This window comes from Moschus berezovskii, chromosome 3 (genome assembly GCF_049115385.1).
Source record: "Moschus berezovskii isolate FMDL1 chromosome 3, NW_MosBer_1.0, whole genome shotgun sequence".
Taxonomy (NCBI): Eukaryota; Metazoa; Chordata; class Mammalia; order Artiodactyla; family Moschidae; genus Moschus; species Moschus berezovskii.
In genome coordinates this window covers 72,884,102-72,945,049 of record NC_142462.1, presented here as the reverse complement: position 1 = coordinate 72,945,049, position 60,948 = coordinate 72,884,102, and the positions used below count along the sequence as shown (strand labels likewise).

The following is a 60,948-nucleotide window of genomic DNA, read 5'->3' as shown; positions in this document are numbered from 1 at the left end:
TATTCATGGTTTTGGCTGGGTTAACAATGGCTTCAATTAAATTGTTTGAATTATAAAGTAAGTATAATTATGGTAAAGAAGCTCAGCCTCATTTTTAAATGTTGAATCACATTTTATTTCTTGGATTAATACTATAGAAACTTCAAAATTCAGGACCACTGAAATATGCCAAGTTCTCTTTTGGGACTGTGTGTTAGTTTTTGTTGTGTTGATTAGTTTGCTTTTTTTTAAATTTTTTTATTGAAAGATAATTGCTTTACAGAATTTTGTTTTCTGTCAAATCTCAACTTTTTTTTTTCCTAAAGAAACTGAAAATGCTACATCTACTAGTGCAAGAAAATGCTTTGGTTTGCTCTGAAGATTTTGCTGTTGTTCAAGCATGTTGTGGTTCAAAGATTACAAAGAATAATGTTAGTTAAATGCCAATGAACTCTTTTTTATATGAAATATACAAATTTTGAGGGGTGATGGTGGCAGTGGTGCCTCTTACTTCCTTATGTAAAATACTTGAACATTCTCATCAATATTGCCATCATCTGTTTGATACTCCCAGTCGGGAATTCCCTGGGTGTCCAGTGGTTAGGACTCAGTGCTTCACTGCTGGGCCCTGGATTCAATCCTGGTCATGGTACTGAGATCCAACAAGTCACATGGCCGAAAAAACAAACAATAAAATCTCCCAGTATATTTTCTCAAAGTCTATTTACTTAAAATTGTATGGAATGACATAATAAGGAATAAAATCTGAATTACAGACACACAGAAAGTAATAATTCAATATTTAAAAATAACTTTCATATTTTGGCAGGAACACATAAATAGAAATTTTGACATTCATTATATTAGGTGATTAATGCTATTTCTTTTGATATAAAGTCCTCTTATTTGGAGTTTAATATTTCATATGTTCAAATGTGTACAATATTCCCAAATAAAAATAATTAAGAAATTTTGAAATTTTTCAGGCTAATGCTTTTGTTTCTGAAGACAATAAAGAGATTATTTTGTAGATCATTTCCAAGAAAAAAAGCACTGACATATTTTACAGTGGTATCCCCTAGAAAGTTCATGGATTAAGGGTAAAAATAAGTTCCTTTGTGTATCATTAAACAGCTGGCAGTGTTCCGCAGAGAGGAATATTTTCAAAATGGGAAATATACAATACGTGATTAGTATTGGGAAAAATTTTCAAATACATCTATTAATGTTTTTATTTTAATGTTTTTCCACTAAAAATAATGTTACTGGTACAATGAGAAATAACAGGGAAAATTAACCATAATAAAAGTAAAAGTGAAAGGTGTTATAATTCAGAAGTTATAATTTTCAACCAATCATTAGCCTAGATATCTTCTTCTGATTGGAGTTTTTATTCTTACTGTTGCTCATACTGCCCTGTCTCTGCTCAATGGTTTTTTGGTTTGCTTTTAATTTTTTGTGGTGTTGTCTATCCCTACACAGCCAGACCTGGGAACTGATTCTGGGGAGCCTTGATGCTGAATCACCATGGAACGCACATGTTCAGTTAGCTCTTGCACACTTGCCCTTGGGCATCAGGCCCTCTGCCCCACTAGGCCTTATTCCTGGGGCCAGGAGTTTGTCCCCACTATGCAGTTGATGAGGAGGTTCAAATGGTGCTTACAGTTCCTGCTGTCCTTGTGGGTCTAGTAATTATGAATCTCAGGTGTCTCCCATCCCATGGAGCTGTAGTCAGGCCTGGTCAATGGTTCTTGTTGACCAGTGGATTCCAAAGTCATTTGATGTTACTCTCTAATAGTCTGTGATAGCTTTTTTTAAAATCTATTTTTGGATGTGCTGGGTCTGTTGCTGAACACATGCTTTTTCTAGTTGTGGTGCTCAGGCTTCTCACTGCAGTTGCTTTTCTTGTTGCGGAGCGTGGGCTCTAGAACTCATGGCCTTCAGTAGTTGTGGCACTTGGGTTAGTTGCCCTGCAGCATGTGGAATCTTCTCACACCAGGGATTCAACCCATGTCCCCTGCTATGACAGGCAGATTGTTATCCACTGCACCACCAGGGAAGTCCCTGATAGCTTTCTTTATTATCTGGCAAAATAAGATATTCTGAGCTCCTTTGTACATTTGTTTTTTCTTTTTTTGAATTGAGGTGCTTCTTTTTCTAACTTAATTTTTATCTTATATTGGAGTATATTTACAACGTGGTGCTAGTTTCAGGTATACGGCAAAGTGATTCAGTTATACATATACATATTTCTATTCTTTTCCAGATTCTATTTCCATATAGGTTATTATAGAACATTGAGTAGAATTCCTGTGCTATACAGCAAGTCCTTTTGATTCATCTGTTTATATATAACAGTGTGCATATGTTAATCCCAATCTCCTAATTTATCCCTCCCCGTGACCTGTCCCCTTTGGTAACTGTAAATTTGTTTTTGAAGTCTATAGGTCTGTTCCTATTTTGTAAATAAGTTCATTTGTATAAATTTTTTTTAGATTTCACATATAAGTGATATCATACAATATTTGTCTTTCTCTGTCTTAGTTTGATAATCTCTAGGTCCACTCACATTGCTACAAATGGCATTATTTCATTCTTTTTATGGTTGAGTAATATTCTATTGTGATATGTAATCTTTATTCATTCCTGTGTTGATAGACATTTAGGTTGCTTCCAGGTCTTGGCTATTGTAAATAGCACTACAATGAACACTGAAGTGATTGTATCTTTTTGAATTATGGTTTTCTCTAGACATATGCCCAAGAGTGAGATTGCTAGATCATATGGTAGTTCTGGTTTTTTTCTGGCTGTGCCATGTGGCACATAGGATTTTAGCTTCCTGACAAGTGACTGAACCCACACCCCCTGCATTGGAGGCATGGAGTCTTAACCACAGGACCACCACAGAAGTCCCCTATTTTTTAGGAACCGCCATATTTTTACCCATAGTGGTTGTACCAATTTACATTCACATCAACAATTTAGGAGGCTTCCCTCTTCTCCACACTCTCTCCAGCATTTATTGTTTGTAGATTTTTCAAAGAAGGCCATTCTGATCCATGGGAGGTGATAGCTTGCTGTAGTTTTGATGTGCATTTCTCTATTAGTGATGCTGAGCATCTTTTCATGTGCTCTTTGGCCAGCTGTATGTCTTCTTTAGAGAAATGTCTATTTAGATGTTCTACCCATTTTTTGATTTTGTGTGTGTGTTTATATTGAGCTGCATGAACTGTTTCTATTTGGAGATTAATCCCTTGTCAAGCATATTGGTTGCAAAATATTTTTTCCCATTCTGAGGGTTGTCTTTTCATTTTATTTATGGTTTCCTTTGCTATGCAAAAACTTAAGTTCAAATAGGTCCCATTTGTTTATTTTTGTCTTTATTTTCATTAGAAGGGGTGGCTCAGCTGGTAAAGAATCTGCCTGCAATGTGGGAGACCTGGGTTTGATCCCTGGGTTGGGAAGATCCCCTGGAGAAGGGAAAGGCTACTGACTCCAGTATTCTGGCCTGGAGAATTCCATAGACTGTATAGTCCATGGGGTTGCAAAAAGTCAGACACAACTGAGCACCTTTCATTTTTACTTTTTCAGAAGGTGGATCCAAAAAGATTCTGCTACAATTTATGTTGAAGCATGTTCTGCCTATGTTCTCTAAGAGTTTTAAATATTTTTCGGTCTTACATGTAGGTCTTTAATCCATTTTGAATTTATTTTTGTGTATGGTGTTATAGAATGTTCTAATTTCATTCTTTTACATGGAGCTGTCCAGTTTTCCCAGCACCACTTGTTGAAAAGACTGTTGTTTCCCCTGCTCTTTTTCATAGATTGATCATAGCTGCGTGAGTTTATTTCTGGGCTTTCTATTTTATCACATTGAACTATATTTTTGTGCCAGTACCATACTGTTTTGATTACTGTAGCTATACTATATTGTAGCATAATCTGAGGTCAGGGAGCTTGATTCCTCCAGCTCAGTTTTTCTTTCCTAAGATTGTTTTGGGTGTTAAGGATCTTTTGTGATTCCATACAAATTTAAATTTCTTTTGGTTCTAGCTCTGTGAAAAATACCATTAGTAATTTGACTGGGATTGCATTGAATCTAGATAACCCTGGGTAGTACACTCATTATTGGTCTTCCAATCCAAGAACATGGTATATCTTTCCATCTGTGTCATCTTCATCAGCGTCCTTATGGTTTTCAGAGTAAAAGTCCTTTGCCTCCTTAGGTAGGTTTAGTCCTAAGAATTTTCTTTTTGATGTGATGGTAAATGGGTTTCCTTAATTTCTCTTTCTGACCTTTCATTGTTAAGTGTCTAGAAATACAGCAGATTTCTGTGTATTAATTTTGCACTTGCAACTTTACCAAATTCATTGTTGAGCCCTAGTTTTCTGGTGGCATCTTAGGATTTTCTGTGTACAGTATCATATCATCTGCAAACAGTAAGTTTTACTTCTTTTCCAATATGGATTTCTTTTTTCTTCTCTGACTGCCAAGACTACGACTTTCAAAATTATTTTGAATAAAAGTGGTGAGAGTGACAACCTTGTCTTGTTCCTGATCTTAAGAGAAAAACCTTTTAGTTTTTCATCATTGGGAATGATAATGTGGGTTTGTGATATATGGTCTTTACTATGTTGAGGTAGTTTCCCTCGATGGCCACTTTCTGGAGAGTTTTTGTCATAAATCAGTATTGAATTAAGTCAAAAGCTTTTTCTGCATCTGTTGATTGCTTATTGCAATGAGCAATGGCCTATTCAATAGACAGGAGAAAATATGTTAAGATAAAATGTAGTGTAAATTTATATAGGGTTTTATTCATCTTCTTCTAATTTTCCTTTCTCCTCTGCAGAGAATTTCAGCTCTAAGATTCTAGTAGTAACAGATTAGATTATTACTCATTTGCTTTAGCCACAGTACACACACAATAGTATTAGAAAACTAATACCAACATTACCACTAATAATATGACTAAAACACGTTAAAAAGATTTTTTTCCTTAGGGTTTACTCCACTAGAGATGTACAAATTACTGTTTTAAGTTGATTAAAAATTCCTTTTTGGGGTTATGCTACCCCAGTATACTAATTTAGATTCTTTAGCTTCATCTTAAAATCTTTGTTTTATAATTATGTAAAATATTTACATATTCTGATCCCTCACCCTGTTTCTTTCCTTCTAGTTAACCATTTAAAATGTTTATATTTATCTTTTTAAAACACATAACAAATTTTGTAAATAATGTAATTTTACTGTATACACACACTTTTCTCCACTTTTTTAGCTTAATGATATGTTCTGGAGATCTACAGTGGATCTGACATTATTTAACCATTCCTGATTTAACCAGTTGCTGATGGATTTGGGGTTGTTTCTGGTCTTTTTGCTATTATAAACGCTATTGTAAGGGATAACAGTCTTGTGCATATATTTAAAAAACGCTTTTTTCTTTGGAAGAGATCCCTAGATTTAGGATTGTGATCAAGATTACTAGTACCGTCACATCTCCCACAACTACCATAATTTGTAGGAGTATCAGGAATATGTGAGCATACCTGGTTCTTGGCCAGCAGTATGTCCAACTTTGGATTTCTGCCTACTTCATACATGAGAGATAGTATCCCAGTGTTGGTTTTATTGTCTGTGTTTCTTGTAGTATGAATAAGATCAGCATATATGAAGTTTATTGTTCATCTCAAAGCTCAATTTCTTACAGAGTACTTAGTCTTTTTATTTTTAAAAACTCTTTATTTAAAGATATTAGAGATACTAGCACTTGTAAACCTTTTTCATATTTTGCCATGTCTTACTTTGAATTTTGATGGTTAATACATAAAACAAAGCTGACTTATATATATTGTTCTTGTATCCTGTAAACTTGCTAAATTGTTAGTTCTAGTAGCTTTTTAAAAAATTTATCACAAATGGTCAGTAGTCAGTTCAGTCGCTCAGTCATGTCTGACTCTGCGACCCCATGAATCACAGCACGCCAGGCCTCCCTGTCCATCACCAACTCCCGGAGTTCACTCCAACTCATGTCCACAGAGTCGGTGATGCCATCCAGCCATCTCATTCTCTGTCGTCCCCTTCTCCTCCTGCCCCCAATCCCTCCCAGCATCAGAGTCTTTTCCAGTGAGTCAACTCTTCGCATGAGGTGGCCAAAGTATTGGAGTTTCAGCTTCAGCCATCAGTCCTTCCAATGAACACCCAGGATTGATCTCCTTAAGAATGGACTGGTTGGATCTCCTTGCAGTCCAAGGAACTCTCAAGAGTCTTCTCCAACACCACAGTTCAAAAGCATCAATTCTTCACCAATCAGCTTTCTTCACAGTCCAACTCTCACATCCATACATGACCACTGGAAAAACCATAGCCTTGACTAGACAGACCCCTTGGTTGGCAAAGTAATGTCTCTGCTTTTTAATATGCTGTCTAGGTTAGTCATAACTTTCCTTCCAAGGAGTAAGCGTCTTTTAATTTCATGGCTGCAATAAACATCTGCAGTGATTTTGGAGCCCCCAAAAAATAAAGGCAGCCACTGTTTCCCCATCTATTTTCCATGAAGTGATGGGACCAGATGCCATGATCTTCGTTTTCTGAATGTTGAGCTTCAAGCCAACCTTTTCACTCTCCTCTTTCACTCTCATCAAGAGGCTCCTTAGTTCCTCTTCACTTTCTGCCATAAGAGTGGTGTCATCTGCATATCTGAGGTTATTGATATTTCTCCTGGCAATCTTGATTCCAGCCTGTGCTTCTTCCAGCCCAGCGTTCCTCATGATGTACTCTGCATATAAGTTAAATAAGCAGGGTGACAATATACAACTTTGACATACTCCTTTTCCTATTTGGAACCAGTCTGTTGTTCCATGTCCAGTCCTAACTGTTGCTTCCTGACCTGCATATAGGTTTCTCAAGAGGCAGGTCAGATGGTCTGGTATTCCCATCTCTTTCAGAATTTTCCAGATTGTTGTGGTCCACACAGTCAAATGGCTTTGGCGGAACTCTCTTGCTTTCTCCATGATCCAGCGGATGTTGGCAATTTGATCTCTGGTTCTGCCTTTTCTAAAACCAGCTTGAACATCTGGAAGTTCACAGTTCACGTATTGCTGAAGCCTGGCTTGGAGAATTTTGAGCATGACTTTACTAGCGTGTGAGATGAATCCTTAGATTTTGTCAAATAACTTTTCTATTGAAATGATTCTATTATTTTTCTCCTTTATCCTGTTCATATATGATTTTGATGTTTAACCAACCTTTCATTCCTAAGATAAATCCCACTTGGTCAAATCAAAATTGTTGGAAAGTTTGTGGTGTTTGTAGTTTTTGCAAAGTTTGTGTTTTTAATGTTGGTTCATTTGATGTTAATTTATTGACAAATACTTTTTCCACAGAAAAAGTCAGAGTCCATTACTGATTACTACAATTCTGAAATAGTGGTCTGAATAATCTGCTCCCACAGATTCCCCGTGTGACCTATGCATGCCTTTACATAGATTTTACTGTGTACCTACTATGTGCCAGGTATTATTATGCATTGATACAGAAATAGGGTAGACACAGCGCTTGCCCTCTCAGCTGTGATGAAGACAGTAAGATAGTTTAATGAGTGTTAGGCAATAGAGAGTAAAATTTGAGATTTAAACAAAGGGAACCATGTTAGAATTTTTTTTAAAGCTGCTTGGAGGGGACATGTCCCTGGAGGTCCAGGGGTTAAGACTATGCAATGCAAGGGGCATGGGTTTTATCCCTGGTCCAGGAACTAAGATAACACATGTCCCATGGCACAGCTGAAGGAAAAAAAAAGTCACTTGGAGGAAGTTACCTGAATGGTAAATTGAATTCAACTAGGGTTACCATATCTTAACTATCCAAACAGGGACAATTTTCAAAGTGAAAATAAGCATAACCTAGGATGTATAATCACCTTAAATCTAACTAACCAGTCAAATGAGAAGTGTTTGAGGCAGAAAAAACTATGTGAAAGAGGACAAGGCCCATTAAGATAACTAAAAATCTTAGTGAGCTATAAACTGTAAGGAAAGAAATTAGGTCAGAAAAGCAAGCAAAGACCAAAATATAAAGGTCTTGTAAATTGGAAAGGAACTTGAGCTTTATTCCAAGGACAATGAACGTTCTAAGCAAAATTAAATGAAAACTATTGCACTGTGGAGAAAGTGTGAGCAAAGAAGGTATCCTTAGAGATCATTTGGAGAGGAATGGAGAGTGGGTATGGGTTTTGGGGGTCATGAAATGTTCTACAATTGTGTGACACAAAGACACTGAATTGCATGCTATGTGCCTTATGGCTCAATAAAGCTTTTCCTTCAGGTGAGAGATGAAAACAGCTCTAGATTAATGTGTTGGAAGTAAGGATGAATTCAAGAGATATTTAAGAGAACCTATAAGCCCTTGTGACGGACAGGATATGGAGGTGAGGGAGAGGGAAAAGTCACTTAACTTTCCAAGATTCTGGCTTAAGCAACAGGATGGATGATGATGCCATTTACTGACATAACCAGAACCAGAAATGAGGGTGTGGGTAGAGAAATAAAAATGTTGAATTTGAGATAACTTTGAAAACACTTGTTATGGACAGTTTGTGTCCTCCCAAAATTTGTTAAGTTGAAACTCTAATCCCAACTGGGTGTTGGGAGGCAAGGCCATTGAGAATTTACGTCATGAGGGTGGAACCCTAATGAATCTGACTAGTGCCCTTATAAGAAGTGGCCCAAGAGATTACTGAATCTTTCTGCCACAGGAGGATACAAAGTTGCCAGTCTGCAAGTCAGAAGAGGAATTTCTAAGAATCTAACCATGCTGGCACCCTGATCTTGAACTTCCAGCCTCCAAAACTGTAAAAAATTTCTGCTTATAACCAACCTAATCTATGGTACTTTGTTATAGCAGCTCCAGTTAAAACAGTATCCAAGTTTGGCTCAGGTGATGATCTGGGCCGAAGAGAATCAGCAGAAGTCATTGAAGTGAAGTTTTGTTTAGGGCATATGTTAAGACATGGTTAGAGGTGAAATCAGCAAGGGTCTGAGAAAAGGCTCTGTGGGGGAAGAAAACCAGAAGAGCATAACGTGACAAAACGTGACAAATGCAGTTTAGAGTCTCATAAAGTGTTCAACAGTGTAAAATACTACCATGTTTCAAAGTAACATGAGCAAAGTATCCTCTGGACTTAAAAAAATTTCACGTTTCAGTGGAGTAAGTGGCAAAAACTAGTCTCATATGAATTTTGTGGTAAATTGTGAGCTGTGGTTCCTCAAAAGACAAATCAGGCAAGCAATTAGGTTTATAAGTGGGAAAGAGGGAAAGGGTTGAGGAGGATTTTTATTTTAAAAAAAGGTTTGGTCATGTTTAAAGAAATACAAGGACCCAGTTAGAGAAACTGAAGTACTGGAGGAATGAGAAGGCTACATAAGAATCAGCTGGGGAGGCTTTCAAAGTTTAAGGTTTGGTTAGAGTTCAGGAATCTGTATTTAAGTTCCTGATGGGATGATGATGCTCAAGACAATTTGGGAGCTAGCAGAATCATAGAGCAAACTTTGTAAGATCCTTCATGCTTTTATGCTTTCTAAACAGGAGAGGAAGAACCTATAGAGGATGCAGGTTCAGACAGATTTGGCGATGGATAGTTCAGAAATAATCTGCTAACAGACTTGAGGAAAGTGAAGATTTAAGGAGGCTACAGGTTTCAGATTGTTTTGAAGAATGAAGGACAGGTTGCTAATGTTGAGAACTTAGTTGAGGATGATGATCACAAATTTATAGTGTCACCAGTCTGTATACCATTATGCTATTTTCTGTGGCAGTCATCAGCAACCCAATTCTATTTAGATAAGGCAGACAGAGCTGAACTCATCTAAGATTCAGAGTTTGCCACAAGTTATAAAAGTGACAGTAAGGCAAAGAAGTTTGGAGGATTGCCAAGAAATCTTTATTTTTCCTTAACTTTGGAAGGATAATTTTGCAGGACACAGAATGCTATGTTGCTAGACTTTTACTCTAAACACTTTAAATATTTTATTCCATTTTCTTGCCTGAAGATAAGCTGGATGTAAGAACTATAGATATTTTTTTTCACCTGGCTTCTCTCAGGATTTTTTTTTCTTTGATTTTCTATAATTTTGCAACAGACCTTATTTGGACTTGACTCAATAAGGAGTGGGTGGCAGTTAAGGTTTGTAAACATAATCAATGATATACTCTAGGAAGACCAGAATCAAATCTAGGTAATCTAGAATCAAACATTTATATTTAAGGCCTAAACCAATGGGGTTCCAAAAGACTACTGCTTTGAAGAGTGTACAGACTGATTTCCTTTGTTTGGGATGAGACTTCGGCATCATCCCAAGTTTTTTCAAAAGTACCCAGAGATGATTCTAATAGGCAACTACAGTTGAAAGGCAGTCATTGATCTGTAATTTATGTTGCTACAGTAAGGCTCAAATTGGACAAATATACATATAATCTCAAACAAAATTCTGAAGAAATCACCTGTAACAAACTAAGCTGACCCCATAAAACTACAATCACACCATTCCCATCACAAAAGAAAAACAGATTTTGAATATATACAATTTATTTAATAAATTAATGTCATTCAAAATACAGTGCCAGAACATTATGCAGTTGAACATGCTAGTAATGTTTGTCATGAAGCACCTGTGCTCATGTTAGATTGGCGGCGGCCCGCTACTGCTAGTGGTTCCTGGGATTAATGCCAGAGCAGCACTAGTTATCTGCTCTTCTGCACTGCTAGTGCAGAGAATTCCTGAACAGTTCACCTTTCTAATCCTACCCCCCCACACACAACAGGTTAAAAAAATCACACCCTGACAGCTAACAAGTATCTATACACAATCACTCTACAGTAATGCTTATTAAATTAAGATGTAATGACCTGGTTAACCCACTCTAAATCTTTAAGATGGAGAAATACAACAGCAGCAGGTAGTTATATGCATGAGCCAATGTTAATGTAATACAGAAAGTGGAGGCATTTACTGATTAAAGCTCCACACAGACCCGCACAATGAGGGACTAGCAATTCTTATTGCAAGTCCAGCAACTTAAGTCCACACCTGGTGAATGACCAGCTGATTGGAAGACCTGTATTCTAGATAGACAAATATAAGTTAGTGAAAAGAGAGTACATGCACCTAATAGTATATAGTCAGACTGATCCTGCAGTCATACTTTCCCTGTGCAATACCATAAAATGGAAGATCTTCCTCAACTATAGGATTTAGACAACATTTCTATGCCAACATGGACACTAGTGTTAAGTTAACTACACTGAAAAAAAACTATATTCCAGGACTTCAAAACAGAAGCACGGGAATGAAATACATTTACTAAAATAACCTCAGCACAATTTGTGATATACCACACTAGGAACAGGAAACTACTTTAATAAGTGAACTTTTGGAACTGTACATACACAGGGCTAACAATGTTAGATAATCCAGATTGTTATGCTCTCATGATACACATAAAAGTTTCTCAATTATTGGATAATCTATTTCATATTATGGAAGCATATCTTTAAGACTCACTGATATATATTATACTGATGCAAATATTAAGTAGGGCATAAAAATAAAATTTATCAAAGATAGATTTTTTTTATGTACTCATATTCAGTCCTTTCATAGTCTCTCATTAAGCAAAGAAAATGACAAAGCAAACAGACGAAGCGTGCACTCCCTGAACTCCTGACTATACAGGCGGTAGTGCAACCATCTCTCCATCCATTTCAAACTCCTCTGTTCCATCCGGTGAAAAAAGGTAAGTTGGTGGTTTCCATGGAGATTCTTCAAGGCAGGATGGATACAGTTTCCCCACAGTGCATCGAAAATCTCTCCCTAGGTCCCAGAGTACACGTTCAGATATATGTTGCCGCAGAGACCACCGGTCAAGTTCCAGATCATATTGGTAAGTGACGTATTTAGCTCTCTCATTTAAGTGCGTTTCTCGCATAAACACACACAGGGAATTTGAGATTACAACAGCTCTCACACAGGGATCTGAGTACCTCTTAGCAGGGATGTTGGCTGCCATTTTCCACTCATTTTTATTCACATCATAGACTTCCACAGTTACTGAAGACCCATCTACAGTGCCAGAGGGGAGTCTTATGCCAGAATTAGTAGCAATGTGCAACCCTCCGATATAGAAAATTTTATCACCAAAAGCTGCAGCTGAAGCAAAAGACCTGCTCGTCTGTCTCATGGCCATTTCTACCCATGAATCAGACCTTGGAAAATAACAATACATGAGGTTCAGGGTCATCACATAAATGCAGTCATGAACTACAACTGCTGCACTCCACTGCCAAGCACAAGGCAAAGGGCTTACCATTGTCCACTCATCCTTCTCAGTGTCGTATCTTTCTACAGTCCTCCGATTAAGTTCTCCACCCACACTATCTCCTCCGATCGCATAGATATAGCCTTCACAGCAAACCAAAGATGGCTTTACACGGACAAAGAGCATTGGGGTCTTTGGAAACCAGGTATTTTGCTGTGCATCAAACCAATAAAAACAGTTCACAGTTCTAAAGGCAGTCTGAAGTTTGCTTGTTTTACTGTGATTTGTTTTTGTATTTTTCAGAGGAACTTGACCACCTGCTATATAGATGTCATTATCAGGTGTTACAACGGTCCCAACCTTATGTAAATCAGCTGGTGGGCTGCACAGCTTGTAAACTTTTTCTGCTTGGGGGCTGTAACAGACTGAAGAGTAAAGACTACAAGGATTTTCTGAAGACGCTTCAATGAAAATCATCATCTCCTCTTTAGTCATTCCAAGTCTTGGTTTGAAGAACTTGGGCATGGACTTATACAGACCTTGAACAACTACTGACTTATCATTGGGCGGCAGACCTTGAAACCAAGCTCTCTGTGTTACTTCTGAAAGTGCATCAATTCTGATTTGGCTAAGAACTGAAGACAAATACTGGGATCGTGATTCTGTGTTGTACTCCAGCCACAGCATAGCAGCTTCACGAACTGTCTCCTCCTTTTCTACATTTAAATTGTCACTACTGAGAATGTCTATCAGTAGATCATGTGACAGCTGCATGAAAGCTTCCTGATGATACACAGCCGTGAACTTGTGCTCCACCATCCTTTTAGCACTTTGTTTTAATTCCTCACAGCTGAACAGATCAGCAAAACTCAACAATCGCACGCAATTCTCTGCATTTATTTTTTTAATTAAATATTCTCGACAACGTTGTAACACATCTTCTACCTAAAAATGGGGGAAAAACAAGGCTGATAAAGGCAAGCTAGACATTTGCTATGTAACACACAAGTATATTAATCAGATCCTTATACTGTAGTTTCATTTTTAGATACACATTTGGGCTAAGAGATAGTGTCTTCCAGTAATAAAAAACTAGACGACTATGCAGGGGCTTTCTTGGTGGCTCAGATGGTAAAGAATTCGTCTGCAATGCGAATTGGGTTCAATCTCTTGGTTGGAGAAGAGAATGGCTACCCACTCCAGTATTCTGGCCTGGAGAATTTCACGGACAGAGGGGCCTGCCAGGCTACAGTCCATGGGGTCATAAAGAGTCGGACACAACTGAGCAACTTTCACTATGTATTGTTTTGCATTTTTCTTCCTGTCTAGTGGCCTACTTAACTGCCTTATTTAGGAGTCAGTAGTATAACATCAGATAGGCTCTTGGGGACTTCCCCAGTGTTTAAGACTCTGAGCTTCCACTGCAGGGGGTGTGGGTTCGATCCCTGGTCAGGGAAGTAAAATCCCATATCCCACATGCTGCACAAAAACAAGACCTCCCCCAATAAACAGCTCTTAAAAACCTAAACAGCCTAAAGGTAAGGAAATTCATGCATAAGTTAAATACTTTTAGGCTTTAAAAAATATTTAACTGAGAAAACCAAATAACAACAATGTAAATCAGTACAGGAAATTACTATTGTTGAGAAGCGAGAATCTGGTTTTGTCAACGTGTATAAGATATTCATAAAAATGAAGAAATACACAATGCCTAACAATAGTTATTTGCCCTTCTTACCTGGAGCACTAGGATAACCAATCAAAAGAAAACAATGCAGTTATACATAATCTACATTTAACAATCCATCTTAGCCACTCAGTTTCCTAGATTTGTTTTTTCTCAAGACAAAACAGATCTCAGTTGAGTTACAAGTGCTACCTACTATATTTATTCCAGATCACAGTGATTAACTAGAAACAGTTTGTGATAAGAAGTCAAGTTGCTTGGATTCAAAACTTGGATAGGCCAGTCAACACTTGTATAATATCAGACAAGTAGCTTTCTTCTCTAAGCCTCAGCTTTCTCCTGCCTAAAATGGGGAAATCCTTTAAGTGATTGATTGATTATTTTAGGATTAGATGAGAACTGATATATAGCATCAGTACAGTATCTGGCATATAAAAACATTTCATGTAGTTAATAGTGAAAGCCATGTTGGCAGTCATAAAATGCCCCATCCCAGACTTGCCAGGGCAACCTTAGTCCTGGAGGCAGAGTCTGGGTTTGCATTTGGGTAAGCATATGCCTAAGGGTTTCATTAACATGAGTGAAAAAAAAAAGGAAAGGTGTCACTATTTACAGTAACAGTATTCTGAAACCCAAATTTCTTAAAATTCCTCAATTATTTAGCAATTCTAAAAATACCTGCTTTAAGTTCCTGGCTTTTAAAAAAAGTAATGAAATCATTTAAATTATAGAAGACAGTGCTTACAGAGTAGGCATTTCTTCCTTTTAGGTTTGGATTCAGGATAATCAATGTCTTCCATTGTAAAGCACCAGGAAGCTACCATGGGCTTCAGTTTCCCCAGAATTACAGGTACAGTAGGACACTGCACAATTGAGGGGCGGGGAGAAGAGTACAAACTAAAAAGGAGGAAAGCTACTTAAACTGGTGCTCAACCAATGTCACTGACGTTTATTCAGCATGCATTTATCCAGTACCCACTAGGTATCATGAATTGTGCTACCAAAACTTAACCTTCAGCTTGATGATTCTCCCTTTGGAGAAACTTATTTCTGAAAATACAAAGGATTATTCCAAATAGGAAAAGAAATGAGAAAAATTTATTTATTTATTTAGCCACACCATACAGCATAGGGATCAAATCTATGTCCCCTGCAGTGGAAGTGTGGATTCTTAACCAATGGACCACCAGAAGTCCTGGAAAATATTTTTATATGCCTCTTAAAATTTAAAAGAAATGCTGAAGGGTGGAAGTCCCTGTTGGTCCAGTGGTTAAGATGCTGCTTCCACTGCAGGGAGCACGGGTTTCATTCCTGGTTCAGGAACTAAGATTCCACAAGCCACATGGCATGGCCAAAAATAAATTAAAATGCTGAAGGGGAAACAAAGTGAGACAGTGAAATAGTTTATCATATGTAAATATATCATCACTTTTTATTTTAGTTTAATTTTTAATAGCTCAGTGTGTTCTCATGCTGTTATAAATATTTGTTCGATAACTTGTTAAGAATCTTGACATTTTCCATGAAAAGTAATACCATAAAAAATTAGCGTATCTAAGCTTTTAGCCAAAACACCAAAGCATTTAAATTTATTAACACTGTTAAAAACTTTTTACTTAAGATCTAAATTCTGTGGTATACTAGGCAGAATATGAAACTAATATGAAATTTTCACCTATCTTTTTCAGTAAAGTTCCCATCATAAAGCTAAGTTTACTAGATGATCAAATTCTATTGTTTCTCTTTTATACATTTTAAAAAGAGAAGAAAACTTTACATTCTAAAATCTGCAATAAAATTATATAGCTATAAGACATCACTGATGAAACAATGTTTCTTAAAAATAAACCACAGTTAACATATAAAACTGAGAGAAAAAACTGCTTACCTGCAGGAAGCAAGCTGTTTCATAAAGCTGTTCTACAGTGCTGTCATTTATTGCCAAGTTACCCGTGTATGTATAGGTTATTATTATCTGTAAGGTGGCTGAATCCACATTTCTCAGATGTATGTGTGTCTGTTTGCTTTCACTTAGTCCACTCATGAACATGGCCCTACAGTAAGGGTGGGAGGAGGAAACAAAAGTAGAGTTTAAAAAAAACCACCAAAACTAGACCACATAGAATGTTTATTTAGGGTATTTGCTGATGGACAACTTACAGGGAAAAACTTTTGAGGGAGGCAACAGAAAAGCATAATCCAGTGCCAAAGCTATACCAAACTATTCCACTATGCCATTCTGAATGATAATATCAAAATTAATTTACTCCTTATATTCACACAATGGCATTTAGCAATAAAAGAAACTCTTTAATACGTACACAGACAAACCTTAAAATCATTATGGTCAGTGAAAGGCAAATACAAAAGACCACATACTATATGATTCCATTTATATGAAATATCCCCCAAAAGCAAATACACAGAGGCAGAAGGGAGATTAGCAGTTACCCAGGGCCATGGGTAAGAAAGGTGAGTGACTGACTATAAGTGGGCATAAAGTTATGGAAATATTTCAAATTAGATTGTAGAGATGGTTGTATAGCTCTTTAAATATACTGAAATACTTAACTGTATGTAAATTAGCTCTCAACAAAGCTGTTAAAATTTCAATTTACTCAAATGATTTCCTAAAAATATGCAGGACAGTTTCCTAAAAATTTATTACATGCAGGAAAATATGCTGTAAAGGCAATTATGTTATGAAGAATACAAACTAAAATGTCCATATATAGGGGAGAGATGAAAAAAAAATGCAGAGTATTACTGTACATATAGAAAAGCCTATAGCGATCTAAAGTGTGGCATCACAACAACTAGCCTGGGTACCTCAAGGACAAGATTAGAAATGCTTTAAAGTGGATGTAGTAGTGAGTCAGGGTAGAATATAAGAACTTTTTTGGGGGGGAGACTGCTGAACCTAAGAGGTTCAGGCATTTAGATCACAGAAGGCTTTTAAAATGAGACGCAAGAGGAAACTCCCTGGCGGTTCAGTGGTTAGGACCCAGTGCTTTCACTGATTGGGCCTAGGTTCAATCCTGCGTCAGGGGTAAGATCACGCAAGCCCAATAGCAGAGCCAAAACTTTTTACTGAACTTCCTTGTAGATAATGAAGAATGCTGAAGGGTTCTGAGCATGGATTCACTAGCATAATAAAACATATTCTAGAATACTCTGTACTGACAGATTTAAACAGCCAAAGGCTGGAGACCGGAAAACTGCTTTTTAGGCTACTGTAATAATCTATGTTAGAAGAACCACCTGACTGAGGATGGTAGAAATGGACACAAAAGCTTTTACAAAAAACCCAACAAGATCAGGTGATTTTCTGAACATTGACAATAAGAATAGGAAGTAGACTGTTGTTTTTTAGTTGCTAAGTTGTGTCTGACTCTTTGCGACCCTGTGGACTGCAGCATGCCAGGCTCCTCTGTCCTCAGCTATCTCCCAGAATTAGCTCCAATTCATGTTCACTGAGCGGGTGATGCTATCTAACCATCTTGTTCTTTGCTGCTCCTTTCTTAGATAGGAAAAGAATCAAAGCCAGCTCTTTATTTTCAAGTAAATGCCTGAAAAAAAAATTGTTAACCATTGAGAGGAAAATTCTAAGATGGAGGAAAAAAAATTAATCTTGTAAAAAAGGTGAGCTAAATTTTAGATAAGTTTAATTGAAGATGTGGGCAGCTGAGTCAAATAGAAATAATACAATAACCAGTTAAGTATTTAATATTACTGAAACTATGAAGAATGCAATAGACTGTGAATTTTCAACAAAATGTCATATGTTAAAGCCAAGTAAGTTACATGAGAGAGACTAAAAAACTGAAAGAAAAACCCACCCATATTCCCAATGACCAACCTGAGGTAGAGTTCTAATAGAAGAAAAAGTAAGAATGACAAAAGGTTGAGAAACAATCATCAGAGAAATAAGAACAAGCCAGTCAGTATAATGCTACTCTGGGCAAGAGAAGCAGGGTGTCAAAAACTAGAGTGTCGAGGGTAACAAACATAACAAAAGCAATTAGGAAAGCACTGGTGATTTCTGGTGTTGCTCACAAAGAGCAGTAAGAACAGCAACTAACTTGAGGCAGTTAGAGAATGAAAAAATGGCAAAAACATCAATCAGGGTGTTTGAAAACTGCCTCCCAAAGAATACAGAATGGCCATAAATAAACCTAATCAAAGTAAAAGAAGAACAGGAATTATTCTCGAACAATATCCAAGATGTAACAAGAAAACTCTAACAAAAACACCTAAGACTACTGCTGTCACTTATTTCACAAGTCACTTCTCTCACTTGGGAGATAACCAAAAGCAACCTGAAAAAGAATTACAAGAGAGCTGAGTAAAAATGGAAGATTGAGGGGCCATGTGCTTTTTCTCTGTTCCATTAGAAGGTAGTTAACTTTGGAAGAGGAAGCAGGGCAAGAGAACAGCTGACTATACAGATGACACTCCCAGCTATAGCTTAAGACACCAGAATAATGGACTTCTGTGAAGGATCTATGCTTCCCAAAGACGAAAGACACTAGGGGAAGCTTAGCCAACTTGATCATAAAAATCTGAAACAGGCTTTTCAGAGAAAGAATAAATACTGAATTGCACAATATTATAGCAGGCTGAATTACCATGGTGAGAGAGGTGCTGAGTAATTCTCAAGTAATCCCTTTCACTTGGGGTCTACTGTATATGTTACTAAGAAGTAGAAACTATTACTTCAGAGGTTCTTGGGATTTTAGAAGTTTTTTTTGATTCTTGGTGGAATGGAACTGGTAAACTGCAAAAGAACGTACCTAGTTCAAAGGACAAAATTTCTCACAGTAAATTTCTAATTGTTAAATTGATAGCAACATATGTAAGGATACTGAAATCTACAAACTTGAAAGCAGAATCCAGCTGAAGAAATCTGGGAAAAGATCAAGTTATTATTGTGGGAATATACAATGATAATTATCTATCTAGTCCAGAGAAAAGATATATATAGGAGGAAAAATTAATATATGTGTTTTGGTCTTGTGGATTATGAAATTGGCCCAGACATAGGATTGTAAAGATGGATGGATTTAATCCCAAACATGGGCAGAACTATTCTTTCTACTGTTATTTCAAATCCCTATTATCTGATTTGCTTGAGGGAGAATATATTCTCTTAGAACACCAAAGATGCTAAAGAAGGGAACTAACTAGTGATAAATTAATAACAGCAGCCTTAAAGAGATTGTGTTGCTTTTAAAATTGTGATACTAATGAAACATTTAAACTTTTTATTTAGTCTTCCAGGAAGCCAATTCCAACCCAATTAGTTAAAAGATAAAAGAATAACCTCATGGCTAGAAAATTTAGAGAATAGCGTGTTATCTATACAATAAAAAATAAAGTTAACAAGGAAGAAAAAAGGTAAGACACCTAACCCGTAATCACATGTTTTACCTTCCTGATAGAGATGACAATTAAGCAAACAATTTCTGCATAGGTTTAAGTTACACAAAACAACTACTAGGGTAATAACTACAAAAGATTCTATGATTACAATACCAATCTGAAAAGCCACAAGTCATAAAGCTTTCCAACAAAGAATAATCAATTCATAATTAACAGCCATTAAAAAGGGAGAACTAATGGACCTAGGTTTGACTGAATCTGTAACTCTGAATTCCTGACATATCTACTAAGTCAACGGAGATGAAAAAACAAAAACAATCCTGACAATCACAATCATCTGGGAAGCTCTTAAAATATACAAATCCTGAAACTCTAACTCGGACCCACTGAGTTAGACCCAGAAGAATCGTAACTTCTGGGTTTGAAATCCAAGAATCTCTATCTGTAGAAACATGAGAGGATTCTGAGGATCCTCTCTAGGTCCATTAGGTTTTCTATAATCACTGTTTGCAAATATGCTAAGTTTTCTAAGATAAAAACAGTTTCAACGTCTGAAACTATGAAATATCCACAGCTAAACCTGAAAAAACAGCAGGCAGAGCAAAGCAACTGACAAGGCAATCTGGGCCTAAGCTTCTGTAATCATCATGAGATGTGTTATATTGAGGAATGTGAAGTTTCTACACCTTCCTCTATGTTAGCCTTGAAAAGTTAAGATTATACCTGTCCTGTCTATAGCTGCCACTAAAATGCAGCATAAAGTAACTTTCATTGATGACAGCCACTTAAGCCAGCTAAGACTTGTTGTACGAATATACCAGTCCACATTTAATTCATCTTTATTCACTCTGTCCCTTTCAAATATTAAGTAAAAATTCAACCTAAGGGCAGTGACCAAACATAGGAATTTCTATGCCTTAATTCTATTCCTCCCATGAAATACATAACAAAGGAAAACCTACCTTAAAAAGATTAAAAGTTGTAAAAGATCATAAAAATGTAAAGTTTTATTTATAATTAGCAAACAATTAAATCAACTTCTAAATTCTGAGGCACAGAGAACAACATTATCAGTTATTAACGATTTCAATCTGGGAAGGAGTCTGGCAAGGCTAAAAAGATAGCACAAATGATAAAAGTAACCAACAGTGAATAAAAAATTCATTTTTTCAAAGGAAATAAAAGTCCTTAACACATCTAAACACTACCAATTATCTTCTAGAAGTTATTATCAAGTATACGGTTAACTCTTAAATTTATAAACAAAGACCATTTTCTAAATTTAACATTTTAAAATCTTATGAGTAAGTGAAAATTACACTATTCATTTTCCTTTCTCTTTCAATGAAAAAAACAGTACTGTATTCTGAACCTTTTTATTTTCACATCATTAAACTTAACCTTAATTTCAAATTTCTTGTATTTAATCTTTGTAAAAAATTCCCTTGCCTGTCCCTTATCTACACACACAAGGAGGTGACTGGCAAACACTTTATCACCCAAATAGAAAATTTAGGCAAAACATTAAGACATCTAATTTTTAAATAGTGTTTAAAATAATTTCTATCAAAAGATTAAAACAAGCTAACATTCTGCACTTGAAATTACAAACTAACCAAGATTAAAAGTACTTACCTAAAATAAGAGCTACATGTTGCAAGAACCATCTTATGACAAGGGAATTCAGTGCCCTCAACAATTAACACTATGTCAGTAAACAACTGCTGTTCATAAAACAATTTTAACTGCTCCAACAAGGACACAGCATATTCAGTATTGATCTGCTTCTCCTCTTGAGTGGACATGACTGTATTCCATTAATATCTCCAGGAACAGATTAGAATGAAGTCAGTCTTACTGATGGAAGGTCAAGTGAATGCTTCAGAAATAAAGAAAGGAGAAACTCTGCTTGCTGTTATCTGCAGCATTCAGAACCAAGACTGACACACTCACTAAATAGTATCTTGCTATGGGCTTAGAATCACTACTAGGTCATCCTGTGTTAATTAGGTTCTTCAGAGTTTTTCAACACAGTCTGCACACATCTTGCTCAAATTTCCAACTGTTGTTCATCTCAAAAGAGAGTAACATACGAGGTAGATTTTGTGGCAACATCCTATGTTTGGTGGATCCTCTGGAGTAACTAAAAAAAAAAAAAAAAAAATCAGTCAGTATCTAGGCCAGTACATTTTTAGAATACAATGTTTAAGCAGACTTACATATGAATTACATTTTTTTGAGATTCCACTTCATACATTACCATAAAAATAAAACATGAGAAAAGGAACACTTTAAAAGTTTATTACATCTTTAGTTTTAAGTTATCTGACTTCTATAAAAAATTTACACATTTTGGAAAGTAAAGAACACATCAATATGCATACATTTATAAAGTTCTTTAAAAACATAATTTTATTGAAAAACAAAAACATACAGTATGACAAAATAGAGAAATGTATTACTACATGAAGACTTGATATTATACAAATATGAATGTTCTCAAAATGTGCAAATTTAAAATTTTCAGAAGATTCAAATCCAATTTTTAGACCATTCATCTGAAGAATTCCCCAAAATTGCCAAGATATCTGAGCAAAAGGGAGGCAAGTTTTTCCTCATGACTTATCAAATATTAAAATATATTAACAGTTCTACAATAAAGGCAAGTAAATAAAACCCAAGTAAATAAAAATAAGTAAATATAATACACTCAAGTTGAAAGAAAAGGTATATGATAAAGAAGTCTTCAAATTAGGAGACTGGGTTATTCCAACAAATAACACTGGACACCCCCAGGAGGAAAAAACAAAACCCAATACCATTCATCAAAAGAAATTCCAGCTGCATTAAAGTTTAATTTTAAAATACTATTTGGAAATAAGTATTTATAATGTATGACAAATGAATTACACATAAGGAAAAAGAATGTGTAATACAGAACACTAATAATAGTTAAAAATCACCTGTTTCCTAATCAGATGATTCTTAGTTCCATAATCAGAAAGTCAAGTGCTGTTGACATGAAAACTGTAAAACTATTTGACCATCATTTGAAACTACTACTTTTCTCACAAAAATATCATCCATCTCTCAAAGAGGTCACATTGTACTTCGGGCCAAGCTATACTATTACATAAACTGCTAACCTGATGTAGACTGTCAAATTTCCAGCCAAGTAAAGTATAAGGAAGTAACTAAAACAGGTGCAAAGCCAGAGACTTTGGGTCATTTAAGGTAATGACTTTGCTCTTCCAGATCTGAAAGTTACCCTATAAATCTAAGTTTACTGCATAACCTCTAAGGCTAATAATACCTAAAATCACTGGCTATTTTCATATATTAATAATGCAGCAAGGCCCAGTGTTAGTGAGGGTGTTGGAAATGAGCAGTTTTACACAGGAGTGTAAGTTGATACATACCTCCAAGTCCTTAATCAAAACTCTTAGAGCCAGCTATGTTCTGGAATTTAGGATTTCTCAAATCTTATAAAGGTAATGTGGTAAACATATCATGTACTACAAGCAGTCTGGGACAGAACTCTATAGCTGAACATACTATTTTCACTGAGGGAAATATGAATAGTATGAAAAATAATACTATATAGAATCTCATTACTTCAGATCAAGTTTAACAAAAACAAATTTTTTTAAATTTGATTTTAAGAACTTTTTGAATTTCAGAATTGCAAAGGAAGTATTACAGAAGGCGTAATATTTAGCACTGTAAATGGTTACTATCTCAATCTTTCAATTCTGCCTCTAAAATTTTATCTGACAGAAATGTATATATTGATAGACTAAAAGTCCTAACCCCAGCTGCAGGACCCCAAATTGTTCCCATCCATGTTTAAACCAGGTGACAGGAGCTGCTGGCCAGGGCCAGGATAGATTTAGATGACACTCTACACTCTAGAATTCCTTGCAGGGTAGCTGCACAGGTTTACTCTGGTTATTTCTCTAAGACTTCAAACTCTCTGAACCTGATTTTTTTTTGCAGTTCCTTTTTTGAGCCCCATTTATGTATGTCTCCGTTTTATTAGATTTGATTTCTTTTTATCGTATTCATACTATATTAAAACAATACTACTCTGCTTTTAGAAAATTACACGGTGAGCCAACTTTATACAATCTTATTGTCACTGTTTTATATACCCCTATTTCCAGCCCTCCCTTTGAAATCTAGGATACACTGTCTTCCTAACAATTTTTATTTAAGATATCTCAACATTAAAATAGGCAGCAAAAGTCATTCAGACATCATATAAATTTAATAATTTACACAGATCAGTATATAGTACAATTCAAAATAAAATTAAGTGTTGCTTTTCTGGGAACATAAGATTTCAAAATGTATTAACTGAAAATGTAAAGAATGGCAAAGTTTAAGATGGCCAACCAATAACCTTCAAAAGGCCCTTAAAATCAATACACTACACGCTCTGAAACGTTTCACAAAGTCTGAACTATAGTACTTAATAACCAAAGATTGGACACATTTTACAAATTTCCCCTTCATTCCCAGGTATCAATGAAATTGTTTACTTAATTTTCGATCATAAATTAATGGCTACTGAAATTTAACTCCACCAATGTTTTTTGAGTATTTTCTAAGTGCTGGTCATTGTACTGTAAGTACTCAGACTGAGAGCTGCCAACCATGAGAGCTCTAAGACACCAAGTACATTTACTCTTACTACAGCCAAAACATGTCTATCACATAAGAGTGTCTTTATTCTAGACAAACACAAATCTAGAGGCAGGCAAAAGAATAAAATCTAGCTGTCATGATCTTTCATTGCTAAACTTTTGATAGAGAAGTAATACAAGAAATTTTATTCTTTACCATAAGAACAACTGTAGCACAAGTAAAATGAGCAGAGGAGGCAGCTGGCATTTGTCCCACTGCTAACAGTGGTTCACTCTGCAGAGGAAAGAAACATTTATTGAAGACTTATTTAAACCTTCTAAATTTTGTTAACATATGCAATGATACTCTCTTTTCTCATCATAAAGACAAAATATTTTAGGATTTGTAAGCATAGTCTTTGTCCCAAATGGTAAATCTGTTGCAATCTGAAAACAGTGAAAGTCAACATATAAACGAACGGACATGATTATTTCAACAAAATGTTCTTTACAAAAACAGACTACAGGCTAAATGTACCAATCTCTGTTTTAGGCTGCTTCTTGATCAAATATTAAGAATTTTTTAAAAAGGTGGTAACAAAAATACACAACTCAAGATATTTTTCCCAGAAGAATGTTTCCCCTTCAAAATCATAAAAACAAGGAAAAAGCACAAACCTTAAATGCTTGAAAGTTGAATTAATAATTTTAATCTAACCTGTCTATATTCCACCTTTCAACTGAAATATTTTAACATCTCTTACCTAGTCACACAATCACTTTCCCTACTTACTACAGGCTCAGTCAACTTTTGAAACCCTTTAAAAAAATCCAGTGTGAGTATCCTTTATCTAGGTTAGAAAAAAAAGGACTTTTCTAAAGATAATCTGCTGAAAGAAACCCACAATGAGGGGAAAAAAAAAACTATTTTAGAGTCAAAAACACTTGAATGTCTTTGTTTTTAAAAAAAAATCAACTGCATCATTTCTGGAGAAGGAAATGGCAACCCCCTCCAGTATTCTTGCCTGAAGAATCCCATGGACAGAGGAGTCTGGCAGGCTATAGTACCAAAGATAGCAAAGAGTTGGACACAAGTGAAGGGACTTAGTAGGCACAACTTATTTATATATATTTGAAAAACAGAAGATGTGTACAAAACAATTCTGTGTAAAGACATAAAATGAACACGTGGATTCAGCAGATGAACTGACGGCCAAAGACTAGGAAACCACTACTAGTTGCCACATTTCCAGGTATCAGGTACCTTAAGATGAATAGAAAGGTCTTATAATTTAAAGGTAGTTTTCAGGACATATTTCACAGTGAGAAAAGTCAACTAGAAAAAGCATTAAATGTGAGTCATACAAACACAGTATTGTGACATTCAGAATCTAACAAAGTAAAATGTACTCTGACATAAAAAGTATGCATATTCTTATTTCTTTTTCTAAGTTCTTGGCTAAATTCAGTATTTTTGATTGATCTATTTGATACCAGTGGATAATAGCAATGAAAAAGGTTAGAATGCTATATACAGGATGATATCCTTTCTTCTACTTTTCACCAACTTTCTGCAAGTAAGTACAGAACAAAGACCAACTTATGTTTTAATCTAAAAGCTTCCTACAAGAACAGAATTGCAACTGAGAGAAAAAAAGCAAAAACTTGGATTCTAACATTTTCTCTAGGCTACCCAAGTCTCCAAGGTTCTACTGAGTGAATTCTGCCACACGAGATAGTTTCAGAGCATTCTGCTATTAAATGGTCATCAGGATTAAATCAGTCAACAATCCACAGTAATACACACAATTCTACTTAAAAATCTTAAATACCTTTTACAGAAAGTTGTTTCAATACTTGTTTTCCTCCTGAATAATCAATGTGACTATAAACTTTGTAGAGGAAGCAAATGTATCTAAACTTCACTTTGAAATCTAGTTTTCATTCCCACAAGTGTGTCACTTATAGTACCCTTCCACAGAATAGCTACAGAAACATAAACAGATACAAAAGAAGTTTTTCCAATGTTATACAGACAAGATCTAGAGGATAAAGAATAAAGGATTGAATAACTACTGAATGTGAAAATGAGACTGATCAGCAATTAACCGAGCTGTACATGTGAAATGAGGAAGGATAAAAAGATAGGGTCGTTGTTGTTCAGTTGCTGAGTTGTGTCCTCTTCTTTTGAGACCTGACAGGCTCTTGTCCATGGGATTTCCCAGGCAAGAATAATGGAGTGGGCTGCCATTTCCTTTTCCAGGTGAAAAAAGGGAGGAGGTTGCAAACAACAACTGCACAAAAACTACACAGTAATGATGAAACAGTGATGAAGAGGAAGGGAAGTGGACTACAGGTCATCACCTGTATGCAGCACTTTCAAGCTGTATATTATTAACTTAGGTGATGCTCTAACTTCCAGTGCTACAAATGTCAATATAGAAGATCTAAACTTGTTAGAAAAAATCCAAGGCTATTCTAATGTCAAGTATTGCCAAAAAATTAGAGCATGGACTGTGGAGCCAAATTACTTGGGTTGAAATCCCAACTCTGCAACTTACTAGTTGTGTGACCTTTCATAAGTTATTTCCTTTCTGTGCTGTAGTATGCTCATCTGTAAAATGTGGGATAAAAATAGAATTCTTCTCAACCGATTAAGGATTAAATGAGCTCTATGGAGAGTTTGGAGCAGTGCCTGACACACAGAACTACTACTCTGTGCAAAAAAAAAATAATAATTTCTAATTATTTTACTTAACACACTCACTTACTGGTCAAGCTTTTCGTAGTAACTTCCTACCTTCTGAACCTTCATACCTACACCAGTCTAAGAGTCCCAATTACAAGGTTTCAACACTCAAACACAGTTCTCTTTTTGCCTTGGGTGAATAGCATTTTAGATAAGAAAAATGCATTCAAAGATTTTAGGGAGTATTTTTGATGGTACAAATCATGAAACATACTAGTACAACAAAGACTAACCTTGAGAAGGCTGATGCCTGTGCAAAAAAACTAAATGATAGCCAGGAAGGCACCAGTCATAGAACAAGCCTTCCTTCATTTCAGTGAAAAAATAGGTTTCTCCTTCAGGAAGGACAATATATTGGTGCCAGAAATAGTTTGCTATCAAGTTATCAAAACAACCCTGACAGTTGGGAATGTTTGGAAAACCACTTCATCTTCAGATTGATTGTCAACCACTACACAAACAGAATTTTCTGGAATTGTGACAAACATCAATTAAAAAACAAACACCCTGACTTTTAAAGAATATATGAGTTTAAGAAATTTCAGTACAGCTTCCTCTACTCTAATCAAGTTCAGAACCTAGGTCTACTCCTTCTTGACCCCTCTTCCAACAAGTGTGAAAAGACTACCTGACTCCATCAAGTTAATTATGCTCAATATCCTAAATAAATACAGGTCACAAGAATAGGCTTCTGTTCTACATTATGATCAGTAAGTTATCTCACTTTTAAAAAATTAAACAAGAACATAAAGGAAACACCATTTGTGATAGAATAATTATGACTGTAGTATGTCCTCTTATTTGGTTATCACTTTTCTTTTTTCCTCTCAGCTCTGCACAGACTTAAGAAAGCTGAAGAAATATAGACTAAAGTAAAATTGACCTTAACTTTTTCAATAGGATTTCATTTTTCACCAAATCAGTGATTTTTTTCAATCACAATAACAAAACTATTTCTCAGATATTAAATATATTCATGAGGTCATTAAGGGCACAATCACTTAACAACAATTATGGCTACTTAAGTTTCTCAGTCTCTTAAATAAAAAGAAAGGTAAACTGAGGAATACCTAGAATCCCCTGCCAACCATGGAATCTATTTTTACATGTTACCACTTGTCAGAAGTATGGGAGGGAGTGGAGCTGAGGGAAAAAAAAAGGTAAGAATTGAAAAAGTATCTCTCATTAAATGATTACATTTTCTCTGAGTCTCCTACTATAATCCCTCCTTCCCACACAGAAGGATCTAGGTGCTGAAAAATCCTGGCAAGTGAACAGGGAGTAAGCTTCACATATTAAAAAAGTTACTTGAAAACAACCTATCATTTCTAATACCCTGAGTAATCTGAACATAACCTGCTCTATTCAAACTCTACAAATCTGAAAATGATTAAAGACTAAGATATAATGAAAGACTTTGGTATTTTCATTCATATTTTTTATGACATCAGGACCAATCCTTTATCCTGCTCTTAGAAATATGGGCAAAAAGAAAAACAACTCTTTTCTAAGTAAATGAGTAAAATCTCTGGGAAAACCAAATAATCTTTTGCCTTTTAAGACTGCATTCAAATTTCTATAAATTTACCATTCACTTTAAACACATTCAGCGTTCAATGTTTGGATGTTATGAAATAGCTAATTATTTCCATTAACTAGGAGAAAGAAAATCTGTGGAGGAGTGTGGACTGAAGTACTGACACCTCTATTCCCAACCACCTCCTTAAGCGCTATGTGAATAATCAAAGCTAGCAGATTCTATGGTAATGCTTAGAAGAGCAAAAAGGAGACAAGAGTTATAGCACTTAAAACTCTTCCTACAAAGAGCTGTCTGTAGAGAAAAAAGAACCACGTAGAAAAGCATGAACTATAAACCAAGCTCAACAGGAATGCCATAGCCCTGGTACTGTTTACTGAGGACAACAACCTCTTGAGAATTTCAGGGCCCAATCTAAAGGGGCTTCAATAAACACTAGACTAACAAAAGATCAAAGTTAAGAAGTAAACTTAATATTAGCAAAATTCCACATCATCAAGGCTGGAAAACAATTGACTGGTTAGATTTTTCAATTTACTTTTGGTCAGAAAAAGTCCTTCTTAAAAAAAAAAAAAAGTCAGGAAAAAAATTCTAACCTAAGGTTAACTAAAGTAAGCCACTCACAATTTCGAGATTTGAAGTTCATACGACTCAAACTGAGGCAAAATTTCACGACACAGCGGGAAGCAAAACCAACCAACCCACCTTACTTTAAAATAGAGAAACACTGTTAATTCCACTTTGTTGATTATAGTGGTCTCAATAGAAAAGATAAAAATTAACTGTAGTCAGAGTACACTGCTGATAGGGTTGTTTCTAAATGCCTGAATGCAAGTGAGCCAGACGTACAGATTCATGTTATCAACAACACGTGACGTCCTGTACCCTACGCTTTTACAACGCTGATACTTTAGCTAGATATTTCACACAAACATACCCTTTCATAGGTAATTTTACATTTTCGATTCTTTTTCCATTTTCATTTTAAAGGGGTCATCGTGGCATCGGACAACTCTAGAGATTTGTGAGTGGTATACTATTCTCCCTCGAGGTAGTAGAAAGTGAGCTTTGATTAATAAACCAGGGGGGATAAAAGAGCAGTTAACTCAAAATAACCGCTCCACATCGGGATATTCTACTCCACGGTTTCTTAATTCACAGGGAAAGAAAGGTGGTCGAGTTCAAACAACTTAAGAGGTTTCACTCTAAATAACGCACACAATTTTCCGCTTCAAAGGGCAGCTTCTGCTTTCATTTTAAAATCATCAGTAGACCCACAATGGGACCTCTGTTAATCTAGACACCTCTTGGTTACTTCAGAAGTACCGGGCAAGGAAAAAACTCAGGGCTTGCCTTCCTACTGCCCACCGTCTCGCGAACACGTCGCGAGTAGTTAAGGGAAACAGCTTGATTTTGGCAACGCGGGCTCCAGCCGGGGCCAGGGCGCCGCCCGGGACCCGCGGCCGGAAACGCCCCCGCGAGCGACTCGCTCAGCCGCCCCTGCCCCGAGCACCGGCCGGACGCCGGGCCGCGGCGGGGCCGCCGCCGGGTGTGCACAGAGGCGCCGGCCGCCCGCGCCCATCCCCCGCCCGCGGCGGAAACGTCTCCGGTTTGAAAGATGCCGCCGCGGCCGCCCCCTGCCCGCCGAGCCACAAAGGTCCGAGCCCCCTCCAGCCGCGGCCCTCCTTCCCGAGCTCGCCACAGGTCGCCCCCGGGCCCCCCGCCCGGGGCTGCTCACCCGAGTCCCTCAGTGCGGAGGGTTGGGATCCAGTGCGGCCGGCGGCCCCGAAGACGCTGGGCCCCAGGAGCGCGGCGGCGGGGGCGTGGCCCTCCCGCGGCGGCCAGGGCCGGGGTCTCGCCTCCGCCTCCCCAAGAGGAAGGCTGGCGCCGCCGCCTCCCCTTCCTTCCGGTTTCCCCCCGCGCCCTCCCTCGGCCGCTCAGTCCGGAGCGGAAAACTGCGTCCTGCCTGGGCGCCGCCGCACGCTCCTCCGGGCCCGACCACCGCCAGACTCCTCCCCCGGGAGCCGCGCCGCCCGCCCTCGCCGCCCCGTCAGCCCCGGGGCCGCGAGGCGCCCGGCTCGCCGCTCCCACCCCGCCCCCGCGGCGCGCTCTCGCCCTCTTGGCGGGCCCCTTTCGAGACCCGGGGACGCGCGGACAGCGGACTGCGGGCCAGCCTGCGCCGGGTTTCTTTTCCCGCCGCGCGCGCCCGCGCGCCTAGCAGCACAAACGTCAGTTTCGCAGTTTCCCGGGTTCTTGGGACCACCCCCCCCAACCCCGCCCGCCCTTACCCTCGCTTCCCCCGCCCTTTTCCTTTGCTAGATCCCACCGGAAAGCCAAAACAATTGGGTCCGCGCAGGCGCGTGGAGGAAGCGGAAAGAGCAGGAAGGGCGGGGAAGCCGCGAGGTGACGGGGAAAGGCTTCTGAAGGGGTTTCCCTGGGAAGGTCAGCGGAGAGTCCGTGGAGGGCGCGTGCGCGGCGGAGGGGTCGCCCTCCGAGGAGCGCGGGTGCGGGGCGCCAGGGGGTGCGGACAAGGGAGGCTTCAGGCCTAGCCTGGTGAAAAGAGAGCACGGAGAAACTCAGTCCTGGGAAATGCGGTCAGCAAGCACCAAGTTTTTCGCCGTAGACTGATTTTACCCCCTCTCGAAATACAGAAACTTGCAGGCTGAGTCCGGGAGTGGGAACAAGGTGGACTAGACAACACCAGACCAGGGAAGAAAGAGAGACGCTGGGAGGCTGAGTGGGCTTTGTCTCCTCGGCCCCTTCTCTCCAAAACACGCTCTCCACTTATCAGAGCACGTTCGGTTTTCCAGTACTCATCAAGAAAGACTTCATGTCCTGGTCTCCAGGCCAAGGGAAAACTCAAAAGCAGCACTGAAAGAGCTTGCAGTTCTGGGGAGTGAACCGCTGGCGTGTGAAGGAGAGGCTCTTAAGCTAGTTTGTGCTGCAGTGCCTCGGCTTCCAGCTCCCCCCAGTAACTTCCAAAGGAAAACCTTCAGCTTCACAAAGCGAGGCCTTTGTAACAGCCGTAGGCTGTGGCCCACTCTGGTGTGGTTAACTTGGTACGGCTTGCTAGCAAGCAGAAAGTCACAGATCTACTCTCTAGTTTGATAGAAGTTATTCATAGATCACAAAACTGTCAGAAATGCCCACATAGACTTCACCCACCTGCATAACTTCCATTCTTGGCACAAGCCCAATCTGGAGAATGTACGTGACCAATTATAAACTAAATGCACATATGTTACTGAAGAGCTTCTTTAGGCCAGATTAAATCAACTGAATACACACCAAGATATATATGTCTGGGACTACGGCAGAATCTAGAAACTAATTCAAAGCATCTTTATTGACTGTCCAGTATACTCTCACTCTGCTTAGTCTGATTAAATGTCTGTTTTTGATACTTAAGATTCAAATCATTTAACAGATGGTTGCGTTCCTACTCTGTGCCAGGCTGGATCCTGGAGATGCAAAGCCTAGACAAGAAGGCAGAAACAAACAAAAAAAAAGGATTTATGTTTCCTCCTCTAGAAGACAGAATCATTTAAAAAATTTTTAAGGCGAATGTCTTATTTATTTTTATTTATTTTGGCCTCACTGCACTAGCATGTGGGATCCTAGTTCCCGACCAGGGATGGAATCCCCCCACCCCAACCCCGCATTGGTAGCAACGAGTCTTCACCACTGGACCAGAACGGAAGTCCCAAGGAAAAGAATATCTTGATAAGATTTTAGAAAAATAATTCTGAAGCATGGTGCATATTGGACTGAATCTGGGGTTACTAGTTAGGAGGCTGTAAAAATAATCCAGACAGGAGGTGGAGAGAGTCCGAACTAATGTGAGGATAGTGAAACAGAGCTGGACTTAAAACTAGCTAGATATAATATGTAAGAAGAAGTGAAGGATGACTTGAGTTTTCCGGTTAGGGTGACTAGATAGTAGTATCAGTAACTATAGGAAAAGTAGCTAATTGTCAGGATAAGAGAGTACTAAAAGGTATTATTTTAACAGCTGTACAGTTAGGAATGACTGCAAATAAAAAAATTCTACTGCAGTGGCTTAAAGAAGGGTCTGTTTAGTCACATATAAACCTGCAGGTAGTTGGTTATCCTTGATTCAACAGCTCTAGAAAAGCAGAGCCCAAATGTCTATGATTCTTTTAACATTTCTCTCATAATTGCAAGATGGCTACAACAGTTTTAGCCTTTACATAGTTAGTTGTCAGAGGCAGGAAAATAGGGAAAGGAATGGCTTCAGCCATCTTTTTTTTTTCCCAAGAAAGTACAAGCTTTCCCAGGATAATATTCCATACCCCAACTCAGCAGACTTTCACATACATCTCACTTTGTAGAACTGTAATTCAGCCAACTATAGCTGTGAAGACTTAGTTTTTCCAAGGTCTAGCGAAAGCCTATTTGGGTCAGACAAGTAGCAATCTTATACTTAGTTACTTACATTATTACTTTATAACATTTAAAACACTGTGGGATGGCAGACTGAACTGAAGTTTCTAGCCTTTCCTACGGAGAAGGCAATGGCAAGCCACTCCAGTACTCTTGCCTAGAAAATCCCATGGATGGAGGAGCCTGGTAGGCTGCAATCTATGGGGTCACGAAGAGTCAGACATGACTGAGCGACTTCACTTTCACTTTTCACTTTCACACATTGGAGAAGGAAATGGCAACCCACTCCAGTGTTCTTGCCTGGAGAATCCCAGGGACGGGGGAGCCTGGTGGGCTACCGTCTATGGGGTCACACAGAGTCAGACACGACTGAAGTGACTTAGCAGCAGCAGTGTTTCCGAACCAATCTTTTTGGTGTTTTACCTTAACTGGAAAAAGAACAGGTTGAACATTTATTCTCAAATATTTGTACTTGTTTGCTGTTCCTTCCATCCTCAAAGTTGTAGGCTCCTTAAAAATCCTTAAAGAAGACTGCAGCCATTAGGAAGAGGAGGCTGCTGATGTCAGAGAAGGCTGACTCCTTGCAGCTACTGTGGTAGAACAACTATAAAGTGTTTGTCACTATAAACCTCAACACCACCTTGCCTTCTTTACAATTTCACTTCTTAGCTCAGAAGCAGATCACAGCTTGATTGAGTGCCCATTTTAGGGAGATCATAAATCAGTATTTTCTAGCTTTTATACTAATTTTTTTTTGCAATGTAAAGTAGCTCCCATGTGATCTATATCTAAAACTAGGCACATGACATTGTTTCAAGCCTTCCTTTTGAGTTAATAAGGCATTTTATTTCAATTAAGTGCCAAATGCCATGAAACAGAATTCTTCAGACTACATTTTAAACACTGTCATGATTCTAGAAAAGAAAGCAGAAATGATTATAAAAATAAGTAAATAAGATAAAAATGTAAATGGGAAAATAAAGATGTAACTACACATTTTCTAAAGTTGAATTTTTGCTTAACCATTTCTGATGTTATAAATCATAATCATTTAAGATATTAAGATAATCTAAAATATTCGTAATGTTATTTTTAACCTATTTAAAAACCCTGGATTTGGGGGAGGAAGTTACCAGGCCATCTGTGAGGGGGACAGTGCACAATCCACAGCTGGTAGAATCTGCAGATGCAGCACTGCAGATAGGGAGGGCCCACTATAAAGTTATATGGACTTAGAGAAGGGTCAGTGCCCCTAAACTCCATGTTGCTCAAGGGTCAACCATATACCCTTTTTATCTTGCTTCCCTATAATAAGTACATCATGGATACTGGCTGAAGAAGTTGTGTAAACAGGCCTTTAGCAATGTAGTGGTATGGTATGGGGCAAGGCAAGTACTCTGTATTCCTACAATTATGTCTGTCTTTTAGTGAGCTTATATTGCTCATTGTGAACTTCACACATTTTGGGTCAGAAAGATCCTCTGGAGTAGGAAATAGCAACACACTCCAGTATTCTTGCCTGGAGAATCCCATGGACAGAGGAGCCTGGAGAGCTACAGTCCATGGGGTTGCAAAGAGTTGGACACGACTGAGCGACTAACACTTATACACTTATGCACCATGCGAAAACTGCAGAGCTCCAGGAGGTAAAATTCATGGAAATGTGGGGGCCCCATCAATGACTTGGTCTCCCTGGAGTGTTTGTTTCGTAGACTTGTCAACACTGAGCTTCCAGAAATTTGTCAATTATAGTCCAGGTTTCCCCACTCAGTGCTGGTTCCCACAGAGGCTGCTGCTTTCGGGCTTCACCAGTAATTTGTGATTCTCTGTATTTGCCTGTCCTAGAATCCACTTTCATAGCTTATTCACAGCTAAATCACATTGTATTCTGTGGTTAATTTTATTTGTACAACTGGTTGTTATCTCTTCTGTTAATATTTATCTTTTTCTGGTCTGTTCTGCTTAGTTTCTGTGTTCTTATTATTAATTTCTTTCTAAACTCTACCCAGAAGTGTAAATCTTCCTCAATACTTTAAACATTTTGGTTATATTATAAATTTTATCTTAGAGATATTTTCTAATCTGCTTCATTCTGAGCATGTGCTTTAACTAGGGAGCTGGGATGTTGTTATCCCAACATCATCCTGGTGATTTTTCCTCCTGGTTTTGTTACCTTTTCCCATGTCCTATCCCTTTCCTTTTTGATACAATCTTATTTTGAAGGAACACTTCTCCATTAGCTTCCTGAGAAAGGGGTATACAAAAGTTTTTTGGATATAACATGTCTTGAAAATGCCTTTCTATTGCCCTTATGTTGATAATTATTTTGGCTAGATGTAGATTTCTAGTTTGGAAATAATTTTCCTTCAGAATTTTGAAAATACTGCTCTGTTGCCTTTCACTTTCACTGTTGGTGAGATGTCAGTGACATTTGCATATAACCTGTTTCTAACCTCTGAAACTTCTTTTTTTCCCAGTGTTCTGAAGTTTCAAAATGATGTCCTTGGTGTGGCTGTTTTCATCTAATGTGCTGGCCGCTCAAGGGACTGAAATTTATGTCACTCAGTTCTGGGATATTTTCCGAAATTATGTTCTTGATTTTTCTCTCCTTTATTTTCTCTACTCTTTTTCTGGAATTAATTGGATATTGGATCTTTTGGACTGGTTATCTAATTTTAAACTTTTTTTCTACTAGTTCCATCTCTGTGTTTTTTGTTCTTTGGGAGATTTCCTTGGTTGTGTTTTCTAATATTTGTTGTATTTTTTTCACTTGTGTTCATATATTTTATTTTTATATGTATACTTACTATTTTGTTTATATTCAGCAAGATTTTTGTTTAGTCAGTCCAGCTTCTTCATACAACTCTGAACAGCCTCACTGCCTACAAAATGCCCTTAATACATTTGCAGAAACTTTTGCTTTTCTATAGCTACCAGGACAAACTGGCAATAAGTAGTTGGTTCTTTAAATTTTCTCATGTGAATCAGGGATTCTGTTTGCAATAAATTACAGATGACTCTTTTCCTCATCTGTCATGAAGGCTTTTTAATTTGCTGGCATCATGGATGATAAGTTATTTTTAAGTTTTATTTTAGTGTGATAAGAATATTTAAGATGAAGTCTACTCTCTTAGCAGATTTTAAATGTAGAGTAACTTGTTGACGATAGGTACAGCGTTACATAACAGACCTCTTAAGCTTATTCATCTTTCTTAACTGAAACTTGATGCATATTGATCAGTAACTGGCCATTTCCCCCTTTTCCCACTCCTAAGACAAATCTACTCTTTGAATTTATAAATTTATTTATTTTAGATACCTCACATCAGATACCTCATGTAAGGAATCATGCAGTTTTACTTTTCTGTGACTGGCTTATATCACTTAACATAATGTCTTCAAGGTTCATGTGTGTTGTTACATATTGCAGAATTCTTCTTTAAGACTGAGTAGTCACTCCAGTACTCTTGCCTAGAAAATCCCACGAATGGAGGAGCCTGGTAGGCTGCAGTCCATGGGGTCGCTAAGGGTCGGACACAACTGAGCGACTTCACTTTCACTTTTCACTTTCACACATTGGAGAAGGAAATGGCAACCCACTCCAGTGTTCTTGCCTGGAGAATCCCAGGGACGGGGGAGCCTGGTGGGCTTCCGTCTATGGGGTCACACAGAGTTGGACACGACTGAAGTGATTTAGCAGCAGTAGCAGAATCAGCCATTTCTTCAAGTTCTGATTCCTCCAAGTGGAGAATGGCATTTAGAAGCCAAGATCTGAGGGCTAGATGTCCTTCTTGTTCCCAAAGATAGTATTGCTTTAGGCCCTCTCAGCAAACAGAACCAGAAAACAGATGTAAGCATATGCGTACACATGTATGCATGTATGTACATACATGTAGACCAAAAATTAAGGAGCCTGCCAGACTACAGTCCATGGGATTGCAAAAAAGTCAAATATCACTTAGTGACTAAACAACAATAACAGAAAATTTAAACAAAAATTTTGAATTAAAAGGATATCTATAAATAAAAGAACATCTAATAATTAGTGGATAATTTTTTTTTCAAATTTACTCAACCATTTACAAAATTTGAATAATTACAAGGCTATATAAAAAAATCCAAAATAATGCCAAATTATCAGCGACTTTGAACAAAATGCACTATAATTAGAAATCAATAATAAAATGTTAGCCAAAATAATCTGATGTTTGTAAATTGAAAAACTCTGTTCTTAATAATTCAAAGGATCATGAAAAGAAGCATATTGCAATTAGAAAAAGGAGCAAAGAATAGAAATTAGAAACTATTTAGAAATAAATTACATTTTACAAGTTGTTATGAAGAATTCTCATAGTAATCAAAGAGGTATTTAGAAGGAAATTTATAACTTTAAACATGTAAATAAGAAATAAAAATTAAATTAATTAGCTAGATGTGCAACTCATAGAAAAATAAACGAGAGGAAATCCAAAGATCTTTAAAAATACAAATGAAAGAATAGTAATTAGTACATTGGAAATAAAGGAGAGAAACAACAAAACAATTTGTTCTTTGATAAGACTAATGAAATGGATATAGTTTCGAGTACATTGATAAGGAAAAATATAGAGGACAAAGAACATTAAGTCTCAAAATAACACAGATATCACAACCACTTTTAAAAAATCATGAAAACTTTTATAGCTACAAATTGGGAAACTCAGACAAAAAGGACAAATTCCTAGAAAAATTCCAAGTCGTTAAAACAAAATCAAGAAATTAAAAAAACAGACTTATAAACATTAGATAAAATGCATCAGTAGCCAAGTCTATTTACAAAACAATGTTAAATTACGTGGGAAGTATTGTCAAGTAAATAATAAGTCTCAGGTATATTGTAAATGTTGCTAATACAGTTATCCTAAAAACAATTTATATATAAATTCTGATATATTCAGGTAAAATGTTGTCATAATTCTGATTACTATCTTAAAGTGTAGCCACAGCACTAACCAAATTTCTTGTGAAAATAGTTCCTCTTCCAGAAGATTTATAAAAAGGACTTTTGGATAAATACAAGTTTCTGAACTGGGTAAGAAATTAAAAGATTCTAGTGGGAAACCTGACGACTGTACAAAGGTTAACAAAAGGACCGAATGAACTGGCAAATATGCTTATAACTTTTATGGTTTCTGAAAAATTACTGGTTTGAATTTGTGTTTTCCAGATCTTAGGAAACCTTCCTCTCAAACTAATTATGACTTAACAGTAATTTCGTAAAATGGTATTTAATAAACAAATTGAAGCATTTAACATTTTTATCTGACCCCTTCAGAGACTGGAAACTCTTAGGCTTCCAGTAACTTTATCAGATAAATTAGAAAGGTTATCTCACTAACAGGTACAAAAATCTCAGTTTTGGAGACCTTAAGAAAGGGAGGAATTCACTTAGATCTGTTAGGCGAAATCTGTGATAAGCCTTTGGGATGACTTTCCTAGCCCTGAAAGGTTTTATTTTAAAGTTAAGTTTGAGATTCCATAAAAGTTTCAGCAAAGCAAAGCAAAAAAAAGAAAAGTCTATGGTTATATAAATAATCAGGTCAAGTTTATTGAGAACAGATCTATTTTGTAAACAAGGATTAATTTGGTTATACTTGATAAAAATGAGAATAATTTTAGGGAAAAAAAGATGTTTCAATGAATGTTGAATCCCAGTTTGTTAATGGAAGTCTGTATCTACTAAGACTCATTTCCTGAATGGATCTTTGCTGTTATGTGATATTAATATAGGATTTGGTTGAGTTTTTGAAGAGCACCCTAGGTTTGTTTCTGAAGCTTATCTCAGTAATCTATCTTTGGATGAAGATCAGATGCCTCATGACCTGCAACCAGGACTAGAAAAAGACATAATTTAAGGGACTATCTCCAACCTGCATGGAAGGACTTTTTTCAGAAGAAACTATACTACACCAGGATGAGAAGACGACGACATCAGAGGTAGACAGCTTGCCCAAGATGCTGGACCTGATTCGTATGATCATTTATAATGTTTTCTTGACTTCTTAGACCTCTGCATATAAATCAAATGCTTTTCTACCATAGGCCTGATCCTATGCTAGTTTTATAAATTAATCCAATTGTCGGGTTTGTAGACATATAAAAGCTCATTCTGCTTATACAAAAACTCTGTTAGACTTGTGCCATCCTAATGTCCTTAAACCATGGCAACAGTCTGCTTCTAAATTGGAAAATTAAAAACAATAGCTGGAAATCAGAGTCAGGGCTATGGGAAATCCAAGATGGCTGCTTGGCTTTTCCCAGCTCCCTGACAAACCTCATTTTTTATTTGATGGGTTAAAGCCTTCCTGGCTACAGGGTTAATGCCTCCATAATAAAAAATCACGGAATATTAAGTTTTGTAAATTGTTAAATTAAGTTTCTAGTTTTGTTAATTAAGGTCTAGTGTTTACTAAGACTCACTGCTGAGACAGTTCCTTGTTACATGATACTGCTAAAAGATTTAATTAAGTTATTAAAAAGGACACTCTAGGTTAGTTTCTAAGGCTTATCTCAGTAACCAATGTTCAGATAAAGGTCAGATGTTCCATAATGTACAACCAGGAGATTAATACCAGGCTATAGTCATTTAAGGCAATGGCAAGCCACTCCAGTACTCTTGCCTAGAAAATCCCATGGATGGAGGAGCCTGGTAGGCTGCAATCTATGGGGTCACGAAGAGTCAGACATGACTGAGCGACTTCACTTTCACTTTTCACTTTCACACACTGGAGAAGGAAATGGCAACCCACTCCAGTGTTCTTGCCTGGAGAATCCCAGGGGCGGGGGAGCCAGGTGGGCTTACATCTATGGGGTCACACAGAGTCAGACACGACTGAAGTGACTCAGCAGCAGCAGCAGCAGCAGCATAGTCATTTAACAAATGAAGTCAGGTGACTTGGGGTATACCAGGTTTTATCTAATAAAAGTTCTTGACTTATAATTCTTATTTTACTAATAACTGCTAGCTATGGCTATATTATTTTCTATGTCACTTGTTTCCCTGAGCCTGTGATATAATGCTGATATGCAGTTCCATATGAGATCAATAGTTGTAATGATGTGACTCTGGGTATGGGAAAAAGCAACAAGAGGAAATATTTTCCTGGACCAGGAGGCTAATAAGACAGTGGTCCAGAAACTTTTGCTACTTGCAAGGTCTGGTCCAATTTTAGCACACTGAGTGGCCCATCCCTTCCCTAGACCTGAGAATGAGCCTTCCCAGCACCGCGGGACACAATGGCCATGAAATGGTGTCACATGGTCAGATGTGTGGCTATGAAGGGACCCTGCTGACTAGAAGTTGGTACTTGTCAGCTGCCTCTACAAAGGTTATGTCATGACCATTGCAAGCTGCTGACCTTCAACACCCCCTGAAAGAAGTTCAGGGTGAAAATCAGGAATGAGGCACTCTGCTCTGAAAAAACTGGCAGAACAGGCCTTCAGATAGTCAGATCTTTTCAGAAAAAGGTTTTATGAGTTCCAATTCTTGCATCTTCTCATACCTAGAAAAACACTGACGTCATTAATGGTGACATCTGCTTTGGCTATTAAAAAAAAATTTACAGTTAAAAGTCAAAATAGAGTAGCTATGGTTCAGACATCCTGGGAAATAACTATTTCCCAGATATCCTGAAAAATGATATTATGGGTGTGATTTCAGATTAGATGCTGTTCAGTTCAGTTCAGTTCAGTTCAGTCATTCAGTCGTGTCCGACTCTCCGCGACCCCATGAGTCACAGCACGCCAGGCCTCCCTGTCCATCACCAACTCCCGGAGTTCACTCAAACTCATGTCCACAGAGTCGGCGATGCCATCCAGCCATCTCATTCTCTGTCGTCCCCTTCTCCTCCCGCCCCCAACCTTTCCCAGCATCAGAGTCTTTTCCAGTTAGTCAACTCGTCGCATGAGGTGGCCAAAGTATTGGAGTTTCAGCTTTAGCATCAGTCCTTCTAATGAACACCCAGGATTGATCTCCTTTAGAATGGACTGGTTGGATCTCCTTGCAGTCCAAGGGACTCTCAAGAGTCTTCTCCAATGCTGTAACCTAATGTAAAACTTAATGCTCCTGTAATGCATTTTTGCTTCTGTACTTTGCTTGCTGCTCGTAGAACCAAAGTTACTCCATTTTAGATAAGGTTGTTTTTAAGTAAAGATTCCTAAAATTGTTTTTGAGTAAGGCTGTATAAAGATCCCTGGATCAGACTCTACCCACGGAGGAAGATTCCTCCGTTTGAACAACAGAAAAGGGGTGAGATGTTAGGAGCCCTAACATCTGAGTAGCCAGGATAGGCCTGAGACCTTGCTTAGGCCTAAGTTTCGATTTCCTGGAGACAGGGTGGAGGCTAAGTTCACAGTAACCCCTCCCTAAGAAAATCCCGCCAGCACCAAAATTAAGAAACTCCTCCCTAGAAAAGTCCCACCGGCGCCAAAAATTGGACCAATCAGAAGAAAAAGGGAAATCCCCCAGAAAAACCCCGCACGCAAATGAACTGGCCAATGAGATTCTGCGCGCACATGAACTGGCCAATGAGCTTCTGCCAGCTTGATCTTTTGAAAAAAATAGGTGCTTATGTAATCTGAGACTATAAAAACCGCTGTGACCTGGGCTTGGGGCTTTTGTCCGAATTCCACTGAGCTGGGAGGGACAGGAGCCCTAGCTCGAGCTAGAAATAAACACTATTCTTGCTTTTGAAAAAAAAAGAAAAATCATGAAAACTTTTACAGCTACAAATTGGGAAACTCAGACAAAAAGGACAAATTCCTAGAAAAATTCCAAGTCATTAAAACAAAATCAAGAAATTAAAAAAACAGACTTATAAACATTAGATAAAATGCATCAGTAGCCAAGTCTAATTACAAAACAAAATACACAATGTACTCTTACAGGGAAGTTCTACTAGACTTTCAAGGAATAAATAGATAATCCTTGTTTTATGCAAATTGCTCTAGAGAACAGGAAAACATGGCAAGTTATCTAGTTTATGTTACAGTATGAGGCTAGGATATCTTCAAACCAAGAAAAGACAATATGAGAATTAAAAATTATAAAACAATTCCACTTATAGTCTTAGTTTCCAAAATTCCAAATAAAATACTAGCAAATGGAATCCTACAATGCATATTAAAATATATCAATACAGCCACTATGGAAAACAGTGTGGAGATTCCTTAAAAAACTGGAAATAGAACTGCCATATGATCCAGCAGTTGCACTCCTGGGCATACACACGGAGGAAACCAGAATTGAAAGAGACACATGTATTCCAATGTTCATCACAGCACTGTTTATAATAGCGAGGACATGGAAGCAACCTAGATGTCCATCTGCAGACGAATGGATAAGAAAACTTTGGTACATATACACAATGGAGTATTACTCAGCCATTAAAAAGAATACATTTGAATCAGTTCTAATGAGGTGGATGAAACTGGAGCCTATTATACAGAGTGAAGTAAGCCAGAAAGAAAAACATCAATACAGTATCAGTTCAGTTCAGTCGCTCAGTCGTGTCCGACTCTGCGACCCCATGAATCACAGCACGCCAGGCCTCCCTGTCCATCACCAACTCCCAGAGTTCACTCAAACTCATGTCCATCAACTCGGTGATGCCATCCAGCCATCTCATTCTCTGTCGTCCCCTTCTCCTCCCGCCCCCAATCCTTCCCAGCATCAGAGTCTTTTCCAGTGAGTCAACTCGTCGCATGAGGTGGCCAAAGTATTGGAGTTTCAGCTTTAGCATCAGTCCTTCCAATGAACACCCAAGATTGATCTCCTTTAGAATGGACTGGTTGGATCTATGCATATATATGGAATTTAGAAAGAGGGTAACCTTAACCCTGCATACAAGACAGCAAAAGAGACACAGGTGTATAGAACAGTCTTTGGGACTCTGTGGGAGAGGGTGAGGGTGGGATGAGTTGGGAGAATGGCATTGAAACATGTATATTATCATATGTGAAACGAATCACCAGTCCAGGTTCGACGCATGATACAGGATGCTTGGGGCTGGTGCACAGGGATGACCCAGAGGGAGGATATGGGGAGGAGGAAGGTGGGAGGGGGGTTCAAGAAGGGGAACACATGTACACCCAGGGCGGATTCATGTCAATGTATGGCAAAACCAAACAATATAATATTGTAAAGTAATTAGCCTCCAATTAAAAAAAAAGGAAAATAAAAATAAAATATATCTAGACCAAGGTGGGGAAATTCCCCGACAGTCCAGTGGTGAGGACCCCTGCTTCCATTGCAGGGGGCCTGGGTTCAATCCCTGAACAGGGAACTAAGATTTCACAAGCCATGCAGCACAGCCAAAAATAAAAGAAAAATTAAAAAAAGACCAAGTTGGGTGCACCCTAGGGATACAAGGATTGTTTAACAAGAGAAAAATTCTTTAAAGAATCTGATTTATTAGCAAGATGAAGAGGGAAAAATATTATTTCAAAGATGCAGGAAACCATTTTTTAAAGTTCAACATTCATTCAATATTTTAAAACTTCTCAGCCAATTGGAATAAGAGATCCTACTAATTTGCTAAAGGATGTCTCAAAAATAACTTACAATAATCCTTTATCGTGTATCATTAGAAATTAAATACAGGAGTTCCCTGGTGGCACAGATAATAAGAATCTACCTGCCAATGCAGGGGATAGGGGTTCGATCTCCGGCCTGGGAAGATTCCACGTGCCTCGGAGCACGGCTCCTGAGCTTGTGTGCCGCAACTTCTAAAGCCTGTGTGCCGCAACTTCTAAAGCCTGTGTGCCGCAACTTGTAAAGCCTGTGTGCCACAACTTCTAAAGCCTGTGTGCCTATAGCCTGTGCTCGGCAACAAGAGAAGTCACTAATGAGAAGCCCTCGCACCACACACACAAAAAACTTAAAGAAATTAAGTACAAGACAATGCTGTCTGCTATCTATTTTTTAATTTAATATTGTGCTGAAGGTTTTAGAGATTAACATAAGATAAATAAGATATTCATTGAAAAGGAAGAAACAAAATTCATTATTTGTAATAGCTCATTTGAGTGTTCACAGAACATCTAGACAAATCCAAAAAAGTCAAAACTAAAGAGAGTTCAGTAAAGTTGTTGGAATACAAAATCAGTATGTAAATATCAATAGTATCTCTATATCCCTCCAACACAGTTAAAAAATGTAATTTAAATAAACCATTTTTCAATAGAAAGAAAATCTGTAACTCTAAAAGATATTTATAAAAGAAATTATAAATTAGAACCTTGTTTTTAAGATTTATCCATGGAGACAGATGTGATTCTCGTTATTTCATTTAATTTCTGTGCAGTATACTTTATCTATACTACAATTTATTTTTCCATTCTTTTGTTTTATAGACAATTAAGTGGCTTTCAATTTTTTTTAAAAGTAATGCTATCAGTTCAGTCAGTCAGTTCAGTCACTCAGTCATGTCCGACACTTTGCGACCCCAAGAATCACAGCACGCCAGGCCTCCCTGTCCATCACCAACTCCCGGAGTTCACTCAAACTCATGTCCATCGACTCGGTGATGCCATCCAGACATCTCATTCTCTGTTATCCCCTTCTCCTCCTGCCCTCAATCCCTCCCAGCATCAGAGTTTTCTCCAGTGAGTCAACTCATCGCATGAGGTGGCCAAAGTATTGGAGTTTCAGCTTTAGCATCAGTCCTTCCAATGAACACCCAGGATTGATCTCCTTTAGAACGGACTGGCTGGTTCTCCTTGCAGTCCAAGGGACTCTCAAGAGTCTTCTCCAGCACCACAGTTCAAAAGCATCAATTCTTTGGTGATCAGCTTTCTTCACAGTCCAACTCTCACATCCATACATGACCACGGGAAAAACCATAGCCTTGACTAGATGGACCTTTGTTGGCAAAGTAATGTCTCTGCTTTTTAATATACTATATACTAGGTTGGTCATAACTTTCCTTCCAAGGAGTAAGCATCTTTTAATTTCATGGCTGCAATCAGCATCCGCAGTGATTTTGGAGCCCAAAAAAATAAAGTCTGACACTGTTGCCACTGTTTTTCCATCTATTTCCCATGAAGTGATGGGACCAGATGACATGATCTTCGTTTTCTGAATGTTGAGCTTCAAGCCAACATTTTCACTCTTCTCGTTCACTTTCATCAAGAGGCTTTTGAGTTCCTTTTCACTTTCTGCCATAAGGGTGGTGTCATCTGCATATCTAAGTTTATTGATATTTCTCCCAGCAATCTTGATTCCAGCTTGTGCTTCTTCCAACCCAGTGTTCCTCATGATGTACTCTGAATATAAGTTAAATAAGCAGGGTGACAATATACAGCCTTGACGTACTCCTTTTCCTATTTGGAACCAGTCTGCTGTTCCATGTTCAGTTCTAACTGTTGCTTCCTAACCTGCGTACAGGTTTCTCAAGAGGCAGGTCAGGTGGTCTGGTATTCCCATCTCTTTCAGAATTTTCCACAGTTTGTTGTGATCCACACAGTCAAAGGCTTTGGCATAGTCAATGAAGCAGAAATAGATGTTTTCCTGGAACTCTCTTGCTTTCTCCATGATCCAGTGGATGTTGGCAATTTGATCTCTGGTGCCTCTGCCTTTTCTAAAACCTGCTTGAACATCTGGAAGTTCACGGTTCACATATTGCTGAAGCCTGGCTTGGAGAATTTTGAGCATGACTTTACTAGCGTGTGAGATGAGTGCAATTGTGCGGTAGTTTGAGCATTCTTTGGCATTGCCTTTCTTTGGGATTGGAATGAAGACTGACCTTTTCCAGTCCTGTGGCCACTGCTGAGTTTTCCAAATTTTCTGGCATATTGAGTGCAGCACTTTCACAGCATCATCTTTCAAGATTTCAAATAGTTCAACTGGAATTCCATCACCTCCACTAGCTTTGTTCGTAGTGATGCTTCCTAAGGCCCACTTGACTTCACATTACAAGACGTGTTCATTTCCAAGGCAAACCATTCAATATTACAGTAATCCAAGCCTATGCCCCAACCAGTAACACTGAAGAAGCCGAAGTTGAACGGTTCTATGAAGACCGACAGGACCTTTTAGAACTAACACCCAAAAAAGATGTCCTTTGCATTATAGGGGACTGGAATGCAAAAGTAGGAAGTCAAGAAACACCTGGAGTAACAGGCATATTTGGCCTTGGAGCACGGAATGAAGCAGGGCAGAGGCTAATAGAGTTTTGCCAAGAGAATGCACTGGTAATAGCAAACACCCTCTTCCAACAACACAAGAGAATACTCTACACATGGACATCACCAGATGGTCAACACCGAAATCAGATTGATTATATTCTTTGCAGCCAAAGATGGAGAAGCTCTATACAGTCAGCAAAAACAAGACCGGGAGCTTATTGTAGCTCAGATCATGAACTCCTTATTGCCAAATTCGGACTTGAAGAAAGTCGGGAAAACCACTAGACCATTCAGGTATGACCTAAATCAAATCCCTTACGATTATACAGTGGAAGTGAGAAATAGATTTAAGGGACTAGATCTGATAGAGTGCCTGATGAACTATGGTTGGAGGTTCCTGACATTGTACAGGAGATAGGAAGCAAGACCATCCCCAAGAAAAAGAAATGCAAAAAAGCAAAATGGCTGTCTGAGGAGGGCTTGCAAATAGCTGTGAAAAGAAGAGAAGCAAAAAGCAAAGGAGAAAAGGAAAGATATAAGCATGTGAATGCAGAGTTCCAAAGAATAGCAAGGAGAGATAAGAAAGCCTTCCTCAGCAGTCAATGCAAAGAAATAGAGGAAAACAATAGAATGGGAAAGACGTGAGATCTCTTCAAGAAAATTAGAGATACCAAGGGAACATTTCATGCAAAGATGGGCTCGATAAAGGACAGAAATGGTATGGACCTAAGAGAAGCAGAAGATATTAAAAAGAGGTGGCAAGAATACACAGAAGAACTGTACAAAAAAGATCTTCACGACCAAGATAATCACAATGGCGTGATCACTCACCTAAAATAATGCTATAATAAACATTTTTAATAAATAGCTCCTTGTGTGTATATGCAAGGTTTTTCCCAGGGATATTTTAAGAGGCAGAATTGCTGCTTTGTGACTTTATAACACATTTTCATGTTTTTCAGATACTGTCAACTTGCCCTCCAGAGTGATTTTTACCAATTTATACTCTCGTGAGTAACTGTCACTCCAATTCTTCCTTAACCCTTGTGTTTTCAGACTCACTTTTCCCCCAATATGATAGTTAAGAATGGCATCTCATTGCAAATACAACAAGAATGAAGGCTCCTTAGGAATTATAATTCTGTTTTCCTTCCCTGTTTCCCTAGGACTAGAATTATGCTGGTACCATTACAGGGACTCAACTTTTGTGAATGTAATGAATGAAGGAAGGATCACTAGGGAGGGTCTTTAGGTGTGGAAAGCAAAACCATCATTACATTTGTGTTTAAAATTTCTGTCTGAAATCATCATGTCAATTGAGAGGAAAGTAGAAATCACTTTGCTTTAATAAGGGATGAAGACTGTCAAAATGAGAGGGAACACTCACTGATCACACAAACACTAGAAAAGGCACTGGGTCTGGAAATCCAAAGAAAGACCTCATCCTACTCCCCTTCCAACTAGTGGAACTGCAACCTAACGTGTGTGGACAGATTACTTAACCTCCCTGAATCTCAGGTGTCCTCATCTTAAAATAGAGATGATAATAATAACACCCATTTGGAATCTTGAGCAGAGAACACACAGTTCACCAGTTGGACATTAATGCAAAAATAGCAACCACCATCTAACCTCAGACATCCTACCTAACACAAAATGCCTCAGTTGGCACAAAAACATCCTTATGTCAATGGGCTAGTTGGAATCTATGGACCAGGTAGTACCACTCTATGTTTCATTCTTGACATCTTCCAGCTTTGCCTCAGATTCAAAGTTCCCAGTTAACTGGCATTTCTGGGAACTTTCATTTCAGTCCTTCTCCCTGCTGACCTACCTACCAACTCGCTCAACTATGCCACCTGGAAGCCCTGTTTAGCTAAGCACAAGCCTCCATATCCCTCACCTGCTGCTGCTACTGCTGCTAAGTCACTCCAGTCATGTCTGACTCTGTGTGACCCCATAGACGGAAGCCCACCAGGCTCCCCCGTCCCTGGGATTCTCCAGGCAAGAACACTGGAGTGGGTTGCCATTTCCTTCTCCACCTACTTGCAGCTTATTCCCTCCTAAGGACACTCCTGTTCTGAGCTGCCCTCATGAGAAGGTTCTTCATGCTCCCACTCTCCATGCACTCCAGGGCTGAGACATGAACACTAGCTGGTGGCAGATCCTAGCTTTCTGGGTACTTAAGATTATAAAATTCGGGGACTCCATTTAAGAAAAGCATCAAGTATGAATACAAGCATCTTTTGATGTTTCCATCTCTCACCTTGCTGGTCACTCTGCCACATTCATTGAGGGCAGAAGAACCTCTAAATGACTATAATATGAAAGAAGCTAAAGGAAACAGGACACAGCAGGGCCTTCCCAGGGTCAAAAGCCTTTCTGTGTCGGCCATTTATTGTTTGTGGAAAAAGGATTTCATCTCCAAGATCTTTCCTGAGTTTCAAAGAGTACACTCAGTTACTAAGGAAGTGAGGGAAGGAAGTAACAAAGGAAAAGAAAGACCAGCATAACCTTTTCCATGGTTCTTAGCTTAAACTAATCCCTTGATTTATGACCCCAAACATCTGAGACAATGTCCTTTTTGGCTTCAACCGGCTGCAGTCCGTGGGGTCGCTAAGGGTCGGACAGGACTGAGCGACTTCACTTTCACTTTTCACTTTCACACATTGGAGAAGGAAATGGCAACCCACTCCAGTGTTCTTGCCTGGAGAATCCCAGGCATGGGGGACCCTGGTGGGCTTCTGTCTATGGGGTCACACAGAGTCGGACACGATTGAAGTGACTTAGCAGCAGCAGCAGCAGCAGCTGGCTCCAACAGACTTAAAATTGATGACACCTGGAGGGTCAATTAAGAATTGAGGCTCCTGAACCATCATGAAGGCTCTAAGTACAGAATAAAATGCCTCAACAACTGCTTTTGCCCTGTCCTAGAAAGAAGTTAAGGCATCACTAGACCATCACTTATGGACTTCCCTGGTGGCTCAGATGGTAAAGCGTCTGTCTACAATGCGGGAGATCCGGGTTCGATCCCTAGGTTGGAAAGATCCCCTGGAAAAGGAAATGGCAATCCACTCCAGTACTATTGCCTGGAAAATCCCATGGATGGAGGAGTCTGGTAGGCTGCAGTCCATGGGGTCACTACTAGTCGGACACGACTGAGCGACTTCACTTTCACTTTTCACTTTCACACATTGGAGAAGGAAATGGCAACCCACTCCAGTGTTCTTGCCTGGAGAATCCCAGGGACGGCAGAGCCTGGTCAGCTGCCATCTATGGGGTAGCACAGAGTCGGACACGACTGAAGCGACTTAGCAGCAGCAGCAGAAAGAAGTTAAGGGATCACTAGATCATCACTTATGGACTTCCCTGGTGGCTCAGATGGTAAAGCGTCTGTCTACAATGCGGGAGACCCGGGTTCGATCCCTAGGTTGGGAAGATCCCCTGGAAAAGGAAATGGCAATCCACTCCAATACTATTGCCTGGAAAATCCCATGGACGGAGGAGTCTGGTAGGCTGCAGTCCATGGGGTCGCTAAGAGTCGGACACGACTGAACGACTTCACTTAACTTCTTCAGACCATCACTTACTAGTTTTCTTTGCAGGAACACACAGATCAATCACAGTTACCAATGAAACATCCAGTCACAGGAAGCCAGGAAGACTGCAATTGAGGTCTTATCAGAAAATCACAAAGAACCTGTACCTCTGTTGCCTTTAAAAACCTTGCACCCCAGCCCACCAGCTCCCAGGATGGATTTGAGATAAATCTATCAATCTATTAATCCATCTTTTGGGTTGGTGTGTCTTCAGCAAGTAAATCTTTCTTTGCTCCAAACTCCAATGTTTCCATTTGTTTGGCCTCACTGTGCATCAGGCACACAAACTTGGGTTCAAAGGGGGTGACTCACAAAACTCCAGATTCCCAGATCTTTTCCTTTTTCAGAGCCAATGAGCTTCATGCCCACCGTACTCCAGCAAACCAATGGCCACCCTGTGGACCTTGTTATAACTTACAGCTATTCCAGCTCCGAAATCCTAAACCTCAGATATCCATTCTCACACCACAAATGCCCTCCTCTAGCTCTTTCATTCTCATGTATAAGACTTCCATTACTTTTTCTTAACTTGTCCTCTCTGACATTACTTTCTCTCCCTGACTACATGCTAAGTCACTAAGTATGGTGAAGTAAGGCACCTAGGGAGCACAGCTTATGGAGGCGCTCACACTCAGGGTCACACAAGTGCAGGATATGCATATGTGTTATGATGTATTAACATCTCACCATTACACTAAATTTTCTTGAACCCTTGATTTCTCTTCTTATAAGCCCTGCAAAACCACAGTCCTTGATCCACCCAACCATTCTGTCTCTCCCAAGTGACTGAAAATGACGAGGCAAGTGACATACCACTGCAGATGAGGGCCAATACAAATTTCTGAATCCCATCCCCAGGTCAGCCCCTAGTTCTACCAGCAGCTCTTTTCCGTCTATAAATTACTGCCCCTTCCAGTCCATGGGGCAATAGAGCAGGCATTGTCAGTACTATTCCTACCCCTCGTGACTAAAAATATAGTAATAACAAGGTAATAGGATTAAATTTCTGGTTTCAGGATTTCATTTCTCTCCAACCTCAAAGACTTTCTCCTGTCCAAGGCCAAGCACTGCAACCAGGCTGGACTACTCTTCCATTCTCAGAACATCATCTTAACGTCCCTCTCTTTCCACTGTCAGTAACGTCTCCCCATCTCTCCATGCCTGAGATAAATACACCTCAATTCCTCTCTTTCAAAAAAAAAAAAAAAATCTAAAACCCCACAAATCCTCCTTACAACCCCATGACTCCCCTCCATTACTGTCCGTATCTTCCATTCACACACACAGAGTACTCTACTCACCAGCTTCCCCTTCTCAGTGCCCACCCATCACCCCAGAGACGATACCCACACCTCCCTGTCTCACCACTGCCCCCGACCACTAGGATCCTCATCACCGAAGCCCCTTCCCCCGAGATGCTGCTCTCAGCAGCATGAAGCACGTTTGCTCACTCCACCTGTGGGAATCTTCCTCCTCTTAGGTCTGTTCTTCCTCCAGGTTGGCCTCCTTCGTCTCTTCTCCTCGGTAGGCTCCTCCTCCTTAAGTGTCAGAGGCTTTGTGCCCAAGTAAGGAAGGAGGCCAGGAGCTCAGAGAAGCGGCTGTGACCCGTCCTAACTCAACACACTCTGAGGAGGGGGTAATCGGGGTCGGGGGCAGAAGGGTTATGTCCTCTGGAAGAGCCAAGGTCACGGCCCCCACGCTCACAGGGATGTGCAGAAAGGAGAACTGTGGTTCACCCGGAAGTGGGTGGAGAGGACCACTTACTTCCAACAAATCTCAGCACCGGCTTCTTCCAGCGCCTTCTGTCTGGGCAGTCTGGCCTGGGAGCCCCGACAGGGCGCACGTGCAGGGGGCGGGGCCTGCTGAAGAGCAGCACGTGCAGGTCGGGGCGCCGGAATAAAGGCTGGGGCCTTGACCACGGGCGGTGAGGTGTGACTCGCCCGGGTTGTGTGCTCCACGACTTCCCATTGCCTAGAGGCTTGCAGTCGCAGACGTCAAGCTAGAGCAGGTTGGTGTCGCTAATGGGAACACGGGGTCGTCCAGGGCACGGGGGCGCAGGGTTTGGAGGTCTTAGGGACAGACTGGCCTACAGGGAGGAGGGTGTTAGGAGACGCGGAGACGAGGCCAGGACTCCAGGACTGGGGAGGGGTTCAGACTGTGGCGGAAGCTGAGGGGCATGCTGGAGAGGCTGTGGACAAGGGCAGTGCAGCTGGGCCTAAGCCCCCTCTTCCACTGCAGCCGCTGGATGCGGCCCCTGCTTTGGCCCCCGACGCTGAGTGCCCCCACGCCTCCAAGGCCTCATCTTCCCAAGATGGAGCTGCCTGGGGAGCCAGACTCGCTCAGGACGACGTGGGCCCGGGCCTCTGGGCACTGCTCCCCGGGTCATAACACATGCAGGGCAACGCATCTAGGCCAGCGGAAAGACACGATAAAGGACCTGCCACCCAGGCTCCCAGTCCTGACGGGGGACGAAGATGATCCTCTTACTTCACAACACTTTACAGGGTGGGGTGCAGCTGTCTTTTTCTGACTACGAACACGCTATTTTTTTCATCGAAAATAAACTGGTCAGGAAACAACAAAAATTTTGAGGACAGTAACTCCAGATCTTTCTTCTATGTGCCGCCCAAGGCCCAGCAGCCTCGCCTGGGTCCCTGGTACCAGAATCCTGCCTGTAATCTCCTCTCCATTTCTGGGGCAGGTGAGGAATCTGAATCCCCAAGGAGGTTCAGTGGGATTACGGGCACTCCCTCCCTGTAAACCAAAGCCTGAAGGTTTTCTAACACCTTAGTCCATGACTTCCCTTTCCTCCCCCTGTGTTCACACTAAGAGATTGTGGCAGCCCATGAGGCAGTGTTTGTGGTTCAGGTTAATAGGAAACATTCTAATTCTAGCTATATGCCAGCTACTCTGCTAAATACTGAAAGGAGGTTCTCTCATTTGACCTCAACAACCCATGAGCTCGGTATTGTTTCTGTCCTTGTGTCCCAAACTAGGAAGCCAAGGCTCCCAGTCAGTGACTGGCCCAGGCTCACAGCGTAATCCAATTAAAGTCTTCTCATGTTGTGCAACTAGTGTAGCTGAAAGAGGTACCCTAGAGTTTCTAGTCCCCTGCAATATTTTTGACAAGGCCTAAAGGTTCTAAAAGCTGTTATGGTGATGTCAGAAAAGTAGTTTGGAGGAAGATAGACAAACAAGACTTGAAAATGTCTGGAAGACAGACATCTAGGATTTCATTCAGTGCATGGGGGGAAGGCTGTGGGCAGGCAGGAGGATCCATGGGGTGATTCTCCCAAGTATCCTGCTGGAGATAAAGCATGCTGTATATATAGTGTAACTTTTCCAAGTAAAAAACCAGGTGTGATGAGGAGAGCTTCTGAATTCATCAGTCACTGTTCCCAGATGAATAGTAGTCAGTCTGAGTAAGAGAACCTTGAGCCAGCTTATGGCCTGTGACCTACTGTTCCTCACTGTGTCTCTACCTGGCGGATGTTGGACTAGCACCTCCACCATGAGCTACTTCCTTCAAGAAACCTTACTATATATAAACCACTGGGTCTGTTTCTCTGGAGATTCCCTAATTAGTACAGATATTGAAATGCTGTTTTGAAATGGTGCAGAGACAAGAATTTTGAGGGGAAAAGTATTGAGTACAGAGGGTAGGGGGTTCTAACAGAAAACAATTACTAGTGTATCTTCAATATTCTTTGAATTAACAGGTTGAGATGCCTCTGTGGTTTTTCCACACCATTCCCCCTCAGGTTTAAATTATTTATCCTTTAGTGTTGTGGTTTAGGAGAATTAAAGTGGTAAGTGCTGGGAGTAGGAATAAAATTTGTAATTTTTTTTTATTCTAATGTAATTCAGACTTTAGTGAAAAAAGAAATGTATAAAATTCCAAGAGTAAAGCCATCTAGTCAACTTCTGGTTAGCTAGATGGGGACTCCAAAGACATAATCCATTTTTTAGTCTATTTCCCTCTCATTCTAGGTTTTTACTTTCTCTGTGTTGGCCTCACTGTCAGCCACTATTTCAGAGTGGCAAAGATGCTCACAACATTTCCAAGCCTATAATGATTCTGTGGCTAGTCTTCCAGGAGACGAGCACATTCTTCCAACAGTTTCAACAAGAGTTCCAGATCTGACCCTCCATGGACTAACTTTAAAGTTATCTGTCTCTATGGTTACATGAACTACCTTTTGTAGCTTCTAACCTCTTAAGAGGGCTTCCCAGGTGACTCAGTGGTAAAGAATCCTCCTGCCAAGTAGGAGACATGGGTTCAGTCCCTGGGTTGGGAAGATACGTTGGAGGAGCAAATGGCAACCCATTCTAGTATTCTTGCCTAGGAAATCCCATGGACAGAGGATCCTGGCAGGCTGTAATCCATAGGGTCACAAATGAGTTGGACACAACGTAGCAGCTAAACAACAACAACAAATGTTAAGACAATGTTGAAATCCAAGCTGAGACTTCCTTTTCCTTCAGTAAAGGAAAATACCCATATGCATATGCTTATACAAAATATTAGGTCAGGTACAAGAGGCACACTGATGCATTCCTCAACAGTGAAACTGAGTTCATGAGATCAGCTGCACAACACTGATTTGAATGTAACTACCACTTCTTTTGGAACCAGTCTGTTGTTCCATGTCCAGTTCTGACTGTTGCTTCCTGACCTGCATACAGGTTTCTCAAGAGGCAGGTCAGGTGATCTGGTATTCCCATCTCTTTCAGAATGTTCCACAGTTTATTGTTTGTTTGTTTTTTTTCCACAGTTTATTGTGATCCACACAGTCAAAGGCTTTGGCATAGTCAGTGAAGCAGGAATAGATGTTTTTCTGGAACTCTCTTGCTTTCTCCATGATCCAGTGGATGTTGGCAATTGATCTCAGTGCCCCTGCCTTTTCTAAAACCAGCTTGAACATCTGGGAGTTCACGGTTCACATATTGCTGAAGCCTGGCTTGGAGAATTTTGAGCATGACTTTACTAGCGTGTAAGATGAGTGCAATTGTGTGGTAGTTTGAGCATTCTTTGGCATTGCCTTTCTTTGGGATTGGAATGAAGACTGACCTTTTCCAGTCCTGTGGCCACTGCTGAGTTTTCCAAATTTGCTGGCATATTGAGTGCAGCACTTTCACAGCGTCATCTTTCAAGATTTGAAATAGCTCAACTGGAATTCCATCACCTCCACTAGCTTTGTTCATAGTGATGCTTTCTAAGGCCCACTTGACTTCACATTCCAAGATGTCTGACTCTAGGTCAGTGATCACGTTATCGTGATTATCTTGGTCGTGAAGATCTTTTTTGTACAGTTCTTCTGTGTATTCTTGCCACCTCTTCTTAATATCTTCTGCTTCTGTTACGTCCATACCATTTCTGTCCTTTATCGAGCCCATCTTTGCATAAAATGTTTCCTTGGAATCTCTAATTTTCTTGAAGAGATCTCTTGTTTTTCCTGTTCTGTTTTTTTCCTCTATTTCTTTTAATTGATCGCTGAGGAAGGCTTTCTTATCTCTCCCTGCTATTCTTTGGAACTCTGCATTCAGATGCTTATATCTTTCCTTTTCTCCTTTGCTTTTCGCTTCTCTTCTTTTCACAGCTATTCGTAAGGCCTCCTCAGACAGCCATTTTGCTTTCTTGCATTTCTTTTCCATGGGGATGGTCTTGGTCCCTGTACAATGTCAGGAACCTCCATCCATAGTTCATCAGGCACTCTATCTATCAGATCTAGTCCCTTAAATCTATTTCTCACTTCCACTGTATAATCATAAGGGATTTGATTTAGGTCATATCTGAATGGTCTAGTGGTTTTCCCGACTTTCTTCAATTTAAGTCTGAATTTGGCGATAAGGAGTTCATGATCTGAGCCACAGTCAGCTCCTTGTCTTGTTTTTGCTAACTGTATAGAGCTTCTCCATCTTTGGCTGCAAAGAATATAATCAATCTCATTGCAGTGTTGACCACAACACCAGACTGGTTCCAAATAGGAAAAGGAGTACGTCAAGGTTGTATATTGTCACCCTGCTTATTTAACTTATATGCAGTGTACATCATGAGGAACGCTGGGCTGGAAGAAGCACAAGCTGGAATCAAGATTGCTGGGAGAAATATCCATAAACTCAGATATGCAGATGACACCACTCTTATGGCAGAAAGTGAAGAGGAACTAAAAAGCCTCTTGATGAAAGTGAAAGAGGAGAGTGAAAAGGTTGGCTTGAAGCTCAACATTCAGAAAACTAAGATCATGGCATCTGGTCCCATCACTTCATGGGAAATAGATGGGGGAACAGTGGAAACAGTGTCAGACTTTATTTTTCTGGGCTCCAAAATCACTGCGGATGCTGATTGCAGCCAGGAAATTAAAAGACACTTACTCCTTGGAAGGAAAGTTATGACCAACCTAGATAGTATATTAAAAAGCAGAGACATTACTTTGCCAACCAGGGTCTGTCTAGTCAAGGCTATGGTTTTTCCTGTGGTCATGTATGGATGTGAGAGTTGGACTGTGAAGAAAGCTGAGCACTGAAGAATTGATGCTTTTGAACTGTGGTGCTGGAGAAGACTCTTGAGAGTCCCTTGGAATGCAACGAGATCCAACCAGCCCATTCTAAAGGAGATCAGTCCTGGGTGTTCATTGGAAGGACTGATGCTAAAGCTGAAACTGCAATACTTTGGCCACCTCATGCGACGAGTTGACTCACTGGAAAAGACTCTGATGCTGGGAGGGATTGGGAGCGGGAGGAGAAGGGGACGACAGAGAGTGAGATGGCTGGATGGCATCACCGACTTGATGGACATGAGTTTGAGTGAACTCCGGGAATTGGTGATGGACAGGGAGGCCTGGCATGCTGTGATTCATGGGGTCGCAAAGAATCAGACACGACTGAGCGACTGAACTGAACTGAACTGAACCACTTCTTTTATATAGGTAAAAGTTTCATCTTGGCTTCACTTGTCAGTTGTACAAATCTGTCTGGCAATGTCAGATGCCTTTCCCCAAAATGTATTTGTATGAGAGAAACGTGTCTGGTGTTATTGACACTACTGCAGTGGTTATCCCTAAAGAGTGGAAATGGGGAAAAACGTGTGTGTGTGTGTGAATGAATAGTGCTGAATACATAGGCTTAGGAAGGATTTTAAATCCAAAGAACTTTTGTTCGCTTTTGCTCTGTAAGGTCTGGTATTATTTTTCTTGTAACCATGACAAGCCTGAGTTATACCTGGTATGTGCTTGGTCTCTCTTAAAAGGCTACAAAGTTGGTAGTGCTGTTCTTAACATGCTGACCAACTGATGGCCTGGGAATCAACCAGGTAAATAGATGACTATCCTAGAGCTGTTGAAAAGAAATGCAACAAAGCAAAATGGCTGGCTGAGGAGGCCTTACAAATAACTGCGAAAAGAAGAGAAGCGAAAAGCAAAGGAGAAAAGGAAAGATATAAGCATCTGAATGCAGAGTTCCAAAGAATAGCAGGGAGAGATAAGAAAGCCTTCCTCAGTGATCAATGGAAAGAAATAGAGGAAAACAACAGAATAGGAAAGACTAGAGATCTCTTCAAGAAAATTAGAGATACCAAGGGAACATTTCATGCAAAGATGGGCACAATAAAGGACAAATTGGTATGGACCTAACAGAAGCAGAAGATATTAAGAAGAGGTGGCAAGAATACACAGAACTGTACAAAAAAGATCTTCACGACCCAGATAATCATGATAGTGTGATCACTGACCTAGAGCCAGACATCTTGGAATGTGAAGTCAAGTGGGCCTTAGAAAGCATCACTACGAACAAAGCTAGTGGAGGTGATGGAATTCCAATTGAGCTATTTCAAATCTTGAAAGATGATGCTGTGAAAGTGCTACACTCAATATGCCAGCAAATTTAGAAAACTCAGCAGTGGCCACAAGACTGGAAAAGGTCCGTTTACATTCCAATACGAAAGAATGCTCAAACTGCCGCACAGTTGCACTCATCTCACATGCTAGTAAAGTCATGCTCAAAATTCTCCAAGCCAGGCTCAGCAATACGTGAACCGTGAACTTTCATATGTTCAAGCTGGTTTTAGAAAAGGCAGAGGAACTAGAGATCAAATTGCCAACATCCGCTGGATCATGGAAAAAGCAAGAGAGCTCCAGAAAAACATCTATTTCTGCTTTATTGACTATGCCAAAGCGTTTGACTGTGTGGATCACAATAAACTGGAAAATTCTGAAAGAGATTGGAATACCAGACCACCTGACCTGCCTCTTGAGAAATCTGTATGCAGGTCAGGAAGCAGCAGTTAGAACTGGACATGGAACAACAGACTGGTTCCAAATAGGAAAAGGAGTACGTCAAGGCTGTATATTGTCACCCTGCTTATTTAATTTATATGCAGAGTACATCATGAGGAACGCTGGGCTGGAAGAAGCACAACCTGGAATCAAGATGCCAGGAGAAATATCAATAACCTCAGATATGCAGATGACACCACCCTTATGGCAGAAAGTGAAGAGGAACTCAAAAGCCTCTTGGTGAAAGTGAAAGAGGAGAGTGAAAAAGTTGGCTTAAAGCTCAACATTCAGAAAACTAAGATCATGGCATCTGGTCCCATCACTTCATGGGAAATAGATGGGGAAACACTGGAAACAGTGTCAGACTTTATTTTTCTGGGCTCCAAAATCACTGCGTATGCTGATTGCAGCCATGAAATTAAAAGACACTCCTTGGAAGGAAAGTTGTGACCAACCTAGACAGCATATTAAAAAGCGGAGACATTACTTTGCCAACCAAGGTCCATCTAGTCAAGGCTATGGTTTTTCCCATGGTCATGTATGGATGTGAGAGTTGGACTGTGAAGAAAGGTGATCGCCGAAGAATTGATGGCTTTTGAACTGTGGTGTTGGAGACCTCTTGAGAGTCCCTTGGACTGCAAGGAGATCCAACCAGTCCATCCTAAAGGAGATCAATCCTGGGTGTTCATTGGAAGGACTGATGCTAAAGCTGAAACTCCAGTACTTTGGCCACCTCATGCAAAAAGTTGACTTATTGGAAAAGACTCTGATGCTGGGAGGAATTGGGGGCAGGAGAAGGGGACAACAGAGAATGAGATGGCTGGATGGCATCTATGACTCGATAGACATGAGTTTGAGTGAACTCTGGGAGTTGGTGATGGACAGGGAGGCTTGGTGTGCTGTGATTCTTGGGGTCGCAAAGAGTTGGACACGACTGAGCGACTGAACTGAACTGAACTGGGCCTGTTCTAGTGTGAAGAAGGGTTCTAGAGGCCCCACTGATATAGTCATTCCTCCTTCATTGGTTGACTTCTGCGAATGTCCAGGGAGGAAATAGGAACTGTTAACCAACTGGCATAGAATAAACTCAGTTTTTTAACAATTGGTAAAAAAGAAAAGAAAAACAATTGGTATGGATGTACAGGTGTGCACTGGCTGAATGTTGTGACTGGCTTCAGGAAACAAAATGACTATCCCATTTTCTTTCTAGGTTTCAGAAATGGAAGTCTGTATTTTCCATGTTCTGTGGTGTTCAGTGAGTATCCTGCCTTCCTTGTTCCTCAGTCCTCATTGCCCACTATCCTTAATTGAAGGCCCATAGTCCCTATGTATTATAATGTGGCACAATTCTAACAATATGGCTATGGGAAAGAAATGAAAATGAAACAAACACTGAACCTCAACAGGCTGAAAACATGAATAAAAAACAAGATGTGCACTCAGAAGGCAAAACCCATAACATAGGAAGGGTGACTAGTATCCCTTATGTTGACATTGAAACTGACAACATTCATCAAGAAACATGGGGCTTTGATTTTTGTTGCCCAGAAGAGGGAGCTAAATGTCAAGAGCCCTTCTAATTACACTCTATAGAAACGCATCTCAAGGAAGCTATGGATCCAAGAAAGAGCCAAGGAGGCTAGAACAGGGCAAAGGATCCCCTGCAATAAAATTCTGGAAATCACTGAAACAAACTGTGTGTTTGTATGATGTGGCTTATGGTAAAAGTATGCCAGAGAACGTACTGTAGCACAGTGGCATTTCACAGAGTTCATATAAAAGTAGAGGTGTGCTTTATAACCTCATGAGGGTGGAGACCACATTGCATATAAAGATAAACACAGAGTTGTCCAGTCGGAGCAGTATCTTGATGCTGTAGGACATGATGAGATGTTAAAGTCAGGATTTATCGTAGAGATGAACTTGGGTGAGGAAAATAAGAGATATGCAACTCTTTCCGCAAACCCACCACCTCCAAATGACAGAGATGAGATCCAGAATATCTGGAATTCACAATTGTAGTAGTCTGCTAGAGATAGGAACAAGCTTCATCAGGAAGCTTCATGCTCTACTCTGCACCAGCATGGAAGCAGTTAAAGACCTGAACCTACGTTCAGAATAATCTCAGAAGCCCTTTGCTGCAGGGGAAAGAATGCCAGACAACAGCAGTGGGAGCCATGGCTTCCCTGAGACTGTGGGTGAAGCGCTAGAGAGCAACAAATACCCTGAGAGGGCTGTCCTGTCCCCTCTTTGCTTGGCTCAGGTCAGCAAAGTAGATGAGGGCATCCAGTGCAATATGAGTTGGTAGATTGAGTTATAGTCTGGGAATTTCCCTGAGTCTTCACCAGGAAGTCCTAGAAAGGGAGCAGAGCAGGTGTCAGTGGGGAGCAGGAACCGGGATGAATTCTATGAGGTGGAGAACAACGGCTGCGAGGGGCACGTTCCCTCCCCTACCTGGTTGGACCAAGTCAACAAAGTGGAAGAGGGCATCCAGTGCGACATGGGTTGCTCTGAAGCTCAGGTAGAGAAATCCCCCCAGCAAATGCCCTCCAGGGGTGAAGAGACGGCATCAGACAGCAAAACCAAGGGATCTTGGAAACAGCCAATCACCAATAGGAAATTAAGTGCAGATAAAGAGGAAATGATCATAAAAGATGAGACTGGGGAGGTGTAAAATGAGAACTTGAAAATGTGTGCGAAGATTAAAAAGACCGTGAAAGGCAGGAAGCTGAGAGAGCTGAGCAGCTTCTCAAATGATAAGACAGCCTATTTGCTGAAGAAAAGAGCTGCTTTGACCATTGTGCTTCCTGAGGATTCAGAAGACTCTGAATTGGAAGAGGAGGGTGACATGGATGAGGTAGAATGCCTCCTTGAAGAAGTGAGTCCACAGGGTCCTCTGACATCTTCCAAAGGAAGGTCTTATCATGAAGCTGGAAGGATAACCAGGGTGCCACCTGAGAGCTCTGTCCCTCCCCAACTTACAGTGTGGCCCACCAGAAATTAGTGCAAGTTTTTACAAGTTTGTGGTGAATATGAGTATGTCCCTGAGGTTTACCAGTGGAAATGACAGGATAACTGTGAAAGCACTGGTATCAGACTCTGAAGCAAACCCACCATGGCCATGTCAGAGGGACTGCAGTCCAGGAGAGCCTTTCACAAATCACTGCAATGTAAGTGACTAATCGATTCATATACTAATTGGTTCTCTGTCCTGAATCAATAGCATTTCTTCA

The 60,948-nt window shown here is 39.6% G+C and overlaps 1 protein-coding gene and 1 pseudogene across 4 annotated transcripts; one reads left to right on the top strand and one right to left on the bottom strand.

Annotated features, from left to right (window-relative positions):
- Positions 1-7,929: 7,929 nt before the first annotated feature.
- Positions 7,930-30,594, bottom strand: KBTBD2 (kelch repeat and BTB domain containing 2). Of its 4 annotated transcripts, none has more exons than XM_055420913.2 (5): positions 30,564-30,594; positions 24,207-24,284; positions 21,000-21,507; positions 15,871-16,036; positions 7,930-13,240 (listed from the first exon to the last, which is right to left on the bottom strand). In XM_055420913.2, exons 3-5 carry the CDS (start codon positions 21,167-21,169, stop codon positions 11,705-11,707), a joined length of 1,872 nt encoding a protein of 623 aa, XP_055276888.1. In that variant the 5' UTR covers positions 21,170-21,507; positions 24,207-24,284; positions 30,564-30,594; the 3' UTR covers positions 7,930-11,704. The 4 variants fall into 4 exon arrangements, with proteins under 4 accessions (XP_055276888.1, XP_055276886.1, XP_088690716.1 ...); XM_055420911.2 differs by lacking the exon at positions 30,564-30,594 and adding an exon at positions 30,014-30,314; XM_088834590.1 differs by lacking the exon at positions 24,207-24,284 and having other exon boundaries at positions 30,564-30,583.
- A 29,273-nt stretch (positions 30,595-59,867) lies between these two features.
- The window catches only part of LOC148778351 (uncharacterized), a 3,247-nt pseudogene continuing 2,166 nt past the window's right edge, over positions 59,868-60,948 (top strand).

Excerpts from the sequence above, each read along its gene's own strand:
- KBTBD2 (XM_055420913.2), bottom strand. The coding sequence starts at position 21,169 with ATGTCCACTCAAGAGGAGAAGCAGATCAATACTGAATATGCTGTGTCC. Across the intron at positions 16,037-20,999 it reads ACATGTAGCTCTTATTTTAG|GGCCATGTTCATGAGTGGAC; the intron begins GTAAGTACTTTT and ends CCCTTACTGTAG. Across the intron at positions 13,241-15,870 it reads AAACAGCTTGCTTCCTGCAG|GTAGAAGATGTGTTACAACG; the intron begins GTAAGCAGTTTT and ends CCCCATTTTTAG.